This window comes from Hordeum vulgare, chromosome 2H, assembly GCF_904849725.1.
Source record: "Hordeum vulgare subsp. vulgare chromosome 2H, MorexV3_pseudomolecules_assembly, whole genome shotgun sequence".
Lineage (NCBI taxonomy): Eukaryota > Viridiplantae > Streptophyta > Magnoliopsida > Poales > Poaceae > Hordeum > Hordeum vulgare.
The window spans coordinates 31,290,536-31,362,624 of record NC_058519.1 but is presented as its reverse complement, the minus strand read 5'-3'; the positions used below and the strand labels follow the sequence as shown (position 1 = coordinate 31,362,624).

The 72,089-nt window shown below is 44.2% G+C and overlaps 1 pseudogene; it reads left to right on the top strand.

Moving 5' to 3' along the window:
* Positions 1-53,417: 53,417 nt before the first annotated feature.
* LOC123429409 lies at positions 53,418-55,625 on the top strand (annotated as a pseudogene).
* The last annotated feature ends 16,464 nt before the right edge of the window (positions 55,626-72,089 follow it).

Sequence of the window (72,089 nt, the reverse complement as noted above, 5' to 3'; positions counted from 1 at the left end):
TTCTGCCAGAGTGACCACAAGGCATGCACACATCGATTACAGGAATGTTAAAGGACCTGTTCGCAAAAAAGCAACACCGCGCGTCTGCACCACATCATTCTACCGTAGAGAGGACCCTACCCATGACCGTAGACGTATCACATTGGAGCGTCACTGTACTTTCGGGACATTTCTGTTACGCGCCAGCGCATCTCAGGCTGATACGTGTAATTTTCTCAATCCATACTATAACAAGCAGAGTCCATACTATAACAAGCAGAGGTGACGTCCATCACTAGTGGGAACAGGGCCTTTAGCCCCGGCCCGTAAGGGGCTTTAGTCCCGGTTCACCAATTGGGACTAAAGGGACGGGACTAAAGGCCTAACCTTTAGTCCCGGCCCTGTTTCAAGCCGGGACTAAAGGTGCTCCACATGGGCGCCTCGTAGCGCCCCAGAGGCAGGCCCTAAAGAGTTTTAGATTTTGTTTATTTTTGGGTTTTTTTTAATGAAATTATTTTTGGGTTTTAGGGTTTTAGGGTTTAGGTGTTCGGGAGATTAACGTGATGCCTCGTTTGGTGTTCGGAAATTAGTTTTCATATAATTTAAATATAAATAATTATGCATATATATATAAGAATAACTTATCTTACAAGCGAGCATATATATACAATTATATGGAGACCTGAATTATCGGGACTAGAGCCCGTCTATTCGATTACATGGACGAACATCAGTAATGGTCCCTAGCTACACTAAATCGTCATTTGTCATCTATAGCTTCCGTCCTCAGAAAGGTCGCAAGCTCCTCTGCAACAGCAATCGCGCGTTGCTCTGGTAGGACCTGTTGGAATTATGCCCTAGAGGCAATAATAAATATAGTTATTATTATAATTCCTGTATCAAGATAATAGTTTATTATCCATGCTATGATTGTATTGAATGAAGACTCATTTACATGTGTGGATACATAGACAAAACACCGTCCGTAGCATGCCTCCAGTTGGCTAGCCAGTTGATCGATGATAGTCAGTGTCTTCTGATTATGAACAAGGTGTTGTTGCTTGATAACTGGATCACGTCATTGGGAGAATCACGTGATGGACTAGACCCAAACTAATAGACGTAGCATGTTGATCGTGTCATTTTGTTGCTACTGTTTTCTGCGTGTCAAGTATTTATTCCTATGACCATGAGATCATATAACTCACTGACACCGGAGGAATGCTTTGTGTGTATCAAACGTCGCAACGTAACTGGGTGACTATAAAGATGCTCTACAGGTATCTCCGAAGGTGTTAGTTGAGTTAGTATGGATCAAAACTGGGATTTGTCACTCCGTGTGACGGAGAGGTATCTCGGGGCCCACTCGGTAATACAACATCACACACAAGCCTTGCAAGCAATGTAACTTAGTGTAAGTTGCGGGATCTTGTATTACGGAACGAGTAAAGAGACTTGCCGGTAAACGAGATTGAAATAGGTATGCGGATACTGACGATCGAATCTCGGGCAAGTAACATACCGAAGGACAAAGGGAATGACATACGGGATTATACGAATCCTTGGCACTGAGGTTCAAACGATAAGATCTTCGTAGAATATGTAGGATCCAATATGGGCATCCAGGTCCCGCTATTGGATATTGACCGAGGAGTCTCTCGGGTCATGTCTACATAGTTCTCGAACCCGCAGGGTCTGCACACTTAAGGTTCGACGTTGTTTTATGCGTATTTGAGTTATATGGTTGGTTACCGAATGTTGTTCGGAGTCCCGGATGAGATCACAGACGTCACGAGGGTTTCCGGAATGGTCCGGAAACGAAGATTGATATATAGGATGACCTCATTTGATTACCGGAAGGTTTTCGGAGTTACCGGGAATGTACCGGGAATGACGAATGGGTTCCGGGAGTTCACCGGGGGGGCAACCCACCCCGGGGAAGCCCATAGGCCTTTGGGGAGACACACCAGTCCTTAGTGGGCTGGTGGGACAGCCCACAAGTGCCCTATGCGCCAAGGAGAAGAAAATCAAGAGAGAAAGAAAAAAAAAGGAGGAGGTGGGAAGGAAGGGGGACTCCCTCCCACCAAACCTAGTCCAACTCGGTTTGGGGGGGAGAGTCCTCCCCCTTGGACTCGGCCGACCCCCTTGGGGCTCCTTGAGCCCCAAGGCAAGGCCCCCTCCCTCCCACCTATATATACGGAGGTTTTAGGGCTGATTTGAGACGACTTTTCCACGGCAGCCCGACCACATACCTCCACGGTTTTTCCTCTAGATTGCGTTTCTGCGGAGCTCGGGCGGAGCCCTGCTGAGACAAGGTCATCACCAACCTCCGAAGCGCCGTCACGCTGCCGGAGAACTCTTCTACCTCTCCGTCTCTCTTGCTGGATCAAGAAGGCCGAGATCATCGTCGAGTTGTACGTGTGCTGAACGCGGAGGTGCCGTCCGTTCGGTACTAGATCGCGGGATTGTTCGCGGGGCGGATCGAGGGACGTGAGGACATTCCACTACATCAACCGCGTTCTCTAACGCTTCTGATGTACGGTCTACAAGGGTACGTAGATCACTCATCCCCTCTCGTAGATGGACATCACCATGATAGGTCTTCGTGCGCGTAGGAAATTTTTTGTTTCCCATGCGACGTTCCTCAAGAGTGGCATCATGAGCTAGGTTCATGCGTAGATGTCTTCTCGAGTAGAACACAAAAGTTTTTGTGGGCGGTGATGTGCGTTTTGCTGCCCTCCTTAGTCTTTTCTTGATTCCGCGGTATTGTTGGATTGAAGCGGCTTGGACCGACATTACTCGTACGCTTACGAGAGACTGGTTTCATCGTTACGAGTAACCCCCTTTGCTCAAAGATGACCGGCAAGTGTCGGTTTCTCCAACTTTAGTTGAATCGGATTTGACCGAGGAGGTCCTTGGATGAGGTTAAATAGCAACTCATATATCTCCGTTGTGGTGTTTGCGTAAGTAAGATGCGATCCTACTAGATACCCATGGTCACCACGTAAAACATGCAACAACAAAATTAGAGGACGTCTAACTTGTTTTTGCAGGGTATGATTGTGATGTGATATGGCCAACGATGTGATGTGATATATTGGATGTATGAGATGATCATGTTGTAATAGAAATATCGACTTGCACGTCGATGGTACGGCAACCGGCAGGAGCCATAGGGTTGTCTTTATACTAACGTTTGTGCTTGCAGATGCGTTTACTATTTTGCTAGGATGTAGTTTTAGTAGTAATAGCATGAGTAGCACGACAACCCCGATGGCAACACATTGATGGATGATCATGGTGTGGCGCCGGTGACAAGAAGATCGTGCCGGTGCTTTGGTGATGGAGATCAAGAAGCACGTGATGATGGCCATATCATGTCACTTATGAATTGCATGTGATGTTAATCCTTTTATGCACCTTATTTTGCTTAGAACGACGGTAGCATTATGAGGAGATCTCTCACTAAAATTTCAAGACAAAATTGTGTTCTCCCCGACTGTGCACCGTTGCTACAGTTCGTCGTTTCGAGACACCACGTGATGATCGGGTGTGATAGACTCAACGTTCACATACAACGGATGCAAAACAGTTGCGCACGCGGAACACTCGGGTTAAGCTTGACGAGCCTAGCATGTGCAGACATGGCCTCGGAACACATGAGACCGAAAGGTCGATCATGAATCATATAGATGATATGATTAGCATAGGGATGCTTACCACTGAAACTATACTCAACTCACGTGATGATCGGACTTGGGATAGTGTAAGTGGATCATGAACCACTCAAATGACTAGGGAGACGTACTTTTTGAGTGGGAGTTTAGCATATAATTTGATTAAGTTAAACTCTAATTATCTTGAACATAGTCTAAGTCCACTTTGAATATATTTGTGTTGTAGATCATGGCTCACGCGACAGTCATCCTGAATTTTAATACGTTCCTAGAGAAAGCTAAGTTGAAAGATGATGGAAGCAACTTTGTAGACTGGGCTCGTAATCTTAAGCTAATCTTACAAGCTGGGAAGAAGGATTATGTCCTTAATGCTGCGCTAGGAGATGAACCACCCGCTACGGCTGATCAGGATGTTAAGAACGCTTGGTTAGCACGTAAGGAGGACTACTCAATAGTTCAATGTGCAGTCTTGTATGGCTTAGAACCGGGACTTCAACGTCGCTTTGAGCGTCATGGAGCATTTGAGATGTTCCAGGAGTTGGAGTTTATCTTTCAGAAGAACGCCCGAATCGAGAGGTATGAGACCTCCGATAAATTCTATGCTTGCAAGATGGAGGAAAACTCGCCTGTCAGTGAACATGTGCTCAAAATGTCTGGGTACTCAAACCGTCTAGCTGAACTGGGGATTGAACTCCCGCAAGAAGCTATCACTGACAGAATGCTTCAATCACTGCCGCCAAGCTACAAAGGCTTTGTGTTGAACTACAACATGCAAGGGATGAACAAGTCTCCCGGCGAGTTGTTTGCGATGTTGAAGGTCGCAGTCTGAACTCCGTAAAGAGCATCAAGTGTTGATGGTAAATAAGTCCACTAGTTTCAAGAGAAACGGCAAAGGCAAGAAGGGCAATTCGAAGAAGAGCCGCAAGCCTGTTGCCAATCCGCCGAAGAAACCCAAAGCTGGACCTAAGCCTGAAACGGAGTGTTTCTATTGCAAGGGTATGGGTCACTTGAAGCGCAATTTCCCCAAGTATCTGGCAGATAAGAAGGCGGGCAAAGAAAAGTTAGGTATATTTGATATACATGTTATTGATGTGTACTTAACCGGCTCTCGTAGTAGTGCCTGGGTATTCGATACCGGTTCTGTTGCTCATATTTGCAACTCGAAGCAGGAACTGCGGAACGCGGAGGTGTCGTCCGTTCGGTACTAGATCGTGGGACTGATCGCGGGATTGTTCGCGGGGCGGATCGAGGGACGTGAGGACGTTCCACTACATCAACCGTGTTCTCTAACGCTTCTGCTGTACGGTCTACAAGGGTACGTAGATCACTCATCCCCTCTCGTAGATGGACATCACCATGATAGGTCTTCGTGCGCGTAGGAAAATTTTTGTTTCCCATGCGACGTTCCTCAACAGGACCTTCGTCCTCATGGCCGTGTACTATATAAGAAGAGGAGATGAATATGAATATCAATCATGATAACATAGAATGACGGGTAAAAATAGAGGTGTGAATGTTCATTGCTTACGTCGAATCTGTGATCCTTGTGCTTAGAGGTAAACGTGCGAATGGTCTCGCAAACATAGTATCCGCATAAATGCGTTCCCCGTGGCTGCTGGTCGCACTTTACGAGAATAGAATATATATAATCAAAATAATAATCTAGCATCATAAATGTATTGAAAATAGAAGTATATCATACTACTACTTACCTGAGCCGCTCTAAAGGTCAGCTTCTCAGGCTCGATACCGGGAGTCACGCACTTGAACCGCTTCCAAACCCTGCCCGACAAGGATAATGATTTGCTAAGTTTTTCATTAATTGATATATCAGAAAATCATCGAAAGAGACCGATAGAGCGCAAGAATGATTGAAATTACCCTTGGAGCATGTCCTGCAGGCTTTGGAACTGTTCCAAGGGTCTCGATAATGGGTCGAAGGCATGAACTCTTCCCTTATCAATTTGAATGTCCAACAGAATCCAATGAAAGCTGCACATGTGTATATATATATATATATATATATATATATATATATATATATATCAGTAACTTATCAATTACACTTATAAGTGAATGGACACAACAGAGTAAAGACCCTCACCTGAAGTTGTATGGAAATAGTATGTGGTCACAGAAATTTTGATATGTTAGAAACCTTAGAAGGTTTTCCTCCGTCTCCTTGGGTTTATCAGTTAGGGTTGCTATATGTATTTTATCTGGGTCAATAAACCCAATATTTAGGATGTTCCTACTTTTACAATTCAGAATCTTCATTCTACATAATAGAGTACAAGTTATATATAGACAATGAATTGAAATAACTAAACAAGTTATATGTAGACAACTAATAGAAAAACTTACAGACAATAGCAACTCATAAGCGATTTGTCGAGGGCGTCGCCATTGTACATCTGGAAGAGTTCATCAAAGTCGATATGGATTTCTTTGGGCCGGCCGTAGTCCTCCCGTGGGACACTCACCACGATCATCGTTCTCATATTCTTTGATTCACTTAAGTACCATGTATGCAAGTAACGCATATTTGTTGGGAGATCATCTTTGCTGACCAAAGGCGCTCCCATGACAAACTGTGGCTTAGGGGCTACCACAGCCTTGGGTAACCTGTCGCCTTGGGTACAATCATAAGGTCTGATAGGAAGATTAGCATGAGGTACCTTTGGGAGGGGCGACCGTTTGCGCTTTGGGGGGCTCCATCGCTTAGAAATCGTCGGCGGAGCGTTCTTGCTGGCACACTTCCGCTTAGTATCCGGAGCGGGCGGCGGCGGAGACGGACGACCCAAGTCCGACGGCGGTGATCGAGATGGACTCGTGTTGTGCTGGCCGACGTCATGTGGAGGGATTGGAGGTAATGGAGGTGTAGGTGACCTGCGACGACTCGGAGGTGGTGTTCTCCTTGGGGCCGAGCCTGGAAGCTTGATGTAGTTCTTGTCCCATAGGATGACTCCACCCAGTACTTCTCCGAGTGTCCTGTCATCTTCGGGTCCAGCTATGTCGAGCTCCATATCATGAAACCCCGCCATGATTTCATACACCCCGACTTTAGCAAAGCCAGTTGGAATCTCACGGCCATGCCAGCGTGCATCAGGGCCAGAAGGTAAAGCTTGTCCGACGGCCACCTTCATGGATATGTTCTTAAATTTCTGATGGAGTTCACATGATGTTGACTCCTTGATTCCATCCACGGGGTAGCCGGGACCGCCCTCTATCATTCTTCGTGCATCGTCGGGCAGGGCCTCAGATTCAGCCACGCTGCTTTTCCGCTTAGATGGGGCGCCGGTAATATCAAATGCAGGATCTTCCTGGCGCGCTACTCCTCTAAGCTCATCAATATGCTTCTGTTGCTCGTTAATCCTCACAAGTAACTGGTTGAACTTGTCATTCTCCTCATCATGTTGCCGCTTCTTTGCTCTCTCTCGGCTTCTGTAAGTGTCTTGGTCTCTGGCAAACCCAAGCCACCACGGGTAAGAAGGACCGAAACCTCGCGTTCATCCTCCATGTTCGTCATTGCCGAGGACCAGTGTGAGAAAATCTTTGTCTCTATCTGCAGTGAACTTTCTTTTTCCCTCCTTAATTTCTTTCACTATCCTTTTCCAATTCTCCCTGGGTATCCTAAGACCGTCACTGCAGATGAGGTCCCCTGTTTCTTCGTCGTACGAACCACCATGCGCAAGGAACCAATTTCTTGCTCTCAATTCCCACTCATCACGGAGTGGTTCAGGTACGATGGCTTTAGCTAGCAGATCTTGCTCTTTCTTATCCCACTTTGGGATGGCAGTCTCATAGCCCCCTGGCCCCAGCTTGTGGTGATATTTCTTCTTGTCGGCATTTATCTTGTTCTTTTCTGATAATGCCTGGGCATCTTCTGACTCCTTGTACTCTTGAAATGCCTTCCAGTGATTCGCCTGCTTGGCTAGATACCCCTCGAATACTGGCACTTTCTTTGTCTTCAGATAGTTTTTCCATAGCTTCTTCTTCCAGCTACGGAACAGTTTGACCATCTTCTTTAGAGTCCACTGCTTGACTTTGGCCCTCAGTTTGTCTGCGGTGTCTTCATTCTCACATTCTGGCAGGTTGAAATGTGACATGAGATCATTCCAAAGATTATCTTTGTACCTTTCGGCGACATAGTCACTATCGGTTGCCCCTTTGCGCTTGTTCCACTCCCGAACGCTGATCGGGACGTGATCCCTAACGAGAACTCCGCATTGCTTCTTGAATGTGTCAGCAGCATTCTTAGGAAGCTTGGGTTCTCCCATAGGCAATATCACCTCAAAGGTGTAATGCGTCCGTGCATCCAACTTTCTAGTCGGGCCTCGTTTCGTAGCTTTGCTCGATGTGGAGGCCTAAGAGGGAGAAACATTCGTCAAATCAATGTATATGTATACAATATAGAGCTATCTCCAATATTTTTCACATATTACAAGTGATTGTAGAACTTCATATATATACCTTGCCGGACTTTATTATTTCCTCACCGGCTTCTCCACCGGCTTCTCCACCGGCTTCTCCATCAGTGGAGCTATCACCTTCTCCGTCATTGGACCTATCTCCTGCCCCATCGGCTTCATCTTCGTGTCGGTCGACCTCCATTCCATATCCGGAGGGGTTTAGATATGACGACGGAGATTCAGCTGGTTCAACGTCGGGGCCGTCTTTGATTATATCTTCGAGAAGTTCTTCCTCTTCGAGGTTCCTGATATGTGGATCCATAGTTCTGCAAAAAACGGACATTTGATTAACTAATAAACTAACAAACTATATAAGAGGGGTCGGAAACTTCGAAGTGTCATTTTATATAGGAGGACCTTTAGTCCCGGGTCTTGGCTAGAACCTAAACTCTAAAATATGTCTAACGGATTCTCTTAACCTTTCTACCAAAAAAGAATTATTCTATCAGGAACTCCGTTCCAAAACAACTTTAGTCCCGGGTCGTGGCTCCACCCGGGACTCCTAGATTTCTGCATAGTATTCAAAGTAGGAGTACTTTTCCAATTTGAGCATTCAATAAGCAAAACCAAATCGTAAAATAAAGTAGTATTCAAATTAGCATGCATTCAATTATAAGCAAATACATCATCTCTTTTGTCCGTACATCGTCGAATATTATCACTAATACTCCTCGAATACTATCATACATATAGCATCACTGATACATCTAGAACCGTAGCGCCCGACGGGTATCGGCGCGGGCGGTGGACACCCAAAGAGAAGGAACCATCACAGGATCATAGCTCAAGTGAGATCCCCGAAGAACCTGCCAGGTATGCTCAAACCTGCCCTCCAACGCAACCATGTAGCGACGGACGTGCTCATCCTCCTCGCTGACACGGTGACGTACCACCTCCGCGGTATCCGGAAGCCTCGGCACCCTCACTGGCCCACGCGACCGCCACCAAACAAGGATCGGGTCAACGACGGGCTGGCTCCTCACCAACCTACGCCCCCAGAAGGTAGCACCTCCCAATACCAGCCAGGCGGAGCCCAGTCCCGGACAGGGCCCCTCTGATCAAGCACGTGTCCTCCGCCGAGTCGACGACGTGGATGCGGGATAGGCATCGTAAAATGAACTAAAAAAATAAACTAGTTCTATTAATTTTCTTGCTAAAAATAAACTATTAACACTTAAGCATATACAATAGCAAAATTAAACTATTAACACTTAAGCATATACAATAGCAAAATTAAGCAATAATCTAAGAAACACTATTAACACTTAAGCATATACACTATACAATAGAAAAATTAAATGACAAAAAAAAGATTTCTTCTTCTTGTAACCCAAAACTAATTTTTCCTCTTCTTCTATTTCTCCTCTTCTTCTACTTCTTCTTCTACTTCTACTTCTCCTCTTCTTCTACTACTTCTCCTCTTCTCTTCTTCTACTTCTCCTCTCCTCCTCTTCTAATTTTTTCTCTTCTTCTACTTCTCCTCTTCTTCTATTTTTCCTCTTCTTCTCCTCTCCTCCTCTTCTTATTCTCCTTTTTCTTCTTTCTTCTCCTCCTCTTCTTTTTTTCCTTTTTCCTAATTCTAAATATTACTAACCCTAATAATCTAGCACAAACCTAATAACAATAGGAATTAAATGACAAAAAAATCTTTTTCTTCTTTTCTTCCCTTTTTCTTCCTTTCTTCTCCTTTTTCTTCCTTTCTTCCCTTTTTCTTCTTTTCTTCTCCTTTTTCTTCTTTTCTTCTCATTTTTCTTATTTTCTTTTCCTTTTTCTTCTTTTCTTCTCCTTCCCTTTTTCTTCTTTTCTTCTCCTTTTTCTTCCTTTCTTCTCCTTTTTCTTCCTTTCTTCTCCTTTTTCTTCTTTTCTTCTCCTTTTTCTTATTTTCTTCTACTGGCCGGAGTGTTGGGGAGGAGGGGGCGGGGGGCTTACCGGCCGGAGGTGTCGACGGCGCGCTGCGAGGAGGACGGTGGCGTGCGGCGAGGAGGACGGCGGCGACAAGGAGGACAGCAGGCGGCGGCGAGGAGGACGGCGGGCAGCCTGACGGCGTCGTCGAGGTCGTCGGTGTGCCGTGCCGGGCAGGAGAACGAGAGGAAGAAGAAGAGAAACGAACGATTTGGGTTGGAATTTTTCTAACTCCCGCTTATATAGGTGGATCTTTAGTCCCGGTTCGTGGCTCGAACCGGGACTAAAGACCCCCTTTAGTCCCGGGTGCAGCCATGACCCGGGACTAAAGGCCTCTTTTCGGGCAGACCAGAAGGCGGGAAGCAGGGGCCTTTAGTCCCGGTGCGGAGCTTCAACCAGGACTAAAGGGGGTCTTTAGTCCCGGTTGGAGCCACGCACCGGGACTAAAGCCCCTCCTCGGCTGCACGATAAGTTTAGTCCCACCTCGCCCAGCGAGGGGGACTAACACTTGTTTATAAGCCCGGTCGCAGCTACTCCATCGAGCTCCTCTCTAAAGCAGGTTTACGGGCCTAAACTGACTGTAAAAAATTGAAATTATATTTGAAATTGTGGAGAAAATTAAACCTGAATTCAAAGTGAGGTCACTTTGAATTTAGGTTTAATTTTCTTTACAAATTCTCATACAGTTTCAATTTTTTTCTATTTTCAATTAAAAACTATGTTTTATTAAAATTCTTTTTGCATATTTGAGAATTTGACAAAACTATGATAATGAAAAGTGTTTGAAATTGAATAAATAATTCAAAACTATTTTCTATTTTCAAAAGTAATTATTTTGACTATCCAAACTATTAATTATTTTGTTATTTTCAATTAAAAACTATGTTTATTAAAATTCTTTTTGCATACTTGAGAATTTTACAAAACTATGATAATGAAAAGTGTTTGAAATTGAGTAAATAATGCAAAAATATTTTCTATTTTCAAAATTAATTATTTTGACTATCCAAACTATTAACTATTTTGTTATTTTCAATTAAAAACTATGTTTATTAAAATTCTTTTTGCATATTTGAGAATTTGACAAAACTATGATAATGAAAAGTGTTTGAAATTGAATAAATAATGCAAAACTATTTTTTATTTTCAAAAGTAATTATTTTGACTATCCAAACTATTAACTTATTTGTTTTGAGCTAGTTGACCCTGAAATTGAAAAGCACTACAAATGAACTCTGAAAATGTTGAAAGTTGGCATGCTATCATCATTTCACCCACATAACATGTGTTAAAAAGTTGAGAGGGCTACGACAAAAACTGGATGCACTTCGTGTACAAAACGGACAATCTCTCTCGAAGTATCAGGGTTTCGAACGAGACCTCATCTCTTACAAAGGGATTTCATTTTTTTGAACTTATTTGAACTCCATACTTTTTGTGTGTTCAAAATGCACCATTCAAAGGCACATCACAAAATTTCAACAATTTCTGACTTCATTTGGTATTCTTCGTGCATTTACTTTTTTTTTGAGCTAGTTGACCCTGAAATTGAAAAGCACTACAAATGAACTCTGAAAATGTTGGAAGTTGGCATGCTATCATCATTTCACCCACATAGCATGTGTTAAAAAGTTGAGAGGGCTACGACAAAAACTGGATGCACTTCGTGTACAAAACGGACAATCTCTCTCGAAGTATGAGCGTTTCGAACGAGAACTCGTCTCTTACAAAGGGATTTCATTTTTTTAAACTTATTTGAACTCCATACTTTTTGTGTGTTCAAAATGCACCATTCAAAGGCACATCACAAAAAATTTTGTATTACATTATTGCACCAATATTCCTATCTATTATTTCTGTTTTCTTCTGGGTCGTAGCCATGGAGAATCTTCATCATTCAGTAGGATGCTTGGGTCAGTTTTCACTTTGAAGGGCAGAATTTCATGAAACTTATTATAATCTTCTAACATGTCTGTCTTGTCATCTACTCCCATGATGTTTCTTTTCCCTGAAAGAACTATGTGGTGTTTTGGCTCATCGGACGATATCTTCTTTTGCTGATTTCTTTTTCTCGTTTTTGTAGACATGTCCTTCACATAGAAAACCTGAGCGACATCATTGGCTAGGACAAATGGTTCGTCCATGTACGCAAGATTGTTGAGATCCACTGTTGTCATGTCGTACTTTTGGTCTACAACTACCCCGCCTCTTGTCAGCTTCACCCATTTGCACCGAAACAAAGGGATCTTAAAAGTAGGTCCATAGTCAAGTTCCCATATCTCCTCTATGTACCCGTAATATGTTTCCAAACAGTGCCCATTCTCGTCTGTTGCATCAAAACGGACACCACTATTTTGGTTGGTGCTCTTTTTATCTTGGGCAACCGTGTAAAATGTATTCCCATTTATCTCATACCCTTGGAAAGTACATATAGTCGAAGATGGTGGCCTGGCCAAACAGTACAGCTGATCTCCAACGGTGTCGTCATTCATGAGATGTGTCTGCAACCAACTGCCGAAAGTCTTCTCGTGTTCCCCTTTAATCCAAGAGTCAGCCATCCCCGGGTTTTCGGAGCGTAGAATATTCTTGTGCCTCACGATATACGGAGCCACCACGGTGGAATTGTGTAGAACTGTGTAGTGTGCTTGAGAGAAAGAATGCCCGTCCATACATACTTTTGCTTTCCTTCCTAGTGTGCCTTTTCCTGTCAGCCTACCCTCATACCGAGATTCAGGAACACCAATCGGCTTAAGGTCAGGAAGAAAGTCCACACAAAACTCAATGACCTCCTCTGTTCCATAGCCCTTGGAGATGCTTCATTCTGGCCTAGCACGGTTATGAACATATTTCTTTAAGACTGCCATGAACCTCTCGAAGGGGAACATATTGTGTAGAAACACAGGACCGAGAATTCTAATCTCTTCGACTAGGTGAACTAGGAGGTGTGTCATTATATTGAAGAAGGATGGCGGGAACAACAACTCAAAGCTGACCAGACATTGGACCACATCAATCTGTAACCCTGATAGACTTTCTCGATCGATTACCTTCTGAGAAATTGCATTGAGGAATGCACATACCTTCACAATTGCCAGGCGAACATTTTCCGGTAGGATTCCCCTCAATGCAACCGGAAGCAATTGCGTCATAAGCACGTGGCAGTCATGAAACTTTAGGTTTTGGAATTTTTTGTCTTTCATATTTACGATTCCCTTTATATTCGACGAGAAGCCAGTCGGGACCTTGATACTGAAAAGGACTTCAAAGAAGATTTCCTTCTCTTCCTTAGTAAGAGCGTAGCTGGCACGCCCTTGAAACTGTCCTGGATGCATGCCATCTCTTCCTTTATGACGTTCCTGGTCCTCCCGTGCTTCCGGTGTATCTTTTGACTTCCCATACAAGCCCAGGAAGCCTAGAATATTCACGCAGAGATTCTTCGTCAGGTGCATCACGTCGATTGCCGAGCGGACCTCATGGACTTCCCAGTAGGGTAGCTCCCAAAATATAGATTTCTTCTTCCACATGGGTACGCGCTTATCAGGGCCGTTAGGAACAGGTTGGCTGCCAGGACCCTTTCCAAAGATTACTTTTAAATCTTTGACCATATCAAATACTTCAGCACCAGTACGGATGACAGGCTTCCCCCGGGGTTCTGCCTTGCCATTGAAATGCTTGCCTTTTTTCTTTAAGGGATGCTTGGGCGGAAGAAACCTACGATTGTACGGGTACACATTCTTCCTACATTTGTCCAGATATATACTTTCTGTCTGATCCAAACAGTGCGTGCATGCATTGTATCCCTTGTTTGACTGTCCTGAAATGTTACTAAGAGCAGGCCAATCATTGATGGTTACGAAAAGCAACGCTCGAAGGTCAAATTCCTCTTGTTTGTGCTCGTCCCACACACGTACACCTGGTTCGGCCTACAGCTGTAAAAGTTCATCAACTAATGGCCTTAGGTACACATCAATATCGTTGTCGGGTTCCTTTGGACCTTGGATAAGCACTGGCATCATAATGAACTTCCGCTTCATGCACAACCAAGGAGGAAGGTTGTAGATACATAGAGTAACGGGCCAGGTGCTGTGACTGCAACTCTGCTCCCCAAAAGGATTCATGCCATCTGTACTCATACCTAACCATAAGTTCCTTGCGTCATCTGCAAATCTCGGGAACTCTCTCTTGATTTTTCTCCACTGCCGACCATCAGCGGTGTGCCTCAACTTATCGTCTTTCATACGATCTTCCATGTGCCATCGCAACAACTTTGTATGATCTTTATTTCTGAACAGACGTTTCAACCGTGGTATTATAGGAGCATACCACATCACCTTGGCAGGAACCCTCTTCCTGGGTGGCTTGCCCTCAATATCACCAGGGTCATCTTTTCTGATCTTATACCGCAATGCAGTGCATACCGGGCATTTATCCATATTCTCGTACTTCTCACCGCGGTAGAGGATGCAGTCATTAGGGCATGCATGTATCTTCTGCACGTCCAATCCTAGAGGGCAGACAAGCTTCTTTGCTTCGTACGTGCTGGCAGGCAATTCGTTCTTTGTTGGAAGCATCTTCTTCATTAGTACCAGCAACTTTTTGAATGACGAGTCAGTCACACCGGTCTCTGCCTTCCACTTCAGCAATTCCAGTGTGCTACCCAGCTTCTTTTGGCCATCTTCACAAGTTGGGTACAACAACTTGTTGTGGTCCTGTAACATCTGCTCGAACTGCAACCTCTCCTTTTCTGTGTCGCAACCTCGCCGTGCATCAAAAATGACCCGACCAAGATCATCAGCGGGCTCATCTGGTTCCCGTTCTTCATCCTGATCTTCTTCTTCATTGTCTTCCATTGCGGTATCAGCATACTCAGGGAACATAGATCGGTAGTTGTCATCATCGTTCTCTTCTTCTTCATCGTCGTCTTCCATCATAACCCCTCTTTCTCCGTGCTTGGTCCAAACATTATAGCCCGACATAAAACCGGACCGAAGCAGGTGGCTCTGAATGACTCTTGAGGAAGTGTAATCCTTCTCATTCCGACATTCAACACATGGACAAAACATATAGCCACCACCATGCTTGTTTGCATCGGCTGCATCTCGAAAAGAATGCACGCCTTCTCTGTAAGCAGCTGTGCTTCGATCACCGTACATCCATGGATGGCTCATCTGTGTTATACGACAGTATATCAAATACAATCACGATCCTAAAAATTAGTACCGCACGGTCTAAACGAGGAAATATAGTTGCTAACCTTTTAGAATAAGTAGAAATAAAGAGGAAGAGGTTTAAGCCTGGCTCGGGCATCTCATATCGTACTTGTGTTCGGTGAACTGAAGCGGCATCACTCTAACACACATTTCAACAAACACCTCTAGTGCATAAAAAAATGGAGAGCTAGCACACACCCACACTCTTCCATCCAAGAAAAATGCAAGGAAGAGGGGAGAGGGGGGTTGTGCTATATATAGGCAGAGGACTTTAGTCCCGGTTTGAGACACAAACCGGGACTAAAGGTGGCGCACATGCGGGCTGCCCACCGCGTAGCCCTTTAGTCCCGGTTTGGGACACGGACCAGGATTAAAGGCTCCTTACGGGCCGGGACTAAAGCCTCGAGGGAGGCATTGAGAATTGAGGCGACGTGGCCGGGCCTTTAGTCCCGGTCCAGAGGCAGGCCGGGACTAAAGGGTCCCGGCCAAAGGCCCGTTTTCCACTAGTGCATGGTGCAAATCATGAACAAAGAGCAACTCCAAGGTAGCGACTTAAATTGTTTGTTGGTGTTCGTTTAGATTGATGCGGATAAAAATAGAGACTCAACGCGTCGATTCAAACCCAAAGCGCGTCCGAGTGGACGAATTTTCGGCCTAAAATTGTGCTTGAAATTCGTCGACGCGGACGCGGCGCACGCCTTCTCATGTTCGTGCCCGTCCACACGTGGCGTCCGGTCAAAGACAACGTCATCTTTATTAACAAGACCGCCCACCACGGGCCCACACATCAACGACCCATAAATGTTCTTTTCTAATCCGAACGTGCGGTGGGGAGGGGCTCATCCTCTTAAAGAAGTCGCCCCCATCCACATCTAGTCACCCGCTACTCCCCCGACGGCGAAAAACCCTAGCCATCACGGGTTTCTTCTCCGGCAAAGACAAGGGCAAGTCACTTGCTTTCCTATCCGCGCGCTCTCATCGTTGGCCCCTTGCCGCCCGTCTCAACAGTGGGTCAGCGTACCATTGCACCAGGCGAGGTGGCACTGGGAGCACCCAGTCCTGCCCCCTACCCCGATGTCACGATGTCGCACGACTGACATTTGGATCCGGAGAGGATCCCAGTGCCAGCGATGCCACGGTCGGTGTGGGCGCATGCGGAGGAGGTGAGGCGCCGACAGCAGCAGCTGACACCAGAGTAGTGGCGCAAACCCGTGTACGCTACAGACTCTCATGAATGGGAGGTCTGGTTTGCGTGAGGGCACGAGGAGCAGCGTCGGCGTGGCATTCGCGATGTGGTGGCTGGATCGTCGCCACCTCTCGTCATGCGAGAAGAAGACCAGGAGGCGGAGGTCGCGTACCAGAACGCGCTGGCTCCCGTCTTGCATGCAAGCGAGGAGGAAGCGCGTCTCAAGGAGGAAGAGAAGGAGGTGGCCTACCTGAAGCAGATGGTGGAGGCCATGACGCTCTCCGCTGCCGGCGATTTTCGTCGTGTTGCCGTTGGCCCCGCCGTCCCCGGCTAATGTCGAGCCAGGGTCGCTGGTCCTCTGGCCCGAGTTGTACGCCTGAGACGGGGTGGCGCGCGAGTGGGTTAGCACGCCACCCGTCTGGTTGGGTGCGACGCCGAAGCAGGATGCGGCCTGCCTGGAGCACCGACGACATCTGTGGGTATCAGAAGAGGGCGTAGAGGCCCGACGGATCGAGTTGATGGAGCACGAGGCCAAAGCTGAGGAGGAGGAGCGACGTGCTACCTAACGAGCGTCGGTGCAGCCACCGGCTAACGGCGTCGTCGTCGCCTGGGAGACGGCGTTCCTTTGGGCTGGGCTGGCGTCGACGCTCATCGACCTCACCGGCCCCGACGACGAGGACAAGGAGGACGTCTAGGGCAACGCGCCTCCTCATTTTTAGTTTATTAAATTTTTTATTTAACGTAATGTGGACTCGTGGAACTATCCCGGCCTTTCAGCCGACATTAATGTTTAACTAATGGTTTTTATGTTTTCAAAATACCCCCTTAGTCCGAAAATACTTGTCGGAAGAATGGATGCATCTAGATGCATTGTAGCTCTAGATACATTCATTTCTATTCATATTTACGACAAGTAATTTTAGACAGAGGGAATATTTATTATGTTTTTTTCGAGCCGTCTAAAAATGGGTCATGGCCGCGTTGAGCACAAGCGCGGACCAATCTAAAAACGGATGCGGATGTCCGTCCAACCGACCCAAACAAATAAAATGTGGACAAAGCGCACGTCGTTTGGATCGCGCGGTTGAAGTTGCTCAAATATGCCCCATCTTGTGAAAACAGAACAACTTTCAACTAAAAATGCAAATTGTGCAGAGCAGTGAAACAAACCGCACCACCAACTTGCTCCTGAGGGTAAAACGGGGTATACCTGCAAATTTAATGCGAGTGCAGTCTCTGAGTTACATCTAAGATAAGACTGGGCTTTGGCTTGCCAGCTATAATCAAGTCATTGTTCTCTCCACCTATAAATACCCACCAGTGGCACCGGATCCGCGCGCCCGTCTCCTCCTCCTGTCAGCCCTCGTTTGTCGCACCGCTCCCAAGCAACCGACCCCTCCCCGACGGTGCAAGCCCAAGAACCTTCCCTCCCTTCCCCGGCGGCGCGACCCAGATCGCGTCCAGGTTAGACCGGGAGTACTCGCTGCTGGTCTCCTGGTTGATGTTCCGTTGCCTTAGTCGTTTGGATCGTCGAGTTTCATGGCTGGTATTTATGCATGTACGCCGCTGCTCCTGCACTCGTTGCTCGCTGCTCACGCGCATGTTCGCTTTGTTGTTTTTCTGCTTCACGAGCGAATCGTTATCGTCGGGGGTTCCTTTTGCGGTTCCATGAAATGTGTGTTGTTCCAGTCGTTTGGGAGGGTTTTGAACCTGCGTACAACTCTAGATCTGATCGATACCATGTGTGATTCCGCGACTATTGGCGCTATAGTTTTCTTGTGTGTCGGTTGATTGTTATCTGTAGTTCTTTTTTCGTCTCATGCACGTGGCGTTCGATTGAGATGGTTTCCGATATATATGTGCGTGTGTGTTTTCTTCTATTGGAGACGGTGAAACATGGTGCGTGTGGGTTTTCTTCTATTGGAGACGGCGAAACATGGTGCGTGTGGGTTTTCTTCGACTCCGTATTTAGGGACGATGAAACGTGGTGCGTGCATCTGATTAAATCTGGAAACGTTTGATATATATATATACATGTACACGTGCATGTTTACTCTAGATTACGTACGTAGATGTGCTGCACGGTTTGCATGCAATTGTTCTGTCGAGTTTAACATCCTGCCTCTGATGATTGATTTTTTATGGCCCATCTCCAGATGGGGAAGGGAAAAGGCAAGGCACGGGGGCGAATCATGACAAAAAAAAGCCGTTGAGCAGTACAAGCATACGCATCCGTGCGAGAAATGCACACAGATAGATGCTGGTGACCCCGTCCTTGACCCTCGGCCACTCGGACAAGATTTGCACACAGATGCTGGTGACCCCGACCCTCGGCCACTCGGACAAGGTTTGCACACATATGCTGGTGACCCCGTCCTCGACCCTCGGCCACTCGGACAAGGTTTGCACACATATGCTGGTGACCCCGTCCTCGACCCTCGGCCACTCGGCCAAGGTTTGCAGGGCGTACAAGGTGGAGAAGGACCGGAGCGATAGGGAGAAGGCCGCCAAGTGAGACAGCCCCAGGCGGTGCCGGCGCAAAAATTTAGCAGTAATTTTGGTGTGATAAATGCATCAGAACAGACTTATTCCTTGTAGTAATCAGTAATTTTGAAGTACTTCCTCTGTGAACTAATATAAGAATGTTTAGATTATTATTTTAGTGATCTAAATGCTTTTATATTAGTTTACAGAGGGAGTATTTGCTATTAGTACGCGGAGGGTATTAACTCGTGTCTGTCTCGGTGAATGAAATGAAATTATGTTCTGGACCCCCCCCCCCCCCCCGAGTGTGTTTTTTTCCCGTCGAGGAGCATTTTTTTATTAATTGTTATATACTTCTCTTGCCTGCATCGACTTCTCTGGAATCTGGATTTCCGTTCCCCCTTTTCTCTCTCTTTCCTGCTTCGGCCATCGACGGCGGCGTCCGCGGCCGCGGCCACGACGGACGTTTCGGTGCTGGACAACCCGCCTCCCCGCCTACTTGCCCTCGAGACGACGGTGCGTTCCACTCCCCCCTCCCTACGGTGAACTCTTTTTGCCATTGTTTAGGGTTTTCTTCGCTGCTGGCTTCGGTTTCTCGTGGGAATTGTATTAGGGTTTTACACATGTTGTGGATTGCTTGAGTATGATGGTTTTCCGCTGCTTCGTGCCTCGCGATGATTGAACGAATTGTTAAATCATTTGCTTCTGCCTCAAACAGAGCTTTTGTTCCCGGAGAAATTTTACAAGATGTAGCAGAGACTGGTCTGATAAGCCGTACGTAGGGTCTCATCAGGTATTTAATTAGGCGCTATTCTGCTGGTATATGTTTGGATCGGCTGAAGAGGTCACATTGTACCGATTTGAGACTTTGTGATCTGCATCATGAACACTGATGAGAAAAATTCGGTTTCGCGTCTGTGCAGAGATCTGCCTGTTCATATTCCAGTGGGCAAGCTGCTATGCTCCTACATCAGATTATAGTTTGCATATTTGATAGACTTGAGGGTGGTACACGGTACCAGACATCTATGTTAGCCTTGCCATGTCTTGCGAAAGGTGGGCCTTGGTCTTGTTACATCATTCTTCTTTTTGTGGGTTCAGGGTACCATGGTTTCAGGATGGTCTCATGATCCTTTTGTATGACACATACTGGTCAGCTGGGTACCCATTTGTTTCCAAATTGCAGGGTGAAATCATCCTCATGTGAAGGTTATTGGCTTCAGCTGTTCAGCCTTAACTAGAATTATCGGACAACCTCTGGTCTACTTCCAGTGATTTACATTCAGTTACTAGCTTGCTATTGGCTTCTTATAGAAACAAATGATTCTGGTGATGACACATCTGCATTCATTAGCTTAGATCTGGAATAAGGTAGCCATCTGTTTTGTTGCTCTGTGCCTTGCTTCACATACTTGTGTCGTAATTTTGTGTTCGTAGAACAGAACAGTTAGAACTTTATGTCCCATTTTATTTAATGTTGGCCCAATCATGTCTATCATTTTCTGAATGATTGAGGTTCCTGTTGTGAGATGATAACGTTTAATGTCAGATGTTACAGATCTGAAGCAAAATAGTGAACAAGTATGGTGTATGCCCATTTTTTGATGAAGAGGATGATCTCAAGCCACTGGTGCTGCCGCAGAACAACATTGTGGGCCTCATCCTCACGTTCCACTACCATAGATGGCAACAAGCCAACAACAAAGAGTTGGTCCAGTATACCCAGGGAAAATGGTAGCTAGGTATGCCCAGTAAGCCTGTATGCTTTCAATTTGGAATGCCTGGGTTAGGCTCCATTGTTGAGAACTTGAGATGATTCTTGGTATTCTTGGTTGGTCTTCTAGGTGTAACTATAATCTGTTGGGTGTTCTTGAGTGCTACTGTATTTTCATAGTCGTGGCCTCGTGCTACACATCACTTCTTCATCTCACTTGTCCTTCTGAGGGTTGCGTACACTAGTTGTATACTTGAATGTGCAGCTGGAGTTTTGACCTGGAATATCAGTGTCCCAAATTTGATCTTATTTGGATACTAAGTCTCATGAATATGCTATACCATGGTATTGATTTTCTAAGAGGATAACGTGAGCATAGCTCATGGCATAAGTGCAATCCTGAAAAATTCGTTATTTTCTAGGCAGTAGGATTATACAAATACGATATAATTAACTAGTCTCCCTCGAACATGTCTTTCTCTGTGTGACCATCTGTCCAGCACGACTAAAGCCCTATGTACTGTGCTTATGTTCTATTGCACTGTCCAGGCACTAACGTTTGCTGAACTCACATGTTTTTTATGTTGTTCTTGGCCTACCCCCAATGCTTTATTTTGCTTGTCACTGGATATTCATGAGCTTCAAGAGCTTATTGTGTGATTTTTTTATATGTTCTTATTGTGTGAATGAGAATCAATTTATCTTTTGTTTGCAGAGGTACGAAGAATTAAGCAAGCAAATGCATCAAGCCATTATTATCTGCAAAATTTCTGAAGGTCATACGCAGAGGACCAAGCAATGCATTCTTAAAAGGTCTAGAAAACTTGGTACTCTATGACAAACTGATATTATTTGTACTGCATCTTAATATACATATCTGTCATATCATAAAGCATTGCTTCTTTGTTGTAGCAGTTGTATGCAAGATTGTCTAAGCTTCTTGGACTGATTGACGATTTAATTTTACTCAATGCCATTGTTGGGAAAATAGCTACACATCTGAACTCTGAAGTGCTACGTTCAGGTGACCATCATCTACTGATTTCAACTTTGAATTTCATCTGGGTGACTGGGGAAACCTGTGGATTTGTGTATTTATTTTTTCATTTCCTCATTTTAGTATGATGAAAAATTCTTTATTTGTATTGCCATATATATGACTTGAAAGCTTCTCAATGCGCAGAGCACAAACTTCATTATTGCAAACCATTCTGCAAGTACTTCATTAGTCGTGGCGACATGGAGTCCCTCCTATTTCTGGGGCTGCTTGATTTGGACACGCCGTAGAACCTTATTTAATTGGATATGCGCTTTGAAGGTATGCCATATTATCATATTACTGACCGCAAATAAATTTAATGCATGTTGTGTTATGTGGTTTCTCTAATTATTCTAAATTAGCCGAGTTCATGTGACCTTGCTTAAAATTTTGATCGAGAGTAAACATTCACAGAGACCTAATTAAGATTGATTAAACTGCTCTTATATTATATGTCTGTTAGTTCATTTATATACTCCAAAAAGGGAAAAGAAAAAACTGACTAACAAAACTCTGTCAATGCTGCATAATGCAGCGTATAATAATTTTGGGGCCCTTTCGTGTCATTTGTTTCTCAGTTAGCTTATTGTGCTTACCTGCTCTTCTGATTAACCATATGATTATAATTTTACACGTTTATGAATCAGAACATCTCAACATCATAATGGAAAGGAGTAGGAAAAGATGGATAATAATTTTGGCTAGCAAAGGTGATTTATTCCCCTCGCGGTATATTTGGACCTACCAATGGTGCTCCATTGGGAAGGACCTGGAGAAGTGTTTGGTTGAGTGGGGCATAGATAAGGTGTTTTCAGTCACAGTTGACAATGCCTCACCAAATGATGGAGCTGTAAACTACATAAAGAGGATCATGAACAGTGCAAATGCAAGCATAGGGAGAGGAGAATATATGCACATGAGATGTGCTGCTCATATTATGAACTTGATAGTTACCGATGGGCTAAAAGAGTTGGACATCTCGGTAAAGCGAGTTCGTGCTGCTGTCAAGTTTATTAAGAATTCTCCCGCTAGAATTACCAAGTTCAAGAAGTGTGCTGAATTAGAGAAGTTGACAAGCAAAGGTTTCTTATCACTTGATGTATGCACTAGATGGAACTCCACGTACTTAATGCTGAAAGCTGCAGCCACATATGAGAAGGTCTTTGTGAGGTATGAAGAAGAGGACCCATACTTTGCAATTGAGCTAAACAGCGATAAAATGCCAGGAGTGCCTGAACCTGAAGATTGGGATAATGCTTCAAAGATGGCTGAGTTTCTTGAGCATTTCTATAAGCTTACCCTTCGTGTTTCAGCCTCAAATCATTGCACATCTCATATCTTCTTCCATCAAATTGCTGATATCGTTGTCTTGCTGAGGGCATGGTGTGGAAGCGGGGACTTCTTGCGAAGAGATATGGGAGAAAGGATGATTGACAAGTACAACAAGTATTGGGGAGATCACAAGAGCTTCAACATCTTGATATTTGTGGCTGTTGCTCTTGATCTAAGATATAAGTTGTCAAATTACATCAAGATTGCAACCTTTGAAATGTTTGGAGACATCAATGGAGATGAGGTGTGGACAAAAATGAATGCAACACTTAATAATCTGTTCAAGGAGTATTTTAAGTTATATGGTCCAAGTGAGCATGAAATTCAACCTGATGATGCACCTGACTTTGAAGAGAGCAGCTGCGAAAGCTTGATGAGTTCTTTGATTGCGAAGAAAATGAGAATGAATGACTGTGGAATTGGCATCAGCCCTTGCAAGTCTGAACTTGAAAAGTACCTTACGGAGGATAATGAAGCAAACAGCAGGAAATTCAATATTCTTGAGTGGTGGAAGGTTAACTCATCAAGATTTCCTGTGCTATCACGCTTAGCTCGTGATGTCCTAGCTTTCCCAATATCTATGGTTGCATCAGAATCGGCTTTTAGCACCGGTGGACGCATCCTTGATGACTTCCGAAGCTCTCTTACTCCATTCATGGTGCAGGCACTACTTTGTACTCAAGATTGGTTGCGAAGAGAAATTCCAGTTAACGATGAAGAGGATGCTGAGCTACTGGCTAACCTTGAACAAGGTAATTAAGCAAATAAGTTACTCTTAGATATGTGCTTTCTATTTTCTTCATACTTACATTCTCTTGCTTTATTTATTATTGTCAGATGTACTTCAAGAATTGTCTGATCTAAACATTGCTAAGTCTGGTACAAGTGCAAGTGTTCGCATCACCATTGATGACACCGAATCATAAGTCTTGGTGAGTGAAATTCTTGTAAGATTTCCTATGTAACTTGCATGTTGTTTTCAACTTGATATGCTAGAAACTATGGTGGGAAAGTGGAAATGATATGCATGATCTCGTATACATATCACTTTAATTTTGAACAAGATTTCTGTTTTAATTTGCTTTGCATTTGCACAATATATTTAAGTGATTTTCTTTTCACTTCTATAGGGAATACGAGAAGAACATCAAAGGAAGTGTGCTGCTGTCAAGGAATCCTCTCAGCTTCTTTTCTTGTGTTCTATCTTCTATGATTTCCTCAGCTTGGACCTCAAGGAGTTGTGTTGCTTGAAAACTTGTTAAGCCCTTAAATTATTAGCTATGGTTGTCTCAGTTTGGACCTATTCAGCTTGAACCATGATAACTATTCAGCTTGAACCATGTTTGTTTTGTGTTTGTGACTCAGCCTGATTTGTGACTCAAGTTATGTCTCTGTCTATGTTTGTGATATTTTTATTTTCTGTTTATTTGATCTATGCTTGTGCACAATTATATTTGATCTATGCTTGTGCACATATGCACTATATTGTATCTGTGCTTCAGACTAATGAAGATCTCGCATGTGTTGTGCACTAAATCTGGAATTGGTGCACTGTAATAGACTAAATATTTCCGGTTCTGGGTACCCGAATTACCCGAACTGATTTTTTGGTTAATTTGGGTATGGGTAATTATGCGGCATATAAAAATTTGGTTTCCATTTTTCACTAACCGTACTACCCGCAAACCGAACTAATCGAACCGAAGAAACCAAATTACCCGAACGCCCAGTGCTATGTGCATTGGCCGCCGGTGGTACAAACGAGCTCGCCGGCGCTTCGGTCGCCACCGCATGCGTCGTACGACGTGCAAGTTTCTTCTTCCACGGCCTGGTGGAGCCATTCGCCGCCTTGTGCTTTTTTTCGGACACCTTCTTGTCGGTCTTCTTCACTGCCGGCGCATTTGGGAGCTTCAGAGGGGGGCATTTGTCACGGCGGGCGCCGGCGGCGCCCGGCGTCACCCGCCGAGGTCGTTTGTGGTGCCATGAAAAGGCTGTGCGGGAGGCCGGTGCTCTCGTCTGCCGGTGGCGGCGTAGGGATCGCGTGAGTAGGAGGGGGTGAGGGGGATGTCGGCGTGACTGTCCATCGGGCGGTTTCGATGGCGGCGGCACGGGAGGTGTGAAGGCGCGGCGGCGCGGGGTGGAAGCGGAGTGGCAGCGCGAGCGCTTGATTGTGCAGCGCGCGGTAGCGGACACACTATGCCGTTTCGCCCCGCGCGCTGAACCGTTTATGCCGAGCGCGCGTTTTTTACGCCTCCGTTGGAGCGCTCGGAACGGCTGCGCGCGGGCAATAAACTCGTTATTTTCAGCGCGGCGCTTATATAGCACGGTTGTTGAAGATGCTCTAAGCAACTTATGAGTAAAAGTAAAAAAAAACATTTTATTTTTCTTCATATTTTACCTTTTTTAAGACAGAAGCTTCACATTTTCCTGTGCACAGAACAACTTGTCATGCAAGCCAGCACATGCCAGCCAACACGAGCGAACTGAGCATTTTTTTTCTTTTTTTTAAAAGAGAGAAGGGAACTGAGTTATTAAAAACGGTGATCCAGTCTTTAAAAAAGACTTTCCTTAATCATATCTGAGGCCCCCCTCTATATATTCACCTACCCGTATCTGAGTGGATGTGCCCTCTCTCGTGTCTTGTAGCCAGTTCTTTCTCCTCCCCAAACGCACCGACCTGCCTGCGGCGTGTCTTCATCTCATCGGGCGGCGCACGCTTTGCCACGACGTGGTGAGATCCACGGCATTCCATCCACGTGTTTTGGATTTCTCGTTTTGTTCCAGATCTGCCTTAAACTCTTAATGCTCATGCTTATTTTTGCACTAGATGGGCAAACCCGCTTTAAACTCTTAATGCTCTTGCTTATTTTTGCACCAGATGGGCAAATCCAAGGCCTCGAAGTTGCGGAAGGAGGCACTGGAGACGTTCAGGACGACCCATCCCTGCCCCCCGTGCGACATGCACCTGAACAAAGTCAAGACGACCCTGGGACACACGGATGCAGTGTGCAAGGCGGAGGCGGACCGCAACGCCGCGGCCGGGAAGAAGCGCGGCCCGGTCAAGCCCAGCAAGAAGTGACAGCCCAAATGGAAGGTCCGGGTGCCCCTCGCCTCTCGCCGCTCGCGTTCAAGGATGCCGTGTTTCGTTTTTCGTTTTTCGCGATTTCGGGTTTCTGGTGAATCATGGTGATATGTACTGGTGATGTACTAGTCTGTAAAAAACTCCGGTTGAGGACCTATTTTGCAATGACACTAGATCATGAAAGGCGCGCGTTGTTGCGCCCGTCTATTATAAATTTAGGATGAAATTATTATTGATATATTTGTATAACAGTAATTATTTTATTGTGGTTTGCGATGTTTATTTTGTTGCATTTTTTTGTTTTTTAAAAAAAAATTGTGGTGTTATTGGCCACATAATAGTAAATTTCTTATTTGTGTGTAATATTTAAATAAGGCTGATAGGGGCCTGCATAGGTATTAATACTTTTGCAGCAGCAGTTTTTGTGTATTGATGTGTATGTTGAACGTTTTTAGTGAGGGTTTAATTCTATATATTTATGTAGGATCGTAATCGCTTAAGATATATTTGTATTACATTAATAATTTTCTTGTGGTTTGTGATCTTTATTTTTGATGCAATTTTTTTGTTTTATTTTTTTGGAAAATTTGGGGTGTTATGGGCCACATAATAGTAATTTTGTAATTTGTGTGTAATATTGTAATTGGGCTGATATGGGCCTGTTTAGCTATTAATACTTTTGCGTTAGCATTTTTTGTGTATTGATGTGTATGTTGAACGTTTTTAGTGAGGCATTAATTTGGTATTGATCTAGGATAGGAATGGCTGTAGGTTTTGCATTAGCATTTGTAACTTTGTTGACCTTTGTATTTATGAACAGTAGTTATAAGTATAGGGATGTTAGTAGCTTATTTGCTCTATATATATACAATCCTTTGTGTTTGTTTCGATGTTGGTGTATGAAGTTCTTAGTTTGTGAGCTGGACTTAATTCTTTTTCAGTTGTGTTGGTTGTAGGTACGATTATATTTGTTAAACTTTGTTGTCTTTAATTCTTTGTTTTTTTGAATAATGAGTAATAGTTGTATGTTAAATTTGTTGAAATTTTATGTGTATTGTAGGTTTGTTGTTCGAATAAAGTTAGCGTGAATGGATGGTGTTGAAGCAGGTAATATAAATTTATTTGTTTAATTATGTATGTTTCATTTGTGTAGTTGCATATATTTTGTAGATAACGTATGGAAAATATGATTTTTTTTACCCTGGATGGGCTGACAAAATAGGCCCATTTCACCAGATAACACGGTTTCGGCCACCGGAGCAGCGGCCCATTAGGACAGTCGGGCCGACGATGAAAAGTGTGCTGGAGGTGGCGGTATACATCACATCCGACGGCTAGAAACGACCCGATCGTCAAAATGGACGGCTTCATCATTGGTTTGAGATTATCCATCTACATCATGTCATCTTGCTTAAAGCGTTACTCTGTTCGTCATGAACTCAATACACTAGATGCATGCTGGATAGTGGTCGATGTGTGGAGTAATAGTAGTAGATGCAGAAAGTATCGGTCTACTTGTCTCGGACGTGATGCCTATATGTATGAACATTGCCTTAGATATCGTCATGACTTTGCGCGGTTCTATCACTTGCTCGACAGTAATTTGTTCACCCACTGTAATACTTGCTATTTTGAGAGAAGCCTCTAGTGAACACTATGGCCCCCAGGGTCTACTCCACACCATATTTTCAGCCTTACACTTTTTACTTCGTTACACTTTCCGTCTTCAGATCTCACTTTGCAAACAATCTTGAAGGGATTGACAACCCCTTTGAAGCGTTGGGTGCAAGCTTGTTTGTGTTTACGCAGGTACTCTGGACTTGACGAGACCCTCCTTCTGGATCGATACCTTGGTTCTCAAACTGAGGGAAATACTTACTGCTCCTGTGCTGCATCACCCTTTCCTCTTCAAGGGAAGAACCAACGCAAGCCCAACCTCTGTCAATGTGTCAACTTCTGGCACTGTTGTCTGTGGGATAGCAGATCTCATGGTCATAGGAATGAACACTTGACACGCAGAAAACGATAGTAACCAAATGACCCGATCATATGCTATGTTCATAATTTGGGTCTTGTCCATCACATGATTCTCCTAATGATGTGATCCCGTTATCAAGTGACAACACTTGTCTATGGTCAGGAAACCTTGACCATCTTTAATATACGAGCTAGTGAACTAGAGGCTTACTACGGACAGTGTTTTGTCTATGTATCCACACATGTATTTGTGTTTCCAATCAATACAACTATAGCATGGATAATAAACGATTATCATGAACAAAGGAATATAATAATAACTAATTTATTATTGCCTCTAGGGCATATTTCCAACATTTGGAATGTCAGAGGGGTTGGCAGTCCTAGCCCACAGGTGGAGCGTGGATACGTACTCCTTCTACACCATCGCGATGTCGAAGTAGTGGTGGATGCAAGCCTTGCTTATGATCTTGCCCACGATCTCTTCATCCCACGCCTGCAACGACACATCGTTGAGACAGAGGTACCTTCCCCGTGTGGAGCATAGTCCAACGGGTCGCGGTGGTGCATGAACTTGAAGGTGACGAATAAGTCTCCGGGGTAGTGCGGGACGACCTTGAAGAGCGCCTTCTTGACGTTGGTCTGCGCATGGATTGCGTCCACAACCGCCGTTGCGCTCACCTTGGGCATGTTGCCTCCCAACCAAATAAACATGGCGAGGCTGGACAGCATGGTGGCATTGGCGTCCACGGCTGATGAAGAGGGCATCACTACAAACCCCTTCGTCGGGCACGAGGTGGGATCCCACAGGCAAGGCATGACCCCGAGGTGCAAGGCGAAGGGAGGAGTAGCTAGAGCACGAGTGGACGACCTGCAAAATTGGAGTCGCTGAAGGCTGTCAGAGGAGCCTCTGGCTATGTGGCCTTGCCACCCGCAGAAATCGCACACCATCGGGTCCCTGCAATCTTGAGCTTTATGGCCGCGAACCTTGCAACGAAAACACTTCTGATGGCGTGGCTTCACTGCCGAGACACTGCTCCTCGAATGCCCCACCCACCGCTTCTTGAATGCACCCCGCCAGACGAGCCTGACGCGCCGCGCGTGCCTAGCGACCTCTCACCTTTGCCTTCATGGCGCCACCAGTGCGACCTCCATACCTCCTTCCACAGGCCAGCTCCCTCCGAGCTGTCTCCCACTATCCCCTCACCAGCATTAACTAGAGGCGACATGGGATGGACGTGACCGTGGCGGCAGCATGAGCTTTGCCGCAGGCTAGGCCCCAAGCTGAGTGGAGCATGGCAGGGGCACCCTTGATTGGCTCAGCACCAACATACACTTCGTCGATCGGGCAGCGCAGGGCGACGCAACGGTCGCCACGGTCCTAAACCGGACGGGACACGTGCCACAGACGATGCACATCTGGGATGAAGGGCCCGCCCCCGTGGCCAAGACATGGGACTCAAGGACGACCGTGGATCCCGACCGTGCAGCCCGCGGCAGCGACATATCCGGGTCAGAGCTCCTGAATCTGGGCGGAGGAGGGGCAGGCGTGGGGAAGCCGGGCGGCCTGCATAGCGGAGAGCAGGCCAAGAGTGAGCCAGGGGGATTTGGTGGCTGCACCCACTAGAGTTGCCGGGTGCAGGTCGTGTTGGGGAACGTCGCATGGGAAACAAAAAATTTCCTACGCGCACGAAGACCTATCATGGTGATGTCCATCTACGAGAGGGGATGAGTGATCTACGTACCCTTGTAGATCGTACAGCAGAAGCGTTAGAGAACGCGGTTGATGTAGTGGAACGTCCTCACGTCCCTGGATCCGCCCCGCGAACAATCCCGCGATCAGTCCCACGATCTAGTACCGAACGGACGGCACCTCCGCGTTCAGCACACGTACAGCTCGACGATGATCTCGGCCTTCTTGATCCAGCAAGAGAGACGGAGAGGTAGAAGAGTTCTCCGGCAGCGTGACGGCGCTCCGGAGGTTGGTGATGATCTTGTCTCAGTAGGGCTCCGCCCGAGCTCCGCAGAAACGCGATCTAGAGGAAAAACTATGGAGGTATGTGGTCGGGCAGCCGTGAGAAAGTCGTCTCAAATCAGCCCTAATTGCTCCATATATATAGGAGGAGGGAGGGGGGACCTTGCCTTGGGGTCCAAGGACCCCCAAGGAGTCGGCCGAGCCAAGGGGGGGAGGACTCCCCCCCCCCCCAAACCGAGTTGGACTTGGTTTGGTGGGAGGAGTCCCCTTCCCTTCCCACTTCCTCCCTCTTTTTTTTCTTTTCCTTTGATTTCTTATTCTTGGCGCATAGGCCCCCTTGGGGCTGTCCCACCAGCCCACTAAGGGCTGGTGTGTCTCCCCAAAGCCTATGGGCTTCCCCGGGGTGGGTTGCCCCCCCCCCCCCCCCCGGTGAACTCCCGGAACCCATTCGTCATTCCCGGTACATTCCCGATAACTCCGAAAACCTTCCGGTAATCAAATGAGGTCATTCTATATATCAATCTTCGTTTCCGGACCATTCCGGAAACCCTCGTTACGTCCGTGATCTCATCCGGGACTCCGAACAACATTCGGTAACCAACCATATAACTCAAATACGTATAAAACAACGTCGAACCTTAAGTGTGCAGACCCTGCGGGTTCGAGAACTATGTAGACATGACCCGAGAGACTCGTCGGTCAATATCCAATAGCGGGACCTGGATGCCCATATTGGATCCTAAATATTCTACGAAGATCTTATCGTTTGAACCTCAATGCCAAGGATTCGTATAATCCCGTATGTCGTTCCCTTTGTCCTTCGGTATGTTACTTGCCCGAGATTCGATCGTCAGTATCCGCATACCTATTTCAATCTCGTTTACCGGCAAGTCTCTTTACTCGTTCCGTAATACAAGATCCCGCAACTTACACTAAGTTACATTGCTTGCAAGGCTTGTGTGTGATGTAGTATTACCGAGTGGGCCCCGAGATACCTCTCCGTCATACGGAGTGACAAATCCCAGTCTTGATCCATACTAACTCAACTAACACCTTCGGAGATACCTGTAGAGCATCTTTATAGTCACCCAGTTACGTTGCGACGTTTGATACACACAAAGCATTCCTCCGGTGTCAGTGAGTTATATGATCTCATGGTCATAGGAATAAATACTTGACACGCAGAAAACAGTAGCAACAAAATGACACGATCAACATGCTACGTCTATTAGTTTGGGTCTTAGTCCATCACGTGATTCTCCCAATGACGTGATCCAGTTATCAAGCAACAACACCTTGTTCATAATCAGAAGACACTGACTATCATCGATCAACTGGCTAGCCAACTAGAGGCATGCTAGGGACGGTATTTTGTCTATGTATCCACACATGTAAATGAGTCTTCATTCAATACAATTATAGCATGGATAATAAACTATTATCTTGATACATGAATTATAATAATAACCTATACATTTATTATTGCCTCTAGGGCATAATTCCAACAGTCTCCCACTTGCACTAGAGTCAATAATCTAGCCTTCACATCACCATGAGAATTACATTGTAATAAATCTAACACCCATACAGTTCTGGTGCTGATCATGTTTTGGCCGTGGAAGAGGCTTAGTCAGCGGGTCTGCTACATTCAGATCCGTGTGCACCTTGCATATATTTACGTCCTCCTCCTCGACGTAGTCGCGGATGAGGTTGAAGCGTCGTTTGATGTGTCTGGTCTTCTTGTGAAACCTTGGTTCCTTTGCTAGGGCAATGGCACCAGTGTTGTCACAGAACAAGGTTATTGGATCCAGTGCACTTGGCACCACTCCAAGATCCGTCATGAACTGCTTCATCCAGACACCCTCCTTAGCCTCCTCCGAGGCAGCCATGTACTCTGCTTCACATGTAGAATCTGCTACGACGCTTTGCTTGGAACTGCACCAGCTTACTGCACCCCCATTAAGAATAAATACGTATCCGGTTTGCGACTTAGAGTCGTCCGGATCTGTGTCAAAGCTTGCATCGACGTAACCTTTTACGGCGAGCTCTTCGTCACCTCCATACACGAGAAACATCTCCTTAGTCCTTTTCAGGTACTTCAGGATATTCTTGACCGCTGTCCAGTGATCCACTCCTGGATTACTCTGGAACCTACCTGCCATACTTATGGCTAGGCTAACATCCGGTCTAGTGCACAACATCGCATACATGATAGAACCTATGGCTGAAGCATAGGGGACGGAGCGCATATGCTCTCTATCTTCATCAGTTGCTGGGCACTGAGTCTTACTCAATCTCGTACCTTGTAAAACTGGCAAGAACCCTTTCTTGGACTGTTCCATTTTGAACCTCTTCAAAACTTTATCAAGGTATGTGCTTTGTGAAAGTCCTATCAGGCGTTTTGATCTATCCCTATAGATCTTAATGCCTAGAATGTAAGCAGCTTCTCCTAGGTCCTTCATAGAGAAACTTTTATTCAAGTAACCTTTTATGCTCTCCAAAAGCTCTACGTTGTTTCCAATCAGTAATATGTCATCCACATATAATATTAGAAATGCCACAGAGCTCCCACTCACTTTCTTGTAAATACAAGATTCTCCAACCACTTATATAAACCCAAATGCTTTGATCACCTCATCAAAGCGTTTGTTCCAACTCCGAGATGCTTGCACCAGTCCATAAATGGATCGCTGGAGCTTGCACACTTTGTCAGCATTTTTAGGATCGACAAAACCTTCGGGTTGCATCATATGCAACTATTCCTTGAGGAAACCGTTAAGGAACGCCGTTTTGACATCCATCTGCCAGATTTCATAATCGAAAAATGCAGCTATTGCTAACATGATTCTGACGGACTTAAGCATCGCTACGGGTGAGAAGGTCTCATCGTAGTCAACTCCTGGAACTTGTGAAAAACCCTTTGCCACAAGTCGAGCTTTATAAACGGTCACATTACCGTCAGCGTCCGTCTTCTTCTTAAAGATCCATTTGTTTTGAATAGCCTTGCGGCCCTCAGGTAGTATCTCCAAAGTCCACACTTCGTTCTCATACATGTATCCTATCTCGGATTTCATGGCTTCTAGCCATTTGTTGGAATCTGGGCCCACCATTGCTTCTTCATAATTTGCAGGTTCATTGTTGTCTAACAACATGATTGATAAGACGGGATTACCGTACCACTCTGGAGCAGCGCGTGATCTCGTCGACCTGCGTGGTTCAACAGAAACTTGAACTGGAGTTTCATGATCATCATCATTAACTTCCTCCTCAACCGGCGTCGCAACGACAGAGGTTTCCCCTTGCCCTGCGCCACCATCCAGAGGGATGAGAGGTTCGACAACCTCGTCAAGTTCTATCTTCCTCCCACTCAATTCTCTCGAGAGAAACTCCTTCTCGAGAAAAGTTCCGTTCTTAGCAACAAACACTTTGCCCTCGGATTTGAGATAGAAGGTGTACCCAACTGTCTCTTTTGGGTAACCTATGAAGACGCATTTTTCCGCTTTGGGTTCCAGCTTTTCAGGCTGAAGCTTTTTGACATAAGCATCACATCCCCAAACTTTAAGAAACGACAACTTTGGCCTTTTGCCATACCACAGTTCGTATGGTGTCGTCTCAACGGATTTTGATGGTGCCCTATTTAAAGTGAATGCAACTGTTTCTAATGCATAACCCCAAAATGATAACGGCAAATCAGTAAGAGACATCATAGATCGCACCATCTCTAACAAAGTACGATTACGACGTTCGGACACACCATTACGCTGTGGTGTTCCAGGCGGTGTTAACTGTGAAACAATTCCACATTGTCTTAAGTGAGCACCAAACTCGAAACTCAGATATTCACCCCCACGATCAGACCGTAGGAACTTGATCTTCTTGTTACGATGATTTTCCACTTCACTCTGAAATTGCTTGAACTTTTCAAATGTTTCAGACTTGTGCTTCATCAAGTAGACATAACCATATCTACTTAAATCGTCAGTGAAGGTGAGGAAATAACGATATCCGCCGCGTGCCTCTACGCTCATTGGACCACACACATCGGTATGTATGATTTCCAACAAGTCACTTGCACGCTCCATTGTTCCGGAGAACGGAGTCTTAGTCATCTTGCCCATGAGGCATGGTTCGCACGTGTCAAGTGAATCAAAGTCAAGTGACTCCAAAAGTCCATCAGCATGGAGTTTCTTCATGCGCTTTACACCAATATGACCCAAGCGGCAGTGCCACAAAAATATGGCGCTATCATTGTTTACTCTAACTCTTTTGGTCTCAATGTTATGTATATGCGTATCGCTATCAAGATTCAATATGAACAATCCTCTCACATTCGGTGCATGACCATAAAAGATGTTACTCATAGAAATAGAACAACCATTATTCTCAGACTTAAAAGAGTAACCGTCTCGCAATAAACAAGATCCAGATATAATGTTCATGCTCAACGCAGGCACTAAATAACAATGATTTAAGTTCATCACTAATCCCGATGGTAGCTGAAGTGACACTGTGCCGACGGCGATTGCATCAACCTTGGAACCATTTCCTACGCGCATCGTCACTTCGTCTTTTGCCAGCCTTCGTCTATTCCGCAGTTCCTGTTTCGAGTTGCAAATGTGAGCAACAGAACCGGTATCGAATACCCAGGCACTACTACGAGAGCCGGTTAAGTACACATCAATAACATGTATATCAAATATACCTGATTTTTCTTTGCCCGCCTTCTTATCTGCCAGATACTTGGGGCAATTGCGCTTCCAGTGACCCATACCCTTGCAATAGAAGCACTCTGTTTCAGGCTTAGGTCCAGCCTTGGGTTTCTTCGGCGGATTGGCAACAGGCTTGCCGCTCTTCTTCGAATTTCCCTTCTTGCCTTTGCCGTTTCTCTTGAAACTAGTGGTCTTTCTCACCATCAACACTTGATGCTCTTTACGGAGTTCAGACTCTGCGACTTTCAGCATCGCAAACAACTCGCCGGGAGACTTGTTCATCCCTTGCATGTTGTAGTTCAACACAAAGCCTTTATAGCTTGGCGGCAGAGATTGAAGGATTCTGTCAGTGATAGCCTCTTGCGGGAGTTCAATCCCCAGCTCAGCCAGACGGTTTGAGTACCCAGACATTTTGAGCACATGTTCACTGACAGACGAGTTTTCCTCCATCTTGCAAGCATAGAATTTATCGGAGGTCTCATACCTCTCGATCCGGGCGTTCTTCTGAAAGATAAACTTCAACTCCTGGAACATCTCAAATGCTCCATGACGCTCAAAGCGACGTTGAAGTCCCGGTTCTAAGCCATACAAGACTGCACATTGAACTATTGAGTAGTCCTCCTTACGTGCTAACCAAGCGTTCTTAACATCCTGATCAGCCGTAGCGGGTGGTTCATCTCCTAGCGCAGCATTAAGGACATAAACCTTCTTCCCAGCTTGTAAGATTAGCTTAAGATTACGAGCCCAGTCTACAAAGTTGCTTCCATCATCTTTCAACTTAGCTTTCTCTAGGAACGTATTAAAATTCAGGATGACACTCGCGTGAGCCATGATCTACAACACAAATATATTCAAAGTGGACTTAGACTATGTTCAAGATAATTAGAGTTTAACTTAATCAAATTATATGCTAAACTCCCACTCAAAAAGTACATCTCTCTAGTCATTTGAGTGGTTCATGATCCACTTACACTATCCCAAGTCCGATCATCACGTGAGTTGAGTATAGTTTCAGTGGTAAGCATCCCTATGCTAATCATATCAACTATATGATTCATGATCGACCTTTCGGTCTCATGTGTTCCGAGGCCATGTCTGCACATGCTAGGCTCATCAAGCTTAACCCGAGTGTTCCGCGTGCGCAACTGTTTTGCACCCGTTGTATGTGAACGTTGAGTCTATCACACCCGATCATCACGTGGTGTCTCGAAACGACGAACTGTAGCAACGGTGCACAGTCGGGGAGAACACAATTTTGTCTTGAAATTTTAGTGAGAGATCACCTCATAATGCTACCGTCGTTCTAAGCAAAATAAGGTGCATAAAAGGATTAACATCACATGCAATTCATAAGTGACATGATATGGCCATCATTACATGCTTCTTGATCTCCATCACCAAAGCACCGGCACGATCTTCTTGTCACCGGCGCCACACCATGATCATCCATCAACGTGTTGCTATCGGGGTTGTCGTGCTACTTATGCTATTACTACTAAAGCTACATCCTAGCAAAATAGTAAACGCATCTGCAAGCACATATGTTAGTATAAAGACAACCCTATGGCTCCTGGCGGTTGCCGTACCATCGACGTGCAAGTCGATATTTCTATTACAACATGATCATCTCATACATCCAATATATCACATCACATCGTTGGCCATATCACATCACAATCATACCCTGCAAAAACAAGTTAGACGTCCTCTAATTTTTTTGTTGCATGTTTTACGTGGTGACCAAGGGTATCTAGTAGGATCGCATCTTACTTACGCAAACACCACAACGGATATATATGAGTTGCTATTTAACCTCATCCAAGGACCTCCTCGGTCAAATCCGATTCAACTAAAGTTGGAGAAACCGTCACTTGCCAGTCATCTTTGAGCAAAGGGGGTTACTCGTAACGATGAAACCAGTCTCTCGTAAGCGTACGAGTAATGTCGGTCCAAGCCGCTTCAATCCAACAATACCGCGGAATCAAGAAAAGACTAAGGAGGGCAGCAAAACGCACATCACCGCCCACAAAAACTTTTGTGTTCTACTCGAGAAGACATCTACGCATGAACCTAGCTCATGATGCCACTATTGGGGAACGTCGCATGGGAAACAAAAAATTTCCTACGCGCACGAAGACCTATCATGGTGATGTCCATCTACGAGAGGGGATGAGTGATCTACGTACCCTTGTAGATCGTACAGCAGAAGCGTTAGAGAACGCGGTTGATGTAGTGGAACGTCCTCACGTCCCTCGATCCGCCCCGCGAACAATCCCGCGATCAGTCCCACGATCTAGTACCAAACGGACGACACCTCCGCGTTCAGCACACGTACAGCTCGACGATGATCTCGGCCTTCTTGATCCAGCAAGAGAGACGGAGAGGTAGAAGAGTTCTCCGGCAGCGTGACGGCGCTCCGGAGGTTGGTGATGATCTTGGCTCAGCAGGGCTCCGCCCGAGCTCCGCAGAAACGCGATCTAGAGGAAAAACCGTGGAGGTATGTGGTCGGGCTGCCGTGGAAAAGTCGTCTCAAATCAGCCCTAAAACCTCCGTATATATAGGTGGGAGGGAGGGGGGCCTTGCCTTGGGGTCCAAGGACCCTCAAGGAGTCGGCCGAGCCAAGGGGGAGGACTCTCCCCCCCCCCCCAAACCGAGTTGGACTAGGTTTGGTGGGAGGGAGTCCCCCTCCCTTCCCACCTCCTCCCTTTTTTTTTCTTTTTCCTTTGATTTCTTATCCTTGGCGCATAGGGCCCTTTTGGGCTGTCCCACCAGCCCACTAAGGGCTGGTGCGCCACCCTTATGGCCTATGGGCTTCCCCGGGGTGGGTTGCCCCCCCCCGATGAACTCCCGGAACCCATTCGTCATTCCCGGTACATTCCCGGTAACTCCGAAAACCTTCCGGTAATCAAATGAGGTCATCCTATATATCAATCTTCGTTTCCGGACCATTCCGGAAACCCTCGTGACGTCCGTGATCTCATCCGGGACTCCGAACAACATTCGGTAACCAACCATATAACTCAAATACGCATAAAACAACGTCGAACCTTAAGTGTGCAGACCATGCGGGTTCGAGAACTATGTAGACATGACCCGAGAGACTCCTCGGCCAATATCCAATAGCGGGACCTGGATGCCCATATTGGATCCTACATATTCTACGAAGATCTTATCGTTTGAACCTCAGTGCCAAGGATTCGTATAATCCCGTATGTAATTCCCTTTGTCCTTCGTTATGTTACTTGCCCGAGATTCGATCGTCAGTATCCGCATACCTATTTCAATCTCGTTTACCGGCAAGTCTCTTTACTCGTTCCGTAATACAAGATCCCGCAACTTACACTAAGTTACATTGCTTGCAAGGCTTGTGTGTGATGTTGTATTACCGAGTGGGCCCCGAGATACCTCTCCGTCATACGGAGTGACAAATCCCAGTCTTGATCCATACTAACTCAACTAACACCTTCGGAGATACCTGTAGAGCATCTTTATAGTCACCCAGTTACGTTGCGACGTTTGATACACACAAAGCATTCCTCCGGTGTCAGTGAGTTATATGATCTCATGGTCATAGGAATAAATACTTGACACGCAGAAAACAGTAGCAACAAAATGACACGATCAACATGCTACGTCTATTAGTTTGGGTCTTAGTCCATCACGTGATTCTCCCAATGACGTGATCCAGTTATCAAGCAACAACACCTTGTTCATAATCAGAAGACACTGACTATCATCGATCAACTGGCTAGCCAACTAGAGGCATGCTAGGGACGGTATTTTGTCTATGTATCCACTCATGTAAATGAGTCTTCATTCAATAGAATTATAGCATGGATAATAAACTATTATCTTGATACAGGAATTATAATAATAACTATACATTTATTATTGCCTCTAGGGCATAATTCCAACAGGTCGGTGGTCGCAGTCACCGGAGCGGACGGGCGCGAGGAGGTGGCCATGGGTCCCTATTGCAGAGTTTTTAAAAGATTCGGCTATGACGAGTTCAATGACGCGAGGATGAAAACATTAGTTGTGGAGCATGGCAACTTTCTTTTTGGATGAAAAGTTTTTATTTATTTTTTTGGGTTTGGTTTTTCTTTTCTGATGACAATTTAAATAGTAATAAACATTAAGGCCCAAATGTTTCCTGTCATATATGTCTGACACTTATCATTTGGGTTTATTTTTTATTTGACACACCAGCCACGGACCTGGAATTTTTTTTGAGGCTGCCACAGACCTGGAAGTGGTACTATGATGTGCCAGATCTTGCTAGGGTACGTTGTTGGCCCTAACGATCCTCCAACCCAGCGGCGATGGGAGAAATTTCCTCACCCGCTTCTCCGGCAACCTCACATCTTGTCTGCTGCGGCGGCGGTAGAGCCGGAGGGCGGGGACGGGATGCGAAGACGTGGGATGTGGCGATGGAGTGGGATCCGTGGCTAATCATGTCGCGGATGGTGTGCGTGCAGTGCCTCTACTACCTCGGGCTCGGCCTCTTCATGGTGCTCCTCGTCGGCACCCGCGTCCCGAGTCTCACGCTCCTCTACCTCTTCGACTTCGCCACACTCACACCGCGAACAACCACCGGCCGGTGCGCCATTGCAGCCTTCCTTCACCGCCATCGCGACTTTCCTTCTCGCGGCCTTTCTTCCTCCAAGCAAGATGAGAAAGTTGTGATAGCTCCCCAGTGCCCTCTATGAATTGGGATTTTTTTTTGAAACATGAACAAATTTCCAATTCGTGAACAAAATTATTGAACTGTGAACATTTTTCTAATTGTGATTTTTTTTGAAACTGTAAACATTTTTCAAATTGTAAACAAATTTTGAAACCGTGAACATTTTTCAAATTGTGCACAAATTTGAAAAATGAATAAATTCCAAAATCATGACCAAAAATATAAAATTGTGAATATTTTTTAAATATCCGAACAAATTTTGAAACCGCGAACATTTACCGAATAGTGAACAAATTTTGAAACATGAACAAATTCGTGACCAAAATTTTTAAACCGCGATTATTTTCCGAATTGCAACATATTTTGAAAAATGTACAAATTCGAAATTCGTGAACAAAATGATAAAATTGTGTGATTTTTTAATTGTGTACTTTCTTTGAAACAACAAACATTTTCCAAATAGTGAACAAATTTCAAATTCCTGATTTTTTTAAACCGCGATCATTTTCCGAAATGTAAACATATTTTGAAAAATGAACAAATTAAATTCGTGAACAAAAATATAAAATTGTGAAGGAATTTTGAAACCACGAACATTTTCTGAATTGTGAACAAAATTTTGGAAAATGAACAAATTTCAAATTCCTGAACAAAATTATTAAGCTGTAATTTTTTTCGAATTATGAACAAATTTTGAAACTGTAAACATTTTTGTATTGTGAACAAATTTTGAAATCGCGAACATTTTTCAAATTGTGCATAGATTTTGGGACCGTAAACATTTTTCGAATTGTGAACATATTTTTAAACCTTCATCATTTTTCGAAATTTGCACAAATTTTGAAACCATGAACATATTTGGAATTGTGCACAAATTTTATATTAATAAAAAAGTGTAGAAACAAAAAAACGAATTAGAAACAAAAGAAACTGAAAATAGTTTTTTTTAATATTGAACAATTTTTTGAAAATGTGTTTTTTTTTAATTTCTGAATATATTTTAAAAAGATAGGAAAACACATAAAAAGTTAAAAGAAGAAAGTAAAAAAATGGGAAAATAGAAAAGAAAAATCAAGAAAGGAAAACAAAAGAAACGAACGAAAACCGAGAAAAAGCTACAAAAAACCAATTATAATCTCCAATGGTGCTGATCATATTGTGTCTTTAAAATTTTAGAACATTTCTTGAAATGCATGAACATTTTTTGAATTAGCAAACATTTTTTTCGATTGCACTCAAAAAATAATACACAAACTTTTTTTGAAAATCATGGACTTTTATTGTTTTCACCAACATTGTTCTCAAAATTATGAACATTTTTTTGAATATGCAAATATTTTTACAAAAATCCTGAGCATCTTTTGAATTCACAAACATTTTTTATTTTCTTCAAGCTTTTATTTCAAAATTCCCAGTTTTATAAATTGCAAAAGTTTTTCAAAGTTCTAAATTATTTAAACTAAAAAATGGAACAGAAAAATGAAAATAAAAAATGAGACTAAAAACAGAGGAACGAACTGTTTTTAAGATTTTTACACGGACTTTTGTTTAAAATCGTTGACTTTTTCATTTTATGGACATTTTCTCAAAGTTTAAACATTTCTTTATATGCAAACATTTTTCAAAACTCCTGAGTAGTTTTTGAATTCTAAAAAAAATGCATTTTTGAATATGTTATTTCAAAATTCTTAGTTTCTTAAAATTGAGAAAAGTTGTTTGAAGTTCTAAATTATTTAAAGTAGAAAAACAAAATGGAACTGAAAAGAAAAATAAAAAAACAAAACTAAAAAATCAGGCGCCCATGCATGGGCCGGCCCAAACAGGTGTGCTGCATCTCTTTTCCAATGCCCAGAGCGTAATATTGGAGGTGCCTACATGGGCCGGCCCAGTCCGGAAATTTTCTTGTTTGAAACGTTTTTTATTACTTATAGGTGGCATTGATGGGTAATTTTAGTTAACTTTAAGGGTAATTTGGATGACGTACGGAAGAAGCATTATTTACTTTATTAGTAGGTAAGAAGTAGCTAAACAGAACACATACAAAGGCAGGCCCGACCCGACAAATGACTAAATTAAAATTCCTTAATCGGTATTGGTTTTTACCTTTGTCTTTGTCATTTTGCTTTTGACATGTATTGAATGCGAGTATCCATGATATCTCTCCCTCTTTCGTCCTTGCGTGCGACCTGCGGGGTGCGATGGTCGAGAGTACGGCTTTGAGCTCTGACCAATGCCCCGACTACCCCGTCGGTGCCCTGGTCCGTCGTCGCCTCTCTGTCGGACCTCCATCGCTCGGCAGCGTCACCTCCCACTCGGTCCTCCACGACGCATTCCTGCAATCCCGGTTGCGGCGTTGTGCTCCTGCCAGTTGCGAGCTGGGCAACCGACCTACTAGGTGTGTGTAGAAATTATTCACAAGCAGATGGGTTGACTGGGTTACATCATCTCCGTCTCCTCACTCAATTTGGCCCATGCCACGTAGACGTGACAATTGGACCTACCTGTCAGACTTGACGTCAAACGACTCTAATTGATCTATCCACATTTTCAGAAAACTATGAGGGCAATATTGGCGTTTTTTAAGAAAAGAAAAACGAAAGGTGGTAGCTTTCTGAATTAGGGTCCCCAATTGTGCTGTGTTTTTACAATTTACTCCAGCTTGAAACAATGACAAGCCGGCAGAACAAACATAAATGAGCAGCCTGAATGAACCTTGCAATCCAAATTCCTTTCCTTACTTCTGAAACCCCAGCAGTGTCTCTCAAACAACAAGATGACCAAACACAAATGAGCAAGACTGAACCTAATGAACGAAATGGACATGATTCAAGGTGATTAAAAAATCGGCGAGAGACAATAGACCAATGAAAATACAAAATGAAACTAAGGTCAAATATAACTGAAAGGATTGAAGGTCCAAACACTGACAAATAAGAATACTAAACCGTCGCAAATGTACATGTTTGTTATGTGCATCGAGGGTACTTGATTGGTGTGATTTTGCAGTCATCGGAGCCACCATATATACCAACATGTAGCCAAGATGTGTTCTCCGAGTCCCACGATGGTCGACGGACAAATTTGGCCACACATCTTAGGAAGTCTCACAACGATGTCAGATAAGCCCAAAGCATTCCACATCTTCAACGCGACAAGTGCATTGCCCTCCTCGGTGCCTCGAGGACAATACATTGTCCAGTATTTATATATCTGTATCGGCCTGATATCGTTACACACATTTGTCGACCTAGGAGATCGAGTTAGAAACATTTGTCTGTTAGACTTGTGGGTCTAAATTCATCCATGGTGGCCAATGTCAATTATCGGCCACGGGAGTCCAGTCATGCATGTCTGCCAGTGTGAAAGATTTCTATAACATGGAAGAGGATGTAAAACAGCTAGATCAGTTGCGTTAATGGGTCTGACCAATTGCAATATAGAAGAGATTCCCCACAGGGATTTCCATTAAAAAGGTTGAATTAAAGTTTGTTTACATCATATGTGGGGTAGAATGCAACAAATATTACAGGTAGATCATACCCAAAGGGGAGGCAACAGAGAAAAACCACCGAATGAGCCCACTCCATGTATTGTCGTTGTTGCAAAGGCACAAAGCTAAACATCAACATGGTTGTGGTGATCCATCTCTAGCCTGCCCCGGCACAAAACTATGATGTTCTGCTAGCACTTGAGTGTATTGGGTGACCGTGTACTACACCAAGGGTATCCACGTGGTGGGGAGACCGATAGCAGACTTATCTCAGGGCTCGTGAAGATAGGCAAAGACCTAACCATGGGAGGGATTATTTAAGCCCGGATAGGCAACAAAGGACCATCTTGGCGAGGAAGTCAGGATGGCCCAGGTTAGATCAGATTTATCTGAATCCTAGCCCCGTCATCTATATAAGGTGGGAGATAGGGGTAGCCATTTCCATCTACATCCATAGAACCATATTGTCGGTAGTCTCATACTTTATCCACATTGTAAACCTCGCACGAGGTACTTCACCATGAATGCAAACACAAAGTGGGATTGTCGGTGTCAAAATCGATGGATCTCGGGTAGGGCGTCCCGAATTGTGGATCTTGGATCAATGGGGAACAGGAAAACACAAAGATAGTATTTACCCAGGTTCAGGTTCTCTCGAAGAGGTAAAACCCTACGCCATGCTTGATTATATTAAAGTATGTATGACAATTACACAGTCAATCTACCATGAGATCGGATGAACTAAACCCTAGATGATGGTTCTATCTTCTAAGAACGAAAACCCACTGGTTTATACAGCCAACAGGAGTACCTAGGGTTACATATGGTCGGTTACCATCGGGGAATAAACATGCGAATTCTAGCATCTTGACTTGGAACACACATCAAGGCTTCAGAGGTTTTCTTCCGGAACACAGTGTCTTCTTATAGCTCGACCCTTCGGTAATAGTCATAGAGCAGCCCACCTTTCCGGCCCATGGAGATAGACCGGCAGCCTGAGGACACGTTAATCTTGGACTCCCTCAGGGACCTAGGGTGTTACTCCTTATCGGAGGCTCGTACCCAGGCAACTTCCTCGCCTGTTCTCTGATATGGTACTTTCGATCAATTTCGCCACCCTACCGAGGGTACTGGCGGGTTTATGCACCGTCATTGGGGAGGGAGGGAGCATGTCCCATAAACAAGGAAACATTATGATATTTCCACAAGTGCCATGTCCGAACTCATGTGGATGATCGGCCACATGAGTCCATGCATGCATCATGATAACCGAGTAGTTTTTATGATTGCTATATGGAGAAGGATGTAAAGTGGATAGCGAAATTGCATAGATTTTTGTGACGGTTTATTTAATGGACGAGGAGGTCAATTGGTTTAATACGACATTTTCCCAGACTTTTATCATGAAGCATGCCAACTTGTCAAACTGAAGAGCGCGGAGATGATTACGTGTTAGCATGATTGGAAGGTTATTTTCTACATCCATATACTCTAAAATAATTGTACCAAGTTCTAAAGATATTTAATGGCACATATACAAATACATTGTAACATATCAAGGGTATACGTAAAATTGGTAGAATAATGTGAATTTATTGGTTTCCTCTTTGTTTTATGATGAAATTAAATGTAACAAAATATATATTTGTTAAAGACCATAAAATAAATAATATAGGCGCATTTCGTAGCAAAACAATGTTTTAGTGACAAATCTATTGATAATGGTGCATATATAAACTACCCCCTCCGTCTCTAAATATAAGACCTTTTAGAGATTGCATTATTGTTTACATACGAATGTATATAGACATATTTTAGAGGATAAATTCATTAGTTTTGACTCCTATATAGTCCATAGTGAAATCTCTAAAAGGTTTTATATTTAGGAACAGAGGGAGTATATGAAAAATTTGTACATATATATTAATATGCATTTTAGAGATGTTAATGTTGTTAGTTATACCAAAAATATTATATATATATATATATATAAAAATAATCAAATAACACATAAATATCATACATTAACTAGGTAAAAAAGTTAATTATAAGTAGATAGATAAGTCTATTATTTTACTTTGTGACGACAAAAGTGTGTATATCTTTCGTACTTTTAGTAGATATTGTTATCTGTCTACTACCCCTATAAAAGTACGAAGTAGGGATATCCAAATACATCATATCCATTATATATATATATGTACAACTTTTAAATGAATTTTTATCATGACCTTATAGTGGTTCCTTTTACATGTGTTAAAGTGTTGTGGCATACGTATACGCTCGTCTTGAGGCTCCGGGGTATGCCCCCTGCACGGACGGTACTGTGTTGTCATTTGGAGTAAAGAAAACGTGTGTGTCGGGTAGAGACGTAAGTCAAGACGACCCTGGGACATACGGATGCAGTGTGCAAGGCGGAGGCGGACCGCAACGCCCGGCCGGGAAGAAGCGCGGCCCGGTCAAGCCCAGCAAGAAGTGATAGCCCAAACGGAAGGTCCGGGTGCCCCTCGCCTCTCGCCGCTCGCGTTCAAGGATGCCGTGTTTCGTTTTCCGTTTTTCGCGATTTCGGGTTTCTGGTGAATCGTGGTGATATGTACTGGTGATGTACTGGTCTGTAAAAAACTCCGGTTGAGGACCTATTTTGCAATGACACTAGATCATGAAAGGCGCGCGTTGTTGCGCCCGTCTATTATAAATTTAGGATGAAATTATTATTGATATATTTGTATAACAGTAATTATTTTATTGTGGTTTGCGATGTTTATTTTGTTGCATTTTTTGTTTTAAAAAAAAATTGTGGTGTTATTGGCCACATAATAGTAAATTTCTTATTTGTGTGTAATATTTAAATTAGGCTGATAGGACACCGAATCATAAGTCTTGGTGAGTGAAATTCTTGTAAGATTTCCTATGTAAGTTGCATGTTGTTTTCAACTTGATATGCTAGAAACTATGGTGGGAAAGTGGAAATGATATGCATGATCTCGTATACATATCACTTTAATTTTGAACAAGATTTCTATTTTAATTTGCTTTGCATTTGCACAATATATTTAAGTGATTTTCTTTTCACTTCCATAGGGAATACGAGAAGAACATCAAAGGAAGTGTGCTGCTGTCAAGGAATCCTCTCAGCTTCTTTTCTTGTGTTCTATCTTCTATGATTTCCTCAGCTCGGACCTCAAGGAGTTGTGTTGCTTGAAAACTTGTTAAGCTCTTAAATTATTAGCTATGGTTGTCTCAGTTTGGACCTATTCAGCTTGAACCATGATAACTATTCAGCTTGAACCATGTTTGTTTTGTGTTTGTGACTCAGCCTGATTTGTGACTCAAGTTATGTCTCTGTCTATGCTTGTGATATTTTTATTTTCTGTTTATTTGATCTATGCTTGTGCACAATTATATTTGATCTATGCTTGTGAACATATGCACTATATTGTATTTGTGCTTCAGACTAATGAAGATCTCGCATGTGTTGTGCACTAAATCTGGAATTGGTGTACTGTAATGGACTGAATATTTCGGGTTCTGGATACCCGAATTACCCGAACCGATTTTTTGGATAATTTGGGTACGGGTACTTATGCGGCATATAAAAATTTGGTTTCCATTTTTCACTAACCGTACTACCCGCAAACCGAACTAACCGAACCGAAGAAACCAAATTACCCGAACGCCCACTACTATGTGCATTGGCCGCCGGTGGTACAAACGAGCTCGCCGGCGCTTCGGTTGCCACCGCATGCGTCGTACGACGTGCAAGTTTCTTCTTCCACGGCCTGGTGGAGCCATTCGCCGCCTTGTGCTTTTTTTCGGACACCTTCTTGTCGGTCTTCTTCACTGCCGGCGCATTTGGGAGCTTCAGAGGGGGGCATTTGTCACGGCGGGCGCCGGCGCGCCGCCACCCGCCGAGGTCGTCTGTGGTGCCATGAAAAGGCCGTGCGGGAGGCCAGTGCTCTCGTCTGCCGGCGGCGGCAGAGGGATCGCATGCGTAGGAGGGGGTGAGGGGGATGTCGGCGCGACTGTCCATCGGGCGGTTTCGATGGCGGCGGCACGGGAGGGGCGAAGGCGCGGCGGCGCGGGGTGGAAGCAGAGTGGCAGCGCGAGCGCTTGATTGTGCAGCGCGCGGTAGCGGACACACTATGCCGTTTCGCCCCGCGCGCTGAACCGTTTATGCCGAGCGCGCGTTTTTTACGCCTCCGCTGGAGCACTCGGAACGGCTGCGCGCGGGCAATAAACTCGTTATTTTCAGCGCGACGCTTATATAACACGGTTGTTGAAGATGCTCTAAGCAACGTATGAGGAAAAGTAAAAAAAAACATTTTATTTTTCTTCATATTTTACCTTTTTTTAAGATAGAAGCTTCACATTTTCCTGTGCACAAAACAACTTGTCATGCAAGCGAGCACATGCGAGCCAACACGAGCGAACTGAGCATTTTTTTTTCTTTTTTTAAAAGAGAGAAGGGAACTGAGTTATTAAATACGGTGATCCAGTCTTTAAAAAGGACTTGCCTTAATCATACCTGAGGTCCCCCTCTATATGTTCACCTACCCGTATCTGAGTGAATGTGCCCTCTCTCGTGTCTTGTAGCCAGTTCTTTCTCCTCCCCAAACGCACCGACCTGCTGCGGCGTGTCTTCATCTCATCGGGCGGCGCACGCTTTGCCACGGCGTGGTGAGATCCACGGCATTCCATCCACGTGTTTTGGATTTCTCGTTTTGTTCCCTTAAACTCTTAATGCTCATGCTTATTTTTGCACTAGATGGGCATACCCGCTTTAAACTCTTAATGCTCATGCTTATTTTTGCACCATATGGGCAAATCCAAGGCCTCGAAGCTGCGGAAGGAGGCACTGGAGACGTTCATGTTGGAATTATGCCCTAGAGGCAATAATAAATATGGTTATTATTATAATTCCTGTATCAAGATAATAGTTTATTATCCATGCTATAATTGTATTGAATGAAGACTCATTTGCATGTGTGGATACATAGACAAAACACCGTCCCTAGCATGCCTCTAGTTGGCTAGCCAGTTAGTCAATGATAGTCAGTGTCTTCTGATTATGAACAAGGTGTTGTTGCTTGATAACTGGATCACGTCATTGGGAGAATCACGTGATGGACTAGACCCAAACTAATAGACGTAGCATGTTGATCGTGTCATTTTGTTGCTACTGTTTTCTGCGTGTCAAGTATTTATTCCTATGACCATGAGATCATATAACTCACTGACACCGGAGGAATGCTTTGTGTGTATCAAACGTCGCAACGTAACTGGGTGACTATAAAGATGCTCTACAGGTATCTCCGAAGGTGTTAGTTGAGTTAGTATGGATCAAGACTGGGATTTGTCACTCCGTGTGACGGAGAGGTATCTCGGGGCCCACTCGGTAATACAACATCACACACAAGCCTTGCAAGCAATGTAACTTAGTGTAAGTTGCGGGATCTTGTATTACGGAACGAGTAAAGAGACTTGCCGGTAAACGAGATTGAAATAGGTATGCGGATACTGACGATCGAATCTCGGGCAAGTAACATACGATGGACAAAGGGAATGACATACGGGATTATACGAATCCTTGGCACTGAGGTTCAAACGATAAGATCTTCGTAGAATATGTAGGATCCAATATGGGCATCCAGGTTCCGCTATTGGATATTGACCGAGGAGTCTCTCGGGTCATGTCTACATAGTTCTCGAACCCGCAGGGTCTGCTCACTTAAGGTTCGACGTTGTTTTATGCGTATTTGAGTTATATGGTTGGTTACCGAATGTTGTTCGGAGTCCCGGATGAGATCACGGACGTCACGAGGGTTTCCGGAATGGTCCGGAAACGAAGATTGATATATAGGATGACCTCATTTGATTACCGGAAGGTTTTCGGAGTTACCGGGAATGACGAATGGGTTCCGGAAGTTCATCGGGGGGGGGGGGGCAACCCACCCCGGAGAAGCCCATAGGCCATAAGGGTGGCGCACCAGCCCTTAGTGGGCTGGTGGGACAGCCCAAAAGGGCCCTATGCGCCAAGGATAAGAAATCAAAGGAAAAAGAAAAAAAAAAAGGGAGGAGGTGGGAAGGGAGGGGGACTCCCTCCCACCAAACCTAGTCCAACTCGGTTTGGGGGGGGGAGAGTCCTCCCCCTTGGCTCGGCCGACTCCTTGAGGGTCCTTGGACCCCAAGGCAAGGCCCCCCTCCCTCCCACCTATATATACGGAGGTTTTAGGGCTGATTTGAGACGTCTTTTCCACGGCAGCCCGACCACATACCTCCACGGTTTTTCCTCTAGATCGCGTTTCTGCGGAGCTCGGGCGGAGCCCTGCTGAGACAAGATCATCACCAACCTCCGGAGCGCCGTCACGCTGCCGGAGAACTCTTCTACCTCTCCGTCTCTCTTGCTGGATCAAGAAGGCCGAGATCATCGTCGAGCTGTACGTGTGCTGAACGCGGAGGTGCCGTCCGTTCGGTACTAGATCGTGGGACTGATCGCGGGATTGTTCGCGGGGCGGATCGAGGGACGTGAGGACGTTCCACTGCATCAACCGCGTTCTCTAACGCTTCTGTTGTACGATCTACAAGGGTACGTAGATCACTCATCCCCTCTCGTAGATGGACATCACCATGATAGGTCTTCGTGCGCGTAGGAAATTTTTTGTTTCCCATGCGACGTTCCCCAACAGTTCAGGACGACCCATCCCTGCCCCCGGTGCGACATGCACCTGAACAAAGTCAAGACGACCCTGGGACACACGGATGTAGTGTGTAAGGCAGAGGCGGACCGCAACGCCGCGGCCGGGAAGAAGCGCGGCCCGGTCAAGCCCAGGAAGAATTGACAGCCCAAACGGAAGGTCCGGGTGCCCCTCGCCACCTGAACAAAGTCAAGACGACCCTGGGACACACGGATGTACTGTGCAAGGCGGAGGCGGACCGCAACGCCGCGGCCGGGAAGAAGTGCGGCCCGGTCAAGCCCAGCAAGAAGTGACAGCCCAAACGGAAGGTCTGGGTGCCCCTCGCCTCTCGCCGCTCGCGTTCAAGGATGCCGTGTTTCGTTTTCCGTTTTTCGCGATTTCGGGTTTCTGGTGAATCGTGGTGATATGTACTGGTGATGTACTGGTTTGTAAAAAACTCCGGTTGAGGACCTATTTTGCAATGACACTAGATCATGAAAGGCGCCCGTTGTTGCGCCCGTCTATTATAAATTTAGGATGAAATTATTATTGATATATTTGTATAACAGTAGTTATTTTATTGTGGTTTGCGATGTTTATTTTGTTGCATTTTTTTGTTTTTTAAAAAAAAGTTGTGGTGTTATTGGCCACATAATAGTAAATTTCTTATTTGTGTGTAATATTTAAATTAGGCTGATAGGGCCTGCATAGGTATTAATACTTTTGCAGCAGCAGTTTTTGTGTATTGATGTGTATGTTGAACGTTTTTAGTGAGGTTTTAATTTTGTATATTTATGTAGGATCGTAATCGCTTAAGATATATTTGTATTACATTAATTATTTTCTTGTGGTTTGCGATCTTTATTTTTGATGCAATTTTTTTGTTTTATTTTTTCAAAAATTTGAGGTGTTATGGGCCACATAATAGTAATTTTGTAATTTGTGTGTAATATTGTAATTGGGCTGATATGGGCCTGTTTAGCTATTAATACTTTTGCGTTAGCATTTTTTGTGTATTGATATGTATGTTGAACGTTTTTAGTGAGGCATTAATTTGGTATTGATCTAGGATAGGAATGGTTGTAGGTTTTGCATTAGCATTTGTAACTTTGTTGACCTTTGTATTTATGAACAGTAGTTATAAGTAGAGGGACGTTAGTAACTTACTTGCTCTATATATATACCATCCTTTGTGTTTGTTTCGATGTTGGTGTATGCAGTTCTTAGTTTGTGAGCTGGACTTCATTCTTTTTCAGTTGTGTTGGTTGTAGGTACGATTATATTTGTTAAACTTTGTTGTCTTTAATTCTTTATTTTTTTGAATAATGAGTAATAGTTGTATGTTAAATTTGTTGAAATTTATTGTGTATTGTAGGATTGTTGTTCGAATAAATTAGCATGAATGGATGGTGTTGAAACAGGTAATATAAATTTATTTGTTTAATTATGTATGTTTCATTTGTGTAGTTGCATATATTTTGTAGATAACGTATGGAAAATATGAATTTTTTGATCCTGGATGGGCTGACAAAATAGGCCCATTTCACCAGATAACATGGTTTCGGCCACGGGAGCAGCGACCCATTAGGACAGTCGGGCCGACGATGAAAAAGTGTGCTGGAGGTGGCAGTATACATCACACCGACGACTAGAAACGACCCGATCGTCAAAACACACGGCTAAAAAAGCAAAACGCTGAGAGGGCTCGCTTTAGGTCCAGTTTTACTGTCCTAAATTCGAGTCGAGATGGCCTGTTTGGCAGCAGTTATTGTGGAGTACTGCTATACATGCCTATTCCGTGCTGTGTTTTCCCCCTCCCTCTCTTTTACCCTAGGTCTGGCGGCGGCGGCGGCGGGCGCCGTGAACCCGACGAGCTTCGCGGTGCTGAACAACTTCGCCATCAGATCTCCTACCAGCCATCGAGCACGGTGAGTTCTGCGTCCCCCTTTCCCTTCCCTCCCCCGCACGGTGAGTTCTGCGTCCCCCTTTCCCTTCCCTCCCCCGCACGGTGAGTTTTGCGTCCCCCTTTCCCTTCCCTCCCCCGCACGGTGAGTTCTGCGTCCCCCTTTCCCTTCCCTTCCCTCCCCCGCACGGTGAGTTCTGCGTCCCCCTTTCCCTTCCCTCCCCCGCACGGTGAGTTCTGCGTCCCCCTTTCCCTTCCCTCCCCCGCAGCGAATTTATCTCCCTCGTGTTGTTTTGGGCACTTTGTTTTGAGGATTTTCCATTTTCCTTTCGATTCGGTCGCGTCGATTCGGTCGCTTGATACGCGAGGGCTGTGGAAAAATTGGGTGGGGCCGTACTCTCTTGCGTTTTAGGGGTGGTGATGAAACAGTTAATTTACTCGATGGATGCGCATGATAAGATTTTCGTGATTTGTGCATTTGATGACCTGAGTGGAATTTTTGGACCATTTCATTTCTGCTTTGAGAATGGAACAGACACGTTTTACCAGCAGTTATCATAGATTGATCTGGCTCTCTAGTTTGTGCACTTCTGAATTTCCTGCTGGCATTCACTTTGGAAATTTGACAACATGGTGGAAGCGTAGACTCGAACTTAATTGGGAACACCTGTTGAGATTAAATATCCACATCATTGTGCAAATATTCAGAAAGAGTGGGTTTATGATCTAGGGTTACTTCTCTCTGATGAGTGATTTTACATGGATAGTTGGATTGTGGGGTAAATGTATAGTCATACTCTGATAGCTTATTTGATTATGTCTTATTTTGGTTCTATGCTCTAGTTTGTGCACTTCTGAATTTCCTGCTGGCATTCACTTTGGAAATTTGATAACATGGTGGAAGCGTAGACTACTAAATATCCACATCATTGTGCAAATATTCAGAAAGAGTGGGTTTATGATCTAGGGTTACTTCTCTCTGATGAGTGATTTTACATGGATAGTTGGATTGTGGGGTAAATGTATAGTCATACTCTGATAGCTTATTTGATTATGTCTTATTTTGTTTCTATGCTCTAGTTTGTGCACTTCTGAATTTCCTGCTGGCATTCACTTTGGAAATTTGATAACATGGTGGAAGCGTAGACTACTAAATATCCACATCATTGTGCAAATATTCAGAAAGAGTGGGTTTATGATCTAGGGTTACTTCTCTCTGATGAGTGATTTTACATGGATAGTTGGATTGTGGGGTAAATGTATAGTCATACTCTGATAGCTTATTTGATTATGTCTTATTTTGGTTCTATGCTCTGAGAGCTTATTTAACTGAAAATTCCTATTCTGGGTATGTCATAGCTTCATGAACTATGGACGACTTTCTTTTTCCGTGGCTGATAATTGTTCTTCTATGAATGAATGAATTCCCTTATGTGGTCACATGACATTTTTGCATCGCTGTACACATCCAGTGAATATCTACTCTTGCCTTTTTGTTGCTACGAGTTTAGCACTTCTGTATTAATTGCGAGATATTTGTTGTTATTCTCCTTTCATGATAAGAATGAATTTTCTAACTGGAAGGCATTGTGTTGCGTTCTTGAACTGTAGACAAGTCCCAACACAAAGTAGAACAGTCCTTGTTTCAACATTCTCTAGTGCTTTAAGAGTGTGGGTTTTTGTATGATGGAAGAGGATGATATCTCAGTAGGTCTGTCCTGTTTTGACATATAAACAAGCCATATTTGGTGAATATGGATACTACAAAACTAGTGACTGTCAAATAGCATAACCACCAGGAGGAAACTTACCTTCATCCCCCCTCTCTAATGCCCAGTTCATAATTGTACAACATGGTTTGCGTCTTGAATTGATATCTACAGAAATATTTGTGACAAGTTTTGTCTCTCTATTCCATAGGCTGCGTCATGAGCATTGGGTTGTTGATGGATTGCATCTGGGTTGTTGATGGATTGCATCTGCGCCAAAATGAAGAAGCTGGTGGTGGCCAGGCCGGCGCACCTTCCTGTGACTTGAGCTCCAATATTGGAAGACACGTTTGGGTCTGCTGGTGCTTGAGTTTTCATGATCAAAGTTGCAATTTCAGACAAGTGTAATCTGGCTTACTTTAGTGTCTTGTTACTACATACATCTATGCAGGTTATACACCATGTACAACCAGGTATGATCATTTTATTTCTTGGCTATCTATTTATGTGAATGCCTACAGTTTTCACCAAGCAATGCACTGACTGATACGTTATGATTTGCACCATGAGCATTCTTTACAAAGATTCATCCGCCATTCATGGAAGCACTAAAACAGCGAATTGAATTGTTTCTTGAAGTGTGACCTCGATTACTCCAGTGTGTGACAGGTGCACGGATATATGTATGTTAGACCTTTTAGCCTGAGCATTGATAGTTGTGGATGACACTAGAAGAGTTGGAACAATTTTCGTTGGTTTATTTCTCACACAATGCCATGCCAACCTTAGGGGTTGGGGATACATATTTATAGGCTGCTAGCCAACCAAGCATATGCTAAGATGCTAGTCTAAGATGCTATCCTAACTGCCAGTCCTTGATGGTCAAGGATTCTATCCTAACAGCCACAAGGACCATGTGCTGCAGCCCCACAAAGACCCTAGTACATAGACTTATCCATCAATGTAGGCTTTGGTTGCTCAGCATGGGAAATGAAATTTCTAGTTTTTGATTATGCAATTCTAAGATTTTGGGCTGCAAACTGGCACGCCTGGACGAATTACCATGGCCGCCGTGCTTCTTGATTCATGTTCAAGTAATTAAACATAGGGTATTTCATTAAAGTTAATTTGATTTTGTTATGACCGGCGTCACTTATAGCCGGAGAAGGCCCAATGGGCCAGCTTAGTTAGGGGCTTAGCCCTAGGCAACCAAGTCTGCTAGTACTACATTTCAAAAAAAGCTGCTAGTAATTTTTGTTTTTTTTTGTTTTTTGGGGAAGCGGCAACCAAATCGTCATATAGCTGGCCCATTGTATTAGTTATCCCAACCAGCCCACGTTCATTTTGGGCACACATGCATGAGGACCTGGCAAGCATGCACCAGATTCGTATTCTCTTACTAGTTCCTTTTCTCTGTATTCTCTTTCGATTCTAGCGACCAGTGCAAATCTCATCCTCCATCTGAGCGCTCGTAGATGAATTCCTCATAGTTTCTCCAAATTAAACTCATTCTTGGAATGTATAGCTATGCTCCACCCTCAATCCAACATCTATTTATTCGGTGTGCACATATGGTACTATTCATGTTATACTATCGTCTATAATTTATATTCTAAATGAAGAATATCTGTCATTCATAATCTATTTAAGTACTATTGATTTTTACAACAATTACCAACTGTCCCAGACCATGCATGTTGCTTAATTAGCTTGAACTCACAGGTGTTTTTATCTGTTGCAGATTTATGATATGTTCCAGCTTCTTCCATCAAAGATTCAGGTTGGAGTGTTCTTTGCTACCATGCCTCCTGAGGCCCTTGAGATAACCCGCAAGTTCATGAACAAGCCTGTGAGGCCCTTGAGGGTATCAATCAATTCTATGTCAATGTGGAGAAGGAAGAGTGGAAGCTGGATACGCTCTGTGACCTGTACGAGACCTTGGCAATTACCCAGAGTGTCATCTTTGTGAACACCCGCCGCAAGGTGGACCAGCTCACCGACTAGATGAGGGGAAGGGATCACACTGTCTCTGCCACGCACGGAGACATGGACCAGAACACTGGGGACATCATCATGAGGGAGTTCACATCTGGTTCTTCTCGTGTGCTCATCACCACCGATCAACCTTCTGGCCCGTGGTATCGATGTGCAGCAAGTCTCCGTGGTATCGCATTGGTTGTAGTGGTCGGTTCGGGAGGAAGGGAGTTGCCATCAACTTCGTCACCCGTGAAGATGAGGGGATGCTATTTGACATCCAGAAGCTCTATAACGTGGTCATTGAGGAGCTCCCGGCCAATGTCGCTGACCTTGTCTAGATTATATCTTAGGAATGCAGTAAGGTGCTTGACAAAGTTTGTTTTTGTTGACTATCTCCCAACTGTGAGTTTTGGCGTGGTAAGGTCTGGGTCTGTTTGTATCGTGGTTAAGGATGGTCTATGAGTTTTTTTTTTCTTGTTACGCAATGTCCGGAATTTTTTGTAGTGCGTAGGCTGTGCCAATCTCCTGGGCTAGCTGGGATAGAGTGAAGCTATGTTATTGCCCCTCTGTTTTTGCATGCTCGAGCTGATACTTTTTTGCTGAAACAGCTTCTGTCTGCTCCAAGACGGCACTGTACAGCGTTGATCTTGTCACAGCTAGCCCAAAAAAGCATACGAAACTCATGTTTCAGTTTGGATTTGTGAAATTTATGCTGTACGGAAAAAACAAAATAGAAAAAAAAGGCTATCTATCTGAAAATACATTTTTTTAATGTATGCCAACGTTACACCACAGCTTCTGTGGAAGTAACGTGACGAACCAGTTGCAACAGTGGAGTACCTAGAGTACTTTGCAACAAAGAAAAAGACAGAAACCAAGGTCAAAAGATCAATGTGGACGGATCCTTCAATCCTCGTTTGCAGGATGGGTAGTTGCTCTACGTGATGCTGATGGGCAAATCCTCGCCAGGAACAGGTGCAAGAAGCATTTGGGGCGGAAGCGGCGGCATCTATTGCTGCTGGTATGGGAGCCATTGGGGTGACCTTTGAAACGGCTTCTCAACTCCTTGTTGAAGGCTTAGACCTGCGAAAGGGGCAGTCATCATCACCTTATTCTGCTGTCGTTGACAAAGTTTTAGTTGGTTTTTCAAGCAAAATTACTTTATCGCCGCAGCATCTCGTCGTCTGACGACATTTTCGATGAATTGCGGTGAGGAGCCGGTTTGTTTGGGAAAAGTTAAGAGGGTGAAGAGGATGGGGACGAAGCTTGACTGAGTAGTGGGGGGAGGCTCGTTGGTAGCTCCAAGCCTCCAACGATTAGTCCAGAATTTGTAATTTGACGGCCGTCGTCGTCGAGCCAGCGGGAACCAAATAGGCAAATACTATGCAACAAGAATATCTGAGCCCGTATGTGTAATGGGTGTCAATCTCGAGTGTGCACCTGAGCTCACCCTCAGATTCGCATTTTCGCACAAACATCCATTTCACTAAATCATCAAAACTTACACCAGCATCATTTGGTTAAATCATCGCAAGGTATGACCAAGGGCAAAAATCCTCACAAAAATCATTTCACTCTCATGTGTATATACGGACAATATCTGAGAAAAAAGTAAGTCCAATTTTAAACATCCAAAGATACCAGCATCCATAACTCTACTTTTTAGTTGTTCCAGGATAAAAATGTTTAGGCTCTATACATTGGTGCATCGATCTCGATCTCCCATAGGTGCCTATATGTTATGATGGAGTTTCTAAGAACTCCTAGTTAGGATCTCGATCAACAAGGAAATAACATGCATTACTGGTCAGTAATCGTAATTACGTCCAGGTCTGGCTGGAACCATATGGCGTTCATGGGCTCCTTAGCATAAAAGGAAGGGTAGTAGCATTTCTGTCGGAATGAGTAGAACACCTGCTTCCTGCCACCACCGTTGGTCTCACTATAGCTCGGGAGGAACATCTTGTTACATAAATCTTCTCCCGCAGGCGGCACAACAATCAGAGCATTGCTCCTATCCCAAAACACGGTCGCGCCCTCCATCCCTTCCAACTCTGACCAAACCATCCGAGACCGATCGAGCTTGAACATTCTGACGGACTCCTCATCGCTGTTCTCTCTGACAATGGCGATCAGCTCCTGCTTCCACTCCACCAGATAGTTATAGTCCCATTCCCCAGTATACACCTCATCGCTTCCGCGTATTGGTTGATCCGGCTTTTCCAGGATGTTAAATTCCATTTCGTCCTCGTTCGGGTCCACAACTCCAAGCCTGCCATTGATGTCCAGAAAATAGAAGAGTCCATCCAGGAAAACGGGGCTGTGAGATGCCATTAAGAAGGGCTTGTCATCGTCGCCTACGCATTCTTTCTTCCAATCTTCATCACCCACTCGCCATGTTCGTATGATGGCAACTTTGCCGCTTGGGTTAGTTCCTGCGGCGAGGACCACGAAGTCCGGAGAACCAGGCACCGAAGAAAATGACAATCCTTTGAGGACAGGGACTTTCAAAGGTGGAAGAGCGATCACATGGCCGCCATCAGCATAACTCTTGAACGGATTCACTAGGAAGAACATGTGGTCACCACCTCTCGACATGATGACCCAGCCGTTCTTTGTGAAATGTAGTAACTGTGATCCCTGAGATTTGAGACCTGAAGCAGGGATGTTTATCCTGATGCTATACTTCTTCTCGCTCACCGGATCAAAGATCTCGACAAGATCCTCCTTGGTCCTTCCCGCTGGCCGAGTTGTCATGAGCAATGGAGACACTTTTGCATGCTGGATCGGGCTCTTAATAGAGTTCCACTGCTTGCACACTGCTTTCTGGTGTAGGAAATCGATGAAGGAAATCTTGTGTACTAGTAACTGCAACAAGTCGGTATGGAGGTCACACCAATGCCCCTCATCCGGAGAGGTTGCAATGCTCATCGTCATGCCCTCTGTTTCTTGCTCTCCGCAGCAATGTTTGATTCTTGTATGCATCACCTGTCAAGGCACATGCACGTTAAACTCGCGTACTCGATCCAGTTCAGTAATGTAATCATGTGGTACAAACTTACTTCATTGGAGATATTATCACAAGTTCGTGCTGCTTCCAGACCGAAGCTGCAAATACGTATACATATACATATATAGAGAGAGAGACATTAAACCATGGCATTCATCAGGTATTCCTACAGTAATTAATGCTAGTTCAAACGGAGCAAGCAAGTGGAATTGAATTGAACTTACCTAGCGGGAAGAGCCCAGAAAACTTGGTCCTCGTCGTCATCATTACGATCATCACATCCCTCGACAATACTAAGCCATATCATCGAGGGAAACGGTATAGATACCGAACTCATAGCAAACTTTGCACAGCACATGGATGCAGTTGGGTTGGATTCCTGTTTTAGCGGCCGACGGGACGGCGAACGTAAACCTGCCTAGGAAGAAGGTTTTGTCCCCGATGGTTTCGACCGCCTCCCACGCATTGTCTCCATCGTTCCATCGGAAGACCTTGGCGTCCACCACCTCATCCGGGTACCCAAAGAGGCAGCAGCGCACCAGGAAGAGCTCGCCGTCGGGACACGGCACCGGGTAGCACTTGTACCCAGCGTGCGCTGGGCACGGGGGCGGGTGCGCCATGTCCGCCCTCTCGACCGCCGGGCCGGACGACGCGTCCATGGCCACCAAGGATAGCATGGCCATCGCGTACACCTTCCCCTGGTGGCCGGCGGTTATGGGGCCGTCGAACTCGTCGTTCTTCTGAACGAGCTCCACAGGGAGACGGGACCACTCGGGGTCGCCAGGGCGGCAATGGAGAAGGCACCTCTCCCTGACGAAGTCGAGCACCACCGTGCAGTCAGGCGGGGTGGTTTGCGCCGAGAGCGCGCAGCCGAACCACAGGTACGGCTCTGCCGCGTCCTCGGGCAGCGGCGGGAGAGCGATTACGGTGGCAGCCGGCAAGCTCACGAGGGAGCACTCGTTGGTGTCCTCGTCGACCATGAGCGACCAGTCTCCGTCCAGGCCGAGGCATCGTTTCCCTTGCAGCGCCGGCACGTCCGGCGGCTGGATGTCCCGGCGGCCGCGGCCGTCCAACGGCGCGAAGAGGGCGGGCTTGCTCGTCCCGTTGAACTGCACCACCCACGGCGGCTGCTGCGTCTTGGCCATCGAGTAGGTTTCAGAGATCGATTATATATATATATATATATATATCGATCGATCTCAAGCGATGTGCAGTCCGTATCAGACTCTCTCGCCGAACAGTTCCGGCCCGACGCGCACACGTACTGCCCCGTACGTACGTTGCTTGTTTGCTTGCTTGCCTTCGATTGAGTTTGGTTCATTGACGGTTGTAACATAGACATTTCCTATTTGGCGCCACAGGCGTTAGTTAATGTGCACTTTTGTTAACTGACGCCTGTGGTGTTTGTCAATGGGCAGCTCCATCTAAGTGCCGGTTGATGAATTTTTATTTTGAAAATTCTATGATTTTTTAAATATTGATGAACTTTTTCAAATTTAAACAAATATTTTTTAAGATTGATCAACTTTCCTTTCAAAATCATTTTCTAAAATATTAAAATTCTAATAACTTTTTAAAATTTGAAGAATAGTTCTTTGAAAATGGATGAATTTTATCAAAATTGATGAACTTTTTAAGGATGTATAAACTTTTTTCCAGTTCATTGAACTTTTTTTAAAAACACATGAACATTTTTGAATTTCTATGAACATTTTCCAAATTGGATGAAATTTTTTTCAACTTCAATTAATTATTTTAAAATTGATGAACTTTTTTTAAAATTGATTAACCTTTTATCAAAAATTGAAGAATTGTTTTTTAAAAAGGATGAATTTTATCAAAATTGATGGACTTTTCAAGGATTTATGACCTTTTTTTAGTTGAATGAACTTTTTTTATAAATACATGAACGTTTTTAATTTCTATGAACCTTTTTGCAAATTCAATGAACTTTTTCCAAATTGGCTGAACTTTTTTTCAACTTTAATGAATTGTTTTCAAATTGATGAACTTTTTTCAAAATTGATTAACCTTTTTTAAAGATAGGAACTTTTTCTCAAATACATGAACCTTTTTCTTTAAATCTGTAAACCTTTTTTCATTTCATATTTTTATTTTCGTAACAAATAGCAAATTTGGGCGTTTTTTCAACAGGATCAACAAAAAAACATATCAAAGAAAAACTGGACAACATGCTAGTGGGCCGGCCCATGCGAGCGACGCTGCACGCGCCGGATCGTTAACAGGCGCTTGCAGCGCTGCATAGGAGCTCCTTGTAACACAACCCCTTTAGAGCAACTCTAGCAGGCCCCTTAAAATCGCGGCCCTTATAAGCAGGACAAGGGTAAAGAAAATCGCGTTTTAAGGGACGAAACCGCGACGACGGAACACAACCTACAAACCCGAGCGGTAAAAGAGAATATCTATGCCGATTTCGACCCCGCAAACCGTAAAAGCATACAAATCAATTGAGCACGATTTTAAGCAAATAAACCATAAATGCCCAGAATTCAAACATGATCTTGACATCACCACACAGTTCTGGTGACATTTGAACTTAGTTTTTGCACCACAACCCAAAAGACATCACACCATCCGTGAGTACTCCATCATCATCATCATCACAAGATGAAACCTTGACCGCCACCAATGTCATCATCACTTGTCGAACCACCATGCTCACCGAACCTTGGCACCGCATGACCTCTTCCGGCTTGCCTCCTCCTCTCCAAGATCTCTAACCTTACCATGCTATGCCATTCTTTGGTGACCTCGTCCATCCCATTTCGGTTCATCATCGTGATGTTGTTCTCCTCTTGAAGGATTTTGGCCATGGCTTTGTCCTCCTCGGCCTTGGCACTTCTCTCCTCAATGGCGGCCTTGCAGTCCGTCTCCTTCTTGAGTAGTTGCCACTTCTCTTGCTTCTCTTGAGCCTTCTTCTCAGCCAACTCCTTTTTTGCCTCCAATGTCTTGATCACCAAAAGCTCATTGGACTTGACCATGTGATCTAGCTTGTCCCGCAAGTTTGAAGCCTTCACTTGCTTCTTGGTCTTGTCATTGGCCTTCTTGTTTTCATCGGGCTTGTTCTTGTTTCTTGGGCCATCGTCCTCTCCATCATTATCATCATCATCATCCATCTTGGTGAGTCCACCTCTCTTCGGTGGGGATTCTTTCTCAATCGCGTGCCACTTCTCATTATTTTTTAGAAGTTCCCAACAATGCTCTAGCTGAAATGCCTTTTTGCATGAAGCTTTCATGTCCTTGTGCCTTTCTTGCACAATTTTGTCCTACAAAATGGAAACAATGTCAAATTGTGCAACCGCTCTGAGTTGTACAAAATATTTGCGCTTGGGACATGAAAACGAACTCACATAGTTGTCTTCAACGACACCACTTGGAGATGCACCGACAGAATAACCACCAACCTTGTTCTAGTTAGCTAGTACATTCGGCAATACCTATTTGCCGCATATGCGCCCGTTTGTAGGGCGCGTCTACTTGGGCTCGGCCCATATTGATTTTTCCCTTCTAAACTAAAAGAGAAAAGGATGCTACTACACAACGGCGCCGCACCAGCACCTTCCCATGGGGCGGTTATCTCAGATGCATGTAAACCAATACAAAAACGTGACATCAGCAAAGATTCCTCTAACTTTGAGTTTTCAAAAAGTATTATCTCCTCAACCGTAAATCCAATTGACGATTCGCTTTCACCGTTAGCTTTCTTGCGACGAGATCTTCAAAACTAGATCCCATGTCGACATGTTTCGACAAATCTTTTTTTTCATCAATAGTTGCCAGATTACTATCACTTAGTTGTCAGATTATGAGTCACTTAATGACCTGATTAAATTAACTTAGTTGCCAGCTTTTTTACATTCTAGTTGTCAGTTTTTATTTGTGGCAAGAGTTATCATTTTATTTTCATATGACTTCCAAACAATACTTATTATTTATTTTTCAGGTAAAAAAAATACAGATTAGTTGTCATTTTAATTCTGTCGAGTTGGCATTTTTATTTCATATAGCTTGCCGAAAAAATACACACTAATTCTCATCTTAATTCTGCTGAGTTGCCAGTTTTATTTCATAAAGCATGCCAAGAAAAGTTGCACACTAGTTGTCCATTTTAATTATGCTGAGTTGTCATTTTTTTCATATAGCTTGCCAAAATTAACATCGAATTGCCAGAATATGTTGTGCTTGTCTATCTGGTTAATTGTGTTAAATTGTCATGAAGCTTGCCGTGTTGTTTATAGCCATCTGATTTTTTAATACGTAACATGCAGTCAAACATTGTTCAATAGATAATAGACTTGTGCTAGTTGAAAAACATGGCAAGCTTCTACGAAAAAATGCAAATCACTCTCACTGGACACATGCAAATCACTGTCACTGGACACTGTAGTGAAGCATGCAAATGCATGTTGTACTTTGTACTTCAAATTGTAGCTCACCAGCCGCATGCACACATGCGCTGTAGCGCTCAGCATGCACCACCATTGAAATACTGCAGCGACGCTGCTGGAATCCGCATGCATGAGCCCGCCGCACGGCGGCACGGAAACGCGATTGTGCGCACGCTTTAACTTAGATTTCTCCAAGAGTAAAAAGAGAAAGAGAGCAGGATTCGAACCTACGACCTCCCCGTCGAAGGTTCCTTGTGTAACCATCCCAGCAACGAGCACGGTTGTGCTAATTTTTTAATTAATACTCCCTCCGGTCCTTTTTAGTCTGCAGATTAGCTTTGTCCGAAGTCAAAGTATCTCTACTTTAACAAAATTTATAGAAACATATATCAACAATCACAATATCAAATTAATATTGTTAGATTCATTACGAAAGCTAGTTTCATGATATGTATATTTGGTATTGTAGATGTTGACATTTTTCAATATATATTTGGTCAAATTTTGTAAAGTTTGACTTGACCCAAGTCTAATATGCAGAGTAAAAAGGATCGGAGGGAGTACATTATTCATTCTTTCTTTTTCCTTTTTCTTTTGTTTCCCATTTTTGTTTTCTTTGTTCTTCTTTTTCCACTTTTCCCATGAAATGTCCGCAAATATGTGATTTCTTTTTCTAATCGTTTAGCTTTTCTGAATTTGATTAACCTTTTTTAAAACTAAATGAACTCTTTTTGAATTTTTATGAACCTTTTTCAAATTTATTGATTTTTCTTCAAATTAAATGGTTTTTAAAAATTTCGTGAACATTTTTTATTATAATCTATTTTTTTTAATTTGAAGAACTTTTTTAAAAAATACATGAACTTTTCTGAATTTCTGTGAACTTTTTAAAATTGAATGTTTTTTTCCAAATTTAATGGTTTTTTAAAAAATTGGATGTTTTTATTTTTGAAAAAAAAGTCAATGAACTTTTTTCAAAATCAACAAACATATTTTTCAATTTTCAATGAACTTTTTTTCGAATTCGTGATCTTTTTTCTAAAGTTTGTTAACCTTTTTCCAAATTCTGCGAATATTTTTGAATTCACGAACTTTTTCAATGTTTTCCTTTTTCCAGCTTTTTTTCTTTTTTAATGGCCAACCGCATTCTACATGGGCCGGTCCAGGATAAGGGATGCTACAGACGCTGGTTTCTCAAGTGGCGTTGAAGGCGCCACATAGGAGCTCCCAGTCCATTCTTACTTTGAATAGCGCATTAGCGCTTCTAAAAGAATCATTTCTTTCTGCGGGGCTGACGGAACTGTTCTTAATCCAGCCTAAATTGTGTCGTGAGATCTTCATCAATGCCTCTCATAATCTCGATGAGTGTAGGTGATGGCAATGCCTTAACGGACCAAACTAATTAGTATTTTTATGCCGACAGCATGCTAATTAGCTACCATTGCAATGGAGGACAGCTCAGGAGCTTCCCTCAACAACAAAAAAGAATAAAGGAAAAATCTATTGAGAGGCGCTGCACCTCTAGCGTACCGTGCGGCGGGCGGTTCACAAAGATTCGTGCAGAATCTTGGGGTTGCCAGCGCGCGACCGACCGCCCCGACCCGCCCACCTTTTTTTTACGCCCCCAGGCGGGGGACTGTTCAAATTTCGATTTTTTTTCATTATCCGCGCCCCATTCTCCTCACAAGCCGTTGCTCCCGAGAGTCAGTCTGGCGAAAGCTGAGGCGGATCCGGCGATCTCCGCGCGACGAACTGCGGATTCGACCCGAGGAAAGGGGGGATCCGGTGCGGCGTAGGGTGGATCTGCAACCGTCGCCGGCGCTGGAGGGCGAGGAACTCAGGTGAGTGCTTTTCTATCCGGTAGTTACTGCTCATTCTCGGTAGGGATCCGTCGTCGGGGGTTGGTCGTCGGTGGCGAAGCCGGCGTTGATGTCCTCCGTCTGGGCGGCGGCCGAGTCGGAGGAGGCCGAGGAGTAGCCCTTATTGGTGGTCCTCCTGGAGGTGATGGCGGGGCTGGTGGGTACTCTGTTTTTGTGGCGATGGTGGGGATGGTGATGGCCGAGTGCTAGGAGAGGGGGGTGATGATGCGCCGGCGCTGAGGTGGAGGCGGGAAGCGTGGGGCGGGGAGGGGGCGCGGCCCTGGAGGCCGAGGAGGAGCGGGGTGGCGCGTCGGAGGCAGAGGCGGGGGGCTGACGGAGGAGTTTTTGTTGGTGGGGCTGGTGGGGGGGACTCTGTGTTTGTGGTGATGGTGGGGAGGGTGATGGTCGAGTGCGAGGAGGGGGGATGATGATGCGCCGGCGCTGAGGAGGAGGCGGGCGGCGTGGGGCGGGGGAGGGGGCGCGGCCCTGCTGGCCGAGGAGGAGCGGGGTGGCGCCGTCGGAGGCAGATGCGGGGGCTGGTGGAGGATTTCTTGTTGGTGGGGCTAGTGTGGGAGTATGTTTTTGTGGTGATGGTGAGGAGAGGTGATGGTCGAGTGCGAGGAGGGGGGATGACGATGCGCCGGTGTTGAGGAGGAGGCGGGTGGCGTTGGGCGGGGAGGGGTCGCGGCCCTGGTGGCCGAGGAGGAGCGGGGTGGCGCCGTCGGAGGCAGAGGCGGGGGGCGTCGGAGGGGGTGATGGAGAGGACGTAGGGAGAGGACGGTGGTGCTTCTGTAGAGTGCGGCGACAATGGCGGGGGGTGTGCAGGTGGAGTGCGAGATGGGGCGCCCTCCTGTTGCTTGATTTTGTGGATGGGCCGTACCATGGGGAGGCGGTCACGAGGGAGAGGTTGTCCTCCTGAACTGCCTCACTGTGAGACCGATTGGTCGAACAGAGACGAAAGTATGGCCATAGGGACGGTCATACTGACTGCAGACGAAAGTATCTGCTACTGACTGCAGGTTGTCGGTGGCGGCCAGCTCGAGCAGGTGGGGAGGAGGGGTTTTGGTGGGGATGGTCGTGGGCGGAGGGTGACATGGCGGCGACGGCGAGGTTGCGCAGGCTCGGGGCACATGCTTTCGTCTACAGACGTTAGTTAGTTAGCTAGTTAGTTAATTACATGTGTTGTCCACAAGACGTTAGTACATCTTCAGTTAATGTCAGCATACATACATCGATGATGGATCACTTCACCTGATAGGTACTAGTAGTAAGCAAGCAAGCAAGTAAAGGAGGGAGTGACAAGTGTGCCAACACTGTCCAGTAACCTCCCTCTCAAATCATCTCATCCGTGGATAGGATACGCTACTGACTGTCTCGTCAGTTTCAGTTAGAATCGAGCACATGAACTGTTGTTTTCGTCTGTTGCTTCAGTGCTGCTCGACCATCCCTCCTCGTTAAAGCACCAAGCAAGGTCCCATTTTTTTCCGAATAATGGCATCCTGCATGATCCCACTGCAATGATCTGCCAGCCTCCCTGAAATCATGCATGCGGCTTACTTACTTGAGAATGGCCTTTTTTATGTGACAACTGAATATAAATAATTTGGCAAGTAAGCATGTTAAAATTGGCGATCAATTTTTTTGCAAATCTCACAAACTAATCCTCTACACGGCAACTAGATATAAATAATGGACGCTACTACAGAGAGGCGCCGCACCCGCGCCTTCCTGAGCGGCGGCCGCTATCGAGCTTTTTTGTGAGGATCGTGCTCCCCTGCTTGCAACAGAAGCCTGTGTTGAAACCGAAAAGCAGTTCATGCATTCAAAAAGGAACGACAAGGAGCAGAAAAGTTAAAAAATATAGCATGGTAGGTAGACACAGCAGTAGGCACTGGGTACTGTGGTAGGCACTATTCACCCCATAGTTCAAGCCCAACTGCACGCATCAGTTATTATTTTTGTCGGTTTAAAGTGTTTTAGTTGCCAAATTATAATAATTAGTTCCAGTATTTAGACCATTTAATTGCCATACTAGACATGTTTAGTCACCATATTTTTTTTCTGTCACTTGTTTAGTCATCACATTACTATTACTTAGTTGTCAGATTACAAGTATTTATATTGTCATATTAATCATGCTTAATCACCAGATTATTTTATACATACTTACTTATCTTAGTTCTAAGCTAGCGATTCCACTACACAGTTACAACCTATGTGTTTTCAAGTTTTCATATAGGTTTGCCTTAATATTACCATTTTTTAAAATGAAACAGGGATTTCTGAAAATGCCAAGGAGAAAGAGGAACTGGACGGAACACGGTGTAGGTGGTAGGGGAGCAGTCAATAAGGTTTCTGGTTTTACATTTTTATTACTCGCCTTTTATTTTTCTTACGTCAGCACATTGTTTTGTAGCAGTTGCCACTTTTTTCCTATAGTATTTGCCAAAACAATAGTTCATAGTTACCATTTTTTATTTTGTTTTTCTCAGGGCCACATTGACGGTACTGAGCGAAATAGGGCATCACCACAGGCTATTTGCAAGCTATACAAGCACATAAATGAAGATCAACGTGCTGCTATCAGAGACATGGGTACTGGAGCGTTCCTTGACATCAAGTGTGGTTACTTGCACAACACCCTTGTGACATGGTTCACTAGGCAGTACCACTCAGGGAGGAAAGGTTTTGTTGTGCCTAGACGTGGGTTCATTCCACTAACCGAGGAATCTGTTCATAAGATTTTGGGCATTCCTCGTGGAGATATCGAAATCAAGTATGAAGCTGACTACGACAATGAAGATGAAATTGCAAGTTCTTTGTTTCCAGGCGATGGCAGCAGGCCAAAGATCATGACAGTTGCTACTGCAATCATCAACAACAACAATGGTGATGCTAGTTTTAAGAAGTTATGGCTTATTTATATCGTCTCAACCGTGTTGGCTCCTACAACGGATACAAGGATCAGCAACAAGTGTTACCCCATGCTGGTAAAAGTCTACTTTATGAGAGTTTTTTTCTATTTTTTTGCTGATTTTTTTTGCTAACTCTTTTTTGTTTTGTTTTTTTCAAAAAGGAACACATTGACCAGGCAAACAGGCTCAACTTGTGCAAATTTGTTGTGGCCCAGCTACATGAGCACCTCTCAAAGGGCAAGTTCACAAAAGGATGCCTTCTTTACTGCATGGTGAGTGACAATCCAAAATCAAAAGTACAAACCCAGCGAATAATTTTGTTGTGGCCCAGCTACATTTTGTCTTTCTTTTGTATCTGTTTCTGTACCCAAAAACCAGGCAACTATGTTTTTTTTTAAATCTGGCAGTTAGTGTGTATATATGTGACAACCAGCTTATATATATTTGACAACTATGTTTATTTGAATTTGGCAATCAACTTTTAACTGATTTGAGTCTTTTTGTATTATTTGTTGCATCCACAGCTATGGTATCTTGATGCTTTGGATTGCGGTGGCATGGAGCTTGAGTTACCTGACACCCCGTACACAATTAATGCATGGTCCAAGACACATGTCGATGTTGTCGCTGAGATGGACATGTTGGAGCATGATCCACCCAGTTTTGGCAACTTTCAGGTTCTTTTTTGCCTCCTTTCACATTTATGACAATAGCTTCATTTTTTAGAATAGTACTTCCATAGGATAAATGTCTCGTGGAAAATCAACTGTTTTTTTCCGTTTTATGATGCACGCACATGCAGTTGAAGGGAGAATTTAGAGAGGAGAGTCACAGCAGATTTGATCTGTTTGGAGGACCTGGGGGCTTCGAAACCTCGATGAAGCAAAATATACATCCTAGTTGCTCTCAAAGTGTAAGAATTTTTTTTTGTGTATATGGATATTTTTTCTCTGCGGCAAGGGCTTTTTGAGTTCATATGTATGTGTATTTTTTTGCTCTAAAAATAATGCTTTTTCTGTATTTTTTCTCCTCACAGGATAAGCTTAAAGCTACCACAGTTATCACCAAGTTTGCATCAGGGGTTGGCACATTGTTTAATCAGTTTCCATCAGGGGTTGACACACTCCTTACAGAGCTCGTGCAGGGACTGACGGCACCCGCAACCAGAAATACAACTACAAGTAGAATAAAAAGGGGCACCGAGGCAAGAGAAAGTGATGATACATCGTCTGAAGATTCAGCAGAATCTGATAATGACACAAATGAGCACAACGTGGATATTGAACGTGACAAAAAGAAGAGGGTGACAAGGTAAAGTAACCCGACAACTAGCCATATAAAATGATTAAGTTGTAATTAGTGTGCCACTTGTCATTTTCACACTTACCATTTTTTTCCCGCAAAACACTAATGCAGAGAGGAGGACATCACCAAAGGCAATGTCGAATCACCATTGACAAAAAATGCGAGAGATGTGGCAGGTGAAATGGAGAACACGACGTATGATCCATCTCAGGGAGCAAATTTCTTCGGTGGTGCTCGCGAGACAGAAGTTTGTGACAACACATCAAGTGGGGATCCATCTGCACAGTTTGACACCAAGTCTCCATCAAGATCAACTTCACATCTGAACCTCCCATCTGACAGCGATATGTGCAGTCAAGATAACAATTCCCCTGCAGATACACTTGTTTCACTAATATCCGAGGGGAACAGCCAGGAGTTGGAGGAAAAGATTAGAGGCAGCGCAGCGGGGCTTTCTAACAGGCTGTGTGAACTGAAAAGCACAAGACCGGCTGATATAGAACAGGGTGATGGGAGCACACATGAAGAGATTAAGCGTATCGTTGTGAAAGAGCTCGGACTGCTGAAAGAAACATGTGGGCAGCAATTCGAGGAGAGAAATACTTGCAAAGACTTAAGGAAGATCAATGCACGTCCTATAAAGATGACGCCAAGGAGGTAGTTTTTCTTGCGTTTACTTGTCATGTATAGATTTTAATTTTGCTGAAGCATGCATGGCAGACTGCATGCACTTTGTTTACTGTAGGCAACAGCGAAAGGCAAGTCTGAACTTGGCACATTGTTTAACCTACTTTCCATATTATCAACCACTTACTTGCCTGATAGAAATGACTAAATTACCATATTTTCAGTGTTGTTTCATACAAAGCTTTGTTGGTTCTTTTAAATCTAGTTGCCACAAAAAAATGTGCTTGTCATTTTTAACTCTACCTAGATGTCGTGTAGTGTTATATAAGCTTTTTGTCAATGCTTGGCATTAAAAAATGACAACTCAGTTGCCATGCTTTTTATAAGCTCGCTTTTTTGTTGTCTCATTATGCTTTTTCATTGCTTATAAAATCCACTTTTGTCACAAACACTTTTGTTTGTAATTTCCATTTTAATAATAACTAGTTGTCATTTTTTCTCATGATGCTTGTCAATGCTTTTTTTATAAAGTCCACTTGCCACAAATGATTTGTTGTACTTGTCATCTTAATTGTACCAAGTTGTCATATTGTCTCATAATGCTTTGTCACTTGTTTTTGTAAAAAAACCAGTGGTTTGCGGTGTTTTTTTGCTGGATTAGTCAGTTTGAATTCTATCCAGTTGTTGTGTTGTCTCATAAAAGTCTTTTCTCGAGTACTCTGAATGCTACATGTTCTTTTAGTTATTTTTTATCAGTATTAATTACACTCAGTTGTCTTATATAAGCTTTTGTAAGTCGTTAGTTTACAAAAGCTTACCTGAATCTGCTTTTTAAGGAAACTTATATTTTTTTCCTTTTTTTATCCGGCAGGAAGTGTCTTGAATCCATGCAAGAAGATGGGGAGAAGAAGCGCAAACATGCACAACAAGCTGGAGTGAATGTTTCAATAAAGAGGTCAGCAACACTATTTTTCCGAAAACCACGTATAGTTTGCCATCAAGTAAAAGAGGTGTTTTCAAAATGCATTTGACTATCAGTTTCTTCTAACACTTTTTTATTTTTCTTTTTTTTGCATGTTTTTGTTTCATAGAAAAAGCACTGCAACATTGAAGCAGCCTTCACCAAAACGACAGGCAACAAGGAGATCACCACGGCTTGCACGGATAACATCCTCAAACGTCACCGGCGCTGATGTCTCTCACGCACCAATGGAACAATCATCATCACGTAGCAGTGCAAACGAAGCAACAGGTTTTTTGGCTACAACACGCTCAGGAAGGATCCGAATGCGCTCACCAGGCAAAGATGGAAGCAGCAGCAACACACCTATTACAATTTCTCCAAAAATGAGCCCAAGAACGCAACCAAGCACTGGAATTGGAGAAAGTAAATGCACCGCCATAATCTTGTCGCCAACTGCTGATACAAACATGCACAGCGGGAACAAAGTAGGAGTTGATGTGGCTACAACACACTTAGCCAGAATCCGAATGCGTTCATTAGTCAAAGATGGAAGTAGCAGTAGCACAGCTATTGTCGTTTCTCCAGAAATCAGCCAAACAACACAACCCGCAGAAATCGGTGAAAGCAAGTCCACAGCTATTATCCTGTCTCCAGCAGTCAATACAAATGTGCATGTTGGATCCGGATCTTCTTCAAGCTCAACTAGGATATCGCCACTTGGTAAAAGGATCTCGCGGCACATGACTAATGATGGCAAGTCAACTCCCATTCCAGAACATGTATTAAATGTAATAAAAGATCTTTCAGAATCTGCAAAAAGGCTAGGGATGTTTCAAGGCAAGAAATATGATTCAACAAGAGCTATTCCGAAGATGCAAGCAGCGAATGCAAACAAGAGGAGTCATGGATCTTCATCAGACAAGGCTAGAGATAACCGGCCTGGGGCATTTACACCTCCTTCGTTCTCCCTTGGTCTCTCACCTATTCTATCAAATCCAAGCAATGAAGTGAACATAGAGTATGAGCATCTTGATGCAGGCAATCCTTTAGAAATAATGCCATTATCATGGGCCCAACCAACAGGTATTCGGAACATGATCATACATAATTCACTTTTTGTCAGTTTTATTTGTGCTGAGTCGCCATTTTTTATTTTTCATCAAAAAATAAGCTCAAAATTTGCTTAGTTGCCAGATTACAAACGCATCCTACTTTCCAGAATTAATAGCTTGTTTTTCCAGATTAAAAAGTTCTTAGTTGCCAGGTTTAATAGCTTGTTTTTCCAGATACAAAAGTTGTCAGTTGCCAGAATTGATAGCTTGTTTTTCCAGATTTAAAAGTTGTTAGTTGCCAGAATTAATAGCTTGTTTTTTCCAGATTAAAAAGTTCTTAGTTGCGAGAAATATGTAGTTTCCAGTTCTAAAAGTTCTTACTTCCCATGCTACAAAAATATGTAGTTCCCATATTAATATTATGCCTGTCCTGCTAAAAGTTCTTACTTCTCATGCTACAAAAATACCTAGTTCCTTCTTAGTTGCCAGATTTAATAGCTTGTTTTTCCAGATACAAAAGTTGTTAGTTGCCAGAATTAATAGCTTGTTTTTCCAGATTTAAAAGTTCTTAGTTGCCAGAATTAATAGCTTGTTTTTTCCAGATTAAAAAGTTCTTAGTTGCCAGAAATATGTAGTTTCCAGTTCTAAAAGTTCTTACTTCCCATGCTACAAAAATACGTAGTTCCCATATTAATATTATGGCTGTCCTGCTAAAAGTTCTTACTTCCCATACTACAAAAATACCTAGTTCCCATATTAATATTTATGCT